Source organism: Cryptomeria japonica, chromosome 9 (assembly GCF_030272615.1).
Source record: "Cryptomeria japonica chromosome 9, Sugi_1.0, whole genome shotgun sequence".
In the NCBI taxonomy this organism is placed as follows: Eukaryota; Viridiplantae; Streptophyta; class Pinopsida; order Cupressales; family Cupressaceae; genus Cryptomeria; species Cryptomeria japonica.
This window is the reverse complement of record NC_081413.1, coordinates 134873694-134945782: the sequence shown is the minus strand read 5'-3', so window position 1 is coordinate 134945782 and position 72089 is coordinate 134873694. Positions and strand designations below refer to the sequence as shown.

The following is a 72089-nucleotide window of genomic DNA, read 5'->3' as shown; positions in this document are numbered from 1 at the left end:
AAAACCACTAATTTATCTGCCTTCCAAACTCGTCGATGTGGCCTTTGCAAAATCAGACTACCTCGTCAAAACATTTTCTAGAATACATCTAAACAGAAATTGAATTAGTCCTGTAGAAATACAATCGACAATGAAGAACACATTAGAGAAAACCACTAATTTATCTGCCTTCCAACTCGTCGATGTTGCAGTTGATAGTTTGTCATCCCCGAGGTATCCTCAAAAAAATCTTCTGAAGAACTTCCATGACTACTGTACTCTGTGACCATCTGTAAAAAATATCAACACACCATTACAACTTATTACAGTCTGCATTAACACCTCTTAAAATATATACATAAAATCAATGAAAATTTAAAAAACTCACTTGGAGAAGGAAAGAGTGCGACGGATTGTGTCGACGGATTGTGTCGCGAGAAACGGATTGTATACTTGTTTGAAAAAATGACTACATGAACAAAAGCCCTGACAATGGCTCACGAATTGAGAAGTGATGGTCGCCCGTATCGCAGTGTTTTGCAGTTAGAAACCCTTTGGAGTTTTTTCCATTAGAGAGACGTTGCCACAAAAGACGATACCACGGATACGGCGGACTTCCATTCATATAGCCATTTTTTCAAAAAAGCATGCAAAATAGTTTCGGTATTTTTCTCCATTAGAGACGAGCCAGACGATACGGCGGACTTCTGTTCATATAGCCATTTTTTCCAAAAAGCATGCAAAATAGTTTCGTTTGGGGAAGCGTAAGGAGCAGCCAATGCCGAAAAGCCTGCTAATTGGAGTGAGACAAAGTGAACAACTGTTTGACAATATGCTCGGCATCAAAACGAACTTCAAGGCAGCGTATAAAAATTATTTTTCACAATCCCTGAAAGATTTGAGCACATAGAAAGTTATTTTCGTTCTAAAAAACAAGGCCCAATAATGTGCATACGCGAGCAAATGCAAAGATGCTATGCAACATTGAGCAGTAAATAAATAAATAAAAATAAAGCGATACTACGAGAAGTTTGAACAAACGTGTGGACCTCATCAATAACTAGATAAAAGGTAGAAACATAATTTCACAAAATCACTCGTATGCTTTTGCTTATAGAACACATGAAACAAATTAGATAATTGAGGAGTTCGAAAATTAAAGACGATGTGAAGAAGCCATTAACTTGGAATTCATCAAGCTCCTTCCGATAGCCTCTAAAAATATTCAGTCGTGACCATAATAGTCTCCCTCCTAGCCACGTAGATCACTAAACTCCAACCCATGACCAAAAAAGTCTTCCCAAGCCACGTGGATCCCCAATGTCCACATCTCTAAACAAAAAGGTTGTTTAACGCACAACAATCAAACATACTCACACCATACTGACCCAAAGAAGATGTAATTTATCCTTCCAACACAGCCTCTATAAATTTTCAGCTGTGACCAAAAAACATGTCTGCTTCCCAACCAAGTGTATCTCCAATGTCCACCGTTGAACGGACAACAATCAAACATACTCACACCATACCAAACCAAAAAAGTTGGAATTTACCAAACCCCTTTTCAATAGCCTCTATAAATTTTCAACTGTGACCAAACAAAATGTCTACCTCCCCAGCCCACATGGATACAATAAAAAGGTGGTTGAACAGACAACAATCAAACGTATTCACATAAAAACAAAAAGCTATTCTCAAAATACAAACCAGACAACAAAACAATCCAATAAATGAATGAATTGAGTTTTAATGATGTCCACATTTGTCAGTCTTATTGTCAAAATACAAACCAGACAACAAAACAATCCAATAAATGAGTTTTAATGATGTCCACATTTGTCAGTCTTATTGTGAATCTCGATCAATAAAACCAGCCAGCAATCTTGTGAAATACTGTGAATCTTGATCAATAAAATGAAGACGAATTGCATCTCAAATCAATGGCGTGTCATCACTTGGAACAAGATCAGGCAACGGTTAAAAGGGAATACAATAGGTGTATATCCATTGAAATGATATAAAATGACAACACAAACAGGGGCATCTAAAGTGAATCGAAGAAAATAGTCGAAAATAGTCGTTCATGCAAAGTACTAGATCAAGTCTACAAATTCAAAACATTTCTACAATGTCCCTTTCCCGACCTTATTCTAATCTAAAAACAAACCCCGTTTCCCAACTCTATTCTAGTCTCAAAACAATTTAGAATCTACCTTGGTCCTTCTCTAATCAAGAAAAGAACTCTCTTTCCCAACTCTATTCTAATCTGGAAGCAAAGAAACTACCTTACGAGAAGCTTTCCATTACGAATCTGTTAATGTATGCTAGAATTCTGCGTACTTATTTGAAAAAATATCCATTTTCCCGATTACATCTGAACAAAAACTGAACGATTAGTCTTCTAGAAATACAGTCGACAATGAAGAACACATTAGAAAAACCCCCTAATTTATCTACCTTTTAAACTGGTCGATTGCATTTGATCGATAATTTGTCAAGAATCTTCAGAAGAACTTCCATGACAACCATACCAAGAAAAGGCCCCTAAGTTATCTACCTTTTAAACTGGTCAATTGCATTTGATGATAGTTTGTCGAGAATCTTCTTCTGAAGAATTTCCATAACCTGTGACCATCTGCAACAAATCAACACGCAGTTACAACTCACTACAATCTGCATTAAAATCACTCAAAACATACATAAAGTAAATGAAATATAAAGAAACTCACTTGGAGATGAAGAATACTGACAGATTGCGTCGCGAGAAACCGATTGTGTCGCGAGAAACCGATTGCATATTGTTAGAAAAAATGGCCACACGAACGAAATCCCTCCCATGTCGTACTGTTTTGCACTCGGACACTTTGGGTTTTTTTTCCGTTCATATAGCCATTTTTTCAGAAAGTATGCCGAATCGTTTCATTTAGAGGAGGCGTTGCAATGGTGAAGTCGATGCAATGGTGAAGGCGATGTATAATAAGGCAAATTCAAACATTTCTATTATAATCTCAAAACAAACTCCCTTTCCCAAATCTATTCTAATCTGTCAACGATTAGAAACTACCTTCATCCTTCTCTAGTCAAAATGCATTAAAAGTTCCAGCACACCAAATTCTATTTAAAAAAAATTGCATGTCAGATCAAGGTGTACTTTAAAAATTTCATACAACATACCAAATGGCATAGCAAATCTACACAGTTAAACATTTCCAGACAAATCTGATTAATGCTTGCGACACATTTCAATATTGGTAACCAAATACTAGGAGATGCAAATACTTAAACCCGGTATGAGCTAAATTTAAAATTTCTACCTACTTAGTAAAAGATAAGCATCGAGCTCATGTAACCTCTTTGTTATTAGGGGTACATTTACAACTCATCCACTGCTACTTTGTAAAAGATAAGCATCGAGCTCATGTCACCTGTTTGTTATTAGGTGGACATTTACAACTCATCCCCAAATGAAGAGGGTGAATTAATATATCCATAATGTCCATCCCACCTTTCATTCAAATTATACTAACCATAGTTACATTATATCTAAACAAATGTACCATATTCATGAGACTACCAAATTTCTACCAAATTTCTTCTGCATCTTGAATTTTCTAATGTGGATCTTAATCAAGAAATCTTATCTTTTCTTGATCAACCGAATTACTCGAAATGTTCACCTGTAATGTCTTGGACCTTAATCAAGAAATCTGCAATTTTGTTATCTTTTCTTGATCAAACAAACTACTCAAAACGTTCACCTTTAATGTCCTAGATCTTAATCAAGAAATCTGCAATGTCTCTGCAATTTTGAAATCTTTGTTATCTTTTCTTGATCAACCTTGTTATCTTTTCTTGATCAACCAAATTACTCAAAATGTTCACCTTTCTCAATCAACCAAATTACTCAAAATGTTCACCTTTAATGTTTTGGATCTTAATCAAGAAATCTGCAATTTTTGTTATCTTTTCTTGATCAAACAAATTACTCAAAATGTTCACCTTTAATGTCTTGGATCTTAATCAAGAAATCTGCAAAACACCTTCCATCTGCCCACTCTTCTTTAAACATTATCCATCTAATTCTAGTTCTTAACTCTTTTAAGATTTTTACTTTCCATTTTATTTTCATTCTTAACTAGAATTGATAAAAATTGACCATTAGATAACACTAAGTTGGATGTTATGCCAGGTGGGTCAAGAAGTTGACTTATCCTATAACATGAAGGAATGATAAAACACATAAATCCAACATTCCCTATCTAAACAACCTTAAACCTACTGTCTGTTGCCTTTGTAGTTCCACTGAAACAGATACGTTAGTCGTAGCCCATTATTTGAACAAAACAATGATTACGTTAGTTGTAGCCCATCAATCCAAAGTTCCCTATCTAAACAATCTTAAACCTAATTAATCTGTCCCCTTTGTAGTTCCAATGAAAAGGTTACGTTAGTCGTAGCTAAATGTAAGGGAGCAGCTAAGTCAAAAATTCTTCAAAAAAAATGATAAATTGTTTTAACTAAACTGTTGTAACATAAAAAAAATTCAATAGTAAATATCCCAAAATTCCCCGTCAAAACACTCTTTCATCCGCTTTCCGACATTTGAAGACACCTATTGCCCAGAGCTTCCAGAATGTCATGAAGCGAACAAGATTTTGTGCATTTTTACGACGGCTCCCATCGCATAACCCTAATACGTCCTTCGCTTCTGCTGTGTCTCTACGAGTGGCCAACCAATAGGCTTTAATGATGCAGTTGCTTTTAACAAAGAGGGCCTTCCGGCTAATATCAGGGAAGAATTAAAACTTCTGAAATGCTCCGAAGCCATCCTCTGTAGTAGACGTAATGTACCAAACATTGTAAGGAGATAATATTTATGATGGTACTCAAGGCAGCATTTCATAGTGGGAGCCTTCCTACAATATTTCAGAATGATTTGAAATTTTAGACTTATTTTAAAAATGGTTGGTTTATGCTTAAAGATACAATAATAATAAATATAAAAAACTCAGAGATTGACAAATCGTAGAAAGGTAGGAAAAAGTACTAAGAGTAACATAAGATTTCTTTCTTTACAAGACCCCTACTGCAGGAAAGATCCCGAAACCTCTGAAAAATGAATTGACATATCACTCAACCACTTCAGACCTCGTATTTCATATGCACAAATGGATGTCAAGTAACTTGGTTCAATACAGAGCCCTCTTAAAATTAAGCCATTGAGTAAAATAATTTTTTGCAGCGTTTGAATTTTAAGGATACGGATTTTATTCTTAATGGTCAGGGTTGGACTTGGAGGAAGCGTGCATCCTCATGAAGCCTTGGTTTTCATGATTTAAACACTTCGACACCACCTGAAATGCTGCCGATATGAGTCAAGCTTTCAAAACTCCTTCCTTGAATTGGGATCGATTCTTATTTTCTCCCTTATAGCTTTTTCTCAGATTTAGGATGGTATGATAGAGACCATGCTGCTACTAATTGTAAACCACTGTCTTCTCAAGACTTGGACTGTTGACATGAATTTAGTATTACATTTTCTAGCGCACACTGTGAAGACTCCTCTACTCCATTCCTTCTGAGATATAATTAGCAAAATGAAATGTTTATTTCATACCCTTATGATCACACTCTAGATACTCCAATCCAACGTCTACGATCCCTGGCAAACTTGCATTCCTTTATCATGGATAGTATTCCTCCTGGGAAAAGATTATTGTAACACAAAAGACAGATTTTGGAATTATCTTCTCTAGTGTAGACACTCCCTTACTCCATGTCTTCTGAGGATTAATTAGCTGATAAAAAAATTATTTCGTCCCCGTGAGATCACACTAAATACTCCAAAGTGAGCTCTAATGCCCCTTGCAAAGTCATATTCCTTTATTCATCCATGGTCCGGGCCATAATATTGTATTTCCAGACACATTAATAGTCACACACATATTATTCTAATCTTATAATCAGACACATGATGTATTTTCAGACAGCATCAGAAAAACTTAGGAGACTACATCAACCATCAAATTTAGGCACGGACAAATGAATTGCCAAGGAATTTAGCCTAAAGCTTTGAAGTTATTTTAAGAAACAAATCACTTAAAATTTCAGATTAAGGCATATATATAAGAAACAAATTTGAAATGATTGAGATACCCTTTGTATGAAGGAATACTTTGAACTTAAATAAATATCCTCAAACAAGTAAAAGAAAGAAAAAAACACGCTAGAAAACTAAAATAAATAAGGTTGGAGCTCATATTCTATGGGTGATAAGAAGTCTATCATGCCTTAGCATTCAGAACGAGGAATTTCTTTATAATCATCGCTCCTTCAAAACTAAATATAAATGTTCTTGAAACCATTCAATCAAATGAAAAATAGTAGCTTAATAACAACATAGACAAAAACCTGTTATTGAATCGCGCGAAACCCTGATGCCATGTATAATACTGCAACAGGCTTTAAACGCCTCTTCACTGTTGGGAGATGAGTTAATTTTCGTTCTTCTTACGTTATCAGAATGAACTTAACCGTAATCTCTTACTCCCAACTACGAATCAGGGCTTACAAGCATCTATCCAGATGACAATAAAATTAGTAAAATAGAACTAAGCATCAAGTTACCCTAAGGGCAATTTCCCATATCGCTATACTCCTCTAGCCTTCATCGATCAGAATGAATCTTCAATTGTTGAAATGACATATTTATGACGAATAGATCTTTCATGAAACCCTAAAAGTGGGTGCATCAAAACCCTAAACCTAACCCTAAAATTCTGAGAATTTTTAATACAGCGAGCGCCTAATTTTGTCGTTCCAAGTTGTTGGAGCCAATTATATTTTTTTCTTTATTCATCCATGCTTTGGGTCATCAATATTGTGGTGGGGTCAAATCTTCCCACTCGGTTAGGAGAAATTTTAGAAGCGAGAGGAATACATCTTCCAAGAACGAGTATGTTAGTATTATCTTGAAAATTAAAAAAAAAAAGATTAGTTAGTTGTATCTTAGAAAAAATCCATTGTTGTAATAATGTCCATTTTGTTTGGTGTCTTTTATAACAAGGTGTTTTTATGGGGATTTGGTTAATGCACATGGGTATCCTTCCTTGAAATTGTCCTTTCTCCAATCAAATTGAATCTTTGGAGCATTTATTTTGGTTATGTCTTCGAGCTCAATAAGCGTGGAACTCGATTCATGACTTCTTTGAGTCATTTCATCTCAATCCCTTTCTTTTGGCATATGATTCGTCTTGGAGATTGGCCTAGCCTCCCTTACAAATTTACTCAAATAAGGCACATTTTTATGGTGCAGATTCCTTTTGATATTTGGAAGGATAGAAATGTAGGTTTATTTAATAAAATTGTTGCAGACAAATGCTTTTATTTATATGCTAATATGTGCTCATGCATATTCAAGTGTGAGCTAACAAAGTTGCACTTGAGGTGGCCCATTTATAGGAGCTTCTCAAAAACTAGGGAAATTCTCCTTGCACTATTGTCTTAGTTCTTCTTGACCCTACCTCTCATTGTGGATGTTGGCATGGTTATAGCCACTCTTTTAGGTGAAACAAATTAGGTTACCACAACTCCCACAGTCCTACTCCTCAAAATCCTTAGGACTTTGCAACTCATGGAGGATGGTCGTAACTATCTCGCCTGTCATCTCCTCAAGAAGACACTAGTTGGCCTACCACTAGCAAGTGTTTCCATGTGTTGTTTGCCATCTCTTCAATTCGCCAGCAACCATTGCAAGAAGAAAATGATGAAGATAACAATCTCATGTGTTGGGATCATTAATGACTCCACTCTTATGAATGGTTGGGGGAATCAAATGATAATGATCCTTTGCCACCTTTAAAAGTGGCTTTAGCTACATAAGTTTACATCAAGCCTGGCCCATTTGTTTTAATGTTAAGACTTTTGTGGGTGTGCCTTTCTACCACTCTCAACCTTTTTTTTGTGAATATTGTACTACTTTATCTTTAGCAAGGCAAAGTTAAAGTAGGATATATTCATAGAAAAATAGTATATTCGTGTTTTCTTTTGATGTTTTGAGTATATTTGTATTAGTGTCTTTTAAGTAGTCTATACTTGTAATTTTAAGGGTGTAAGTGATGCCTCCGTTACAAAATTAAGGGAACATCAAGAAGATTGGGAGGTTTCAATGTGATTAATACTTATAATACCTAATTGAACAAAAGAGATGTTTTTTTTTAACTTTCTAACCTAAATATTCAAGAGATTCAATTAAATATGCATTCATAGTCAAGGATATCTTTTGCACTCAAATTGCCTGAAGTAGCCTAAATAACTATTGTACTAGATGGTATATATGCAAAAGAGATATATAGTGAGTCATGGAAACAATGTTATTTGACATGACTACCTCTAAAACTAAGGTCAGTAAATCACCACCAGTTTTCTGTCTTTATTATTGACGTTGTGAATGTTTTTGTGCTTTCTTTGCCACTACACCCTCCTCTATCAAAGCACTCCCCATCACCACGCCTAGTTGTGATATCAGTTTTTAATAAATCCTTTTATTCAAAAGATGAATGTGTATAGTTTCAAGGTGGTGTTTTCTATGTAAATATGTAATTTTAACATATATATTGGTTAATAGATATTAAAATTTGAAGAATTAAGTAGTGGAAGTAAAATATTGTATGTTTTATCAACACAATTAAGATGTCTAATTTATAAAACTTATCAAACACATATTTTCATTTGTCTAAACATTTTTTTTTTGTTTTCAATCATTTACAGACATTTTACTCGTATAAGCATCAACATGAGACAAATAGAAGCTCTTGTGAGGCCAACAATGAGACTAATATCAATGCCTTCTAAGTGACCATATTAGAAATTGTAACGTCCTAAAATTGCACCCCTTGCAATTTTCGACTGCATTTGGGTCTTCGCCTTAGTGTTTGTGCCCCTCGACTTGATCAGAGACCTGAATATGCTCATACAAGTCAAAACCTACATTTTACTCAAGCTTGCACCTCAAAGCCACCTTGATCCTACCCTAAATAGGGTAGGACCAGAGCGTGGTGCCCTAGGATCCCTTATTTGGGACCTATTTTGGGGTCCCTCCCTTTGGCCTATCTCAAATTAAAGCGAGAAAATCCTCCCTATGTCAGCCTAAGTCAAAAAATCAATCAATTAAATCCCACTAGCAAGTATATAAGAAGGATTTCTCCTCTCATTTAACATCGAACGAAAATTCAATCAAGTATCTAAGCATTCAAGAGATCAAACATTCAAGCGTTTAAGAGCAATTGAGCATTTTTAGTCTTCTTTCAAGCTTTGGAGCAGCAATAGAGACAAGATTTCAAGTGTTGAAGAGGAGATCAACATTCTACTTCATGAAACCCTAATTCCATGTGGAGGCAAACAAGACTTCACAAGGAGGTATAAGCATTTCAATTTCATTCAATTCAGCATCCCCTCAACGAGGATGATTTTTACTTTCATTTACATTATTTCAACCACTCGATTAATTCCAAAATCAGGGTTTGATCTGAAGACAAACCCCTATTCCCAACACATTTCCCTTTCTTTGTGTGTGTAGGAAATAGGTGCGCAATTGTACTTCTAGAATTCAACCCTGTTCACAGAGACAGAAAAACCCTTTTGGATGTGCAAAAAGTTTGAGGACCGATAAGAGGGCACCCCTATCCAGACACACGGTCCCTACAACTTTTGTCGGATTTCACAGAGCAGCTCCGAATCATCTCAAACTTCTCAAATCCAGGTGTACGGCTGAATCCTGAATCTGTAGCTCACTATTTTCACATACTTTGTCTTCATTTTCAACATTTACTCATAATTTAATTAATCAACTTACAAAAGAGGGTTAATTATATTCCAATCTACTTAGTATTCAATCCTTGCATCCTTTGGGATTGGATCTAGTAGGTTCATCCCCCTCTTTTGAATGTAAAGTCTCCCCAAGTGAAAATTGAACCTTAGTTGATATACCTTTTCTCTCAAGTGGCGAATTTGGGTAAGGTTCCCAATTTTCCATTTTACATAAACCACCCATGGAAGACAAAGAATCACAACTTAGAAATCCGCTTAGAAAACACCTCCACACTAGAAGTTAACTATGGAAGACCAAGAGTAATGACTTAGAATTTCATCTTTGTGTCGCATTGGGATTTAATGTTGAGTATGTAGAACTCAATTCTTTAATCATTAACGTCAACTCCTTTGACCTTTATCTCAATAATTAAGAAATGTAATATATAAAATCTACAATGGTAAACAACATTAAGTTGTTATACCTTGTATTTTAGTATCTAAATAAGTTTTCATGATTACTTATAACTTCCATTACATAGGAATATATTAATTTCCTTCAAAGAAAGTAAAAGGTCTACTACCTAATGCTCATAAGTTATGGCATAACTCATTCGTTGATGACTATCAAATTTTGAATGCAAGTCGTTGTTAATATGTTTGTGAGCTTGTGCATTGCATGTATAGTTTTTATTGCATATCATTGATTTCACTCAATATAGATAAATTTTAGAATTTATGAAAATGATTAAAAGGGATAGATACACATAAATAGCGATCGCAAGTCTTGGTGTGCAATGTCTACTCTAGAGAGATGTGGAAGGTCAATTAGGGAAAAAAGAATTGTCTAATTTTTGCAATATGGAGAAAGGGGGAGGTAGGAAGAGTTGTGGATGGAAACAAGGAGAGATACATAGGGGAAGAGTATGAGGGAGAGAGAGGGGGGGGGGTGCATAAGGAGATAGATATATGGAGGAAAAAAACTTGATAGAGATGGAGATGGGGATAGAAACATGGGAGGAAAGGTATATGGAGAGAGAGAGAGGGGGGGGATATGAATGGATAGAGAAAGGGATACATGTACAAAGACTTATGGGGGAGAGGAAAATAGAGGTAGAGATGAAGTTGGAGTGAGAACGGAAGAGGGAAACAAATTGATGTGGTAGAATTGGAATCTTGGCGTACATATGCAATCTAAGATCTCAATAGTCCACACAAATCATTGAGGAAGAATGAATAAGGTTAAACTATAGTCGTAGTAGGAGAGACAAACACTTTTATTGATTGTTCCCTTTTGATGTTTAATTAGAATTGATAATGTTACCTTTTGGAGAATGTGTTCCATACAAGGGAGGGGATAATGGTCCTTAAGAAAATCTCTATTGAGGTCTCTAAAGTCTACACATTCCCTATAGGAACAAGGTTGGTCACCCAAGAGGAATGCTCAATAGGAAAATGGAATTTGCTTCTATGAGTTTGGTTAACTCTTTCCACAATAGTGGCTCAATTTTGGGATTTACGAGCCTTCTTTTTTGTCCAATAGGCTTTGCATATGGACTTAGTTCAATAGTATGATGGGCTAAACTTGGTTCAAAGCCTTTAAGGTCTTCATAGCTCCATGCAACTATGTCATCATAATTTTGACATAGCTTAACAAAAAAATCTTATTTCGATGTAGACCATACCTTTCCAAGATTTAATGATTTTCCCTCAACTGCAACAATTGATTTGTAGTCACGATTCTTTGCAACTAGGTTCATCTTCCTTTCTATCAGTTGATCATTAGAAATGAATATGTCTTCCAAGGTGATTAGAAATTTAGCCAAATTTTTGGAATTGAGAGCTACATGATCTGATCTCCATATTGGTCCTACAACATAGACTAATTTTTAGCAAATAAATCTTTTTCATTTTGCAGGAAATTGACAATTTGTTGATCACTGTCAAATACTTAGTTATCTAAGATAGCAAGTGTTACCACAAGCCTAATATGTTTCTTATTCATGTTTGCAACACATGCTGGTATGCCAAACTGACCACTAGCTGCTACAAGTTTATTAGCATGCTTGTTCTAATTTTTAGGAATGCTTTGGATGTTGAAGCTTCAAAACTCACAATCAAATCCCAAACTCTGTGTTTGTAAGATTTGAGAAATTTAATCTTGGCTATGCTTTAAGCTTTGATTTGATTAACAACTAGCCCATTATCTCCAAATACTCGTAGCAATTTAATCTTTATTTTTTGTGCAAGTTGTAGACCTTGAATAAGAGATTCACATTTAACTACATTGTTAGTGCAACTAAACTAAAGCTTGGGAGAGAAGTAATATCTCTATTAGTTAGGAGACACCAGCACCAACACCATTCTTATTCCTTGAACTATCAAAAAATAATTTCCATAACTCTTTTGGATCTTCTTGAATTTTCATGAGGTTAGGGATACGAGTATTCTTCTCATGGATGCAATGAGTGCCTAACCTAGTCTCCTCTGATTTACTTGATGGGTCAAACTGAAAAGTATCTCCCCATTCATCTAAAAATCAATTAGGTATCTCCTCCAAGAGAGTGGCATATTTATGAAAAACACACTCTTCCTCGTATTCATGCAAAGTGTAATTCATATGCATGGTGCTAGAAGTGTGGAGTTTAATATGATCTTCTACAATAGGCTCTTCTTTGATGGTAACTTTGCACCGTACCTTGTTCTTAATAGCACATGGAACCAATTCAAAGATAGATAGTGACAAATCTTGGATGTGAATTTTTGGATAAGCAAATGACAAAAAAGTAAACGAGATCTATGAATAATATATATTGCAATGCATGCATGTAAGGTCAATTTTAAATTATTAATGATCCCCACTATCTTAATAGAAGTGTCATCCAATTGCACAACTCTTTTGGTGATAGGTTCATATTTAATTCAAAGAAGATCATCTACTTTCTTAGATGTAACATAGTTACTAGACTCCGAATCAATCATACAATTGTGAACTATATGTTCTCCAGTAATTAAAGAGAGATAGAAAGGAGGTGGCTTACTAATTTTACTTAAATATTCTTCCTCCTTGGATTGGAGTAGGTTGGCCGGGATTTGTCTTCTTGTTGTTCTTTAATACTTCTTGAAGAAAATATATTTGAGATGGGATGGAAAGAGCCTCCCATACGGTCATTGTAGTGTGGAAAAATTAGTAGGGTATCCACTCAAGGAATTAAAACCGCTAGATTTTTCACTCAGGGACATTACATTCAAAAGAGGATGGGGAATTCAACTAATGCTAAGTGAATTTGGGCTGATATGGATTTCCTCTTTTGTGAGTTGAATTGTTGAAATTAGGTAAAATGCTGAAAAATGAAGGTAAGAGCATGAAAACAGTGACTTACGAATGTGGGAATGAGACGGGCATCTAGAACTGAGTAATATAAGCTAAATTGGACTCGCTCCCTGAAATTGCTCAAAAAATGTCAGGACCATGCCGCATCATATCATTCCTCCAAACTTTTCACACGCCAAAGGGGGGTGATTTGTCTCTGCGAATAAAGATCGATCTAAAGAGTACAACTCTGTACCTGTTTCTTGCACACAGAAAGAAGAGAAAATAGGTAGGAAATAGGGGTTTTTACTCAGTCTAACCCTGATTGAGGAATCAACCTTGAATGAAATAATACAAATACTTGAAATAAATAATGGAAAGATATACCTCAAATCTGCAAATTGTTGATAATGATGTTTTGCTTCTTGAATGTAATCACATATGTTGTATGAAATGGCACGGACATGACAAAACCTAATCACACACATGCTTGCAAATGAATGATGAAAAGTTGCTCCACAACGAATAGATTGAGAATATACAGTCTTGAAGATCTCTAGAAATGCTTGATGATGAATCCTTCAATGCTTGAGTGCTTGATTGTTTGTGATCCCAATTTCACCTTATGAATGTATATCAAAATGAAAGGAGAAGATCTCCTTATATACTTTCCCTGTCGTCAATTATGTAAATTTTTTGATAGAAGCCGACACGAAGGAATGTTTCTCACTTATCTTCAAGATAGGGCTGAGGGTTAAAAATGGGCCTCAAATAAGGAGGACCATGGCATGGTGCCCTGGTCCTAGTGAGGACCAAGGTGCCACACTCTAGTCTCACCCCATATTTGGGCCAGGGTTAAGAGTCCAACAAGATGAAAATACGAAAATTAGGCATTATTGCATGGTAGGGGCATAAATAGGTCTCAATCAAGCATGGAGATGCAGGCGCTAAGGTGAGAGGCCCAAACACAGTCCAAATTGTAAGGGAGTACAATTTAGGACGTTACAATCACATTTAGATTTCCCTTCTTTATCAGATAAACTATTTTGAAAGGAACACCACATAACTTTGAAGAACTATGTTGAAAGAAACACCACCAACCATTAAAGAAACCTTCAGGGCGACAAGAACTAACTCTGTTGATTGGTTGCCCTGAGGCTTATCTTGTGTTTTGTTACCTTTAGCAATGTTCTGATTAGTTTGAAGTTGATTTACTTGTTGGGCCCAAAATTGAGATGTCTTGTGCTAAGTGTGAAGTTGATAATGACCAACTATGGAAGATATCCCATCTTCCATTGTCCTCTTTTTTGTGCTACTACATTGTTATATGGTTGATTCAAACCACATAAATATGCCTCATGCCAATTGACCAAGGTACATGCCACAACATGTGATCTTTCCTATTACTAGTTATTTGATTTGCATCAAATTGATGGGCTGGAGTTGATGGTTCATTTTGCACCACTAGGGCTTGAATAAGTTCTCCATTTTGGTAAGCAACATGATTATGTGTTTGATTGCATGGATGACACCAACCATGTTCTTAAGCTAGGTTGTTAGCATCAAAACTAGCACCTTGAAATTATTTGTAGTGGTTGGATTTACAATATTCAAGGGTCTAGCATAATTCCACTAATTTTGTTGCCTATTTTATTAATATTTTTAATTTTGAGGTTGATAAGGTCTGTTGTTTTGAGCTTGTTACCTCTTTATTGTTACTAATTCATTACCAAAATTTTGTAAAAGGGTCTTGAGGTAATGCAAATTATTTGAAGATGAAACAAAGGTAGATGGTTGACTTGTAGATGCATTGGGGATAGGTGCCAAAGTGGGCTATTGGAGAGGGTTCTATGAAAATAGAGACATTGGTGGCCTCAGGGCTATCTTTCCAACTTGTATTAAACAATTTCATGTGCTCATGGAAATGCTATATGCATTTGGTAGAGCCACTCCACACATGGATTGTATCAAAACAACCACATCACTATTAAGAGATCTCAAATAGTATAAGAAGGCATGTTTGAGATATGGCTTTATGAAGGATAGGATCCCACGTCTTTTGAAATATAAAATTAAAATTCTCATAAATTCACAGGGAGCCCACTTGATTATTTTTTAATTGCTCAACCAATGATAGCCATTCACTCTTATCTTCAAATTTATCACATAATTTCACTCCCAACTCATCCTAGTTGTGAATAGAGTTTAGTTGCAGACCCCTATGCCATTACAATGCTTTTCCTTTCAAATATGTGGCTAAGAGTCTAACAACAACGTCATCTCCAGTAATATTATGGGCAAAACAAATATTGGCAGTATCTTGTTTGTGTTCTATCAAGGTAGTGGTCATTTCACCAATCAAGTAAGGTATAGTTTTCAATGCAGTCACAGGTAGATCATTTCTCCAAGCTAATATGAGGAGACTACCACCATTAAAGGTGACAAATACCTGGTTTGTTGGAACACTCATATTAAATAATATTCTATTCTATTGGACAATAATAGTCATAGGCAGTGATGCTCTATTAAATGGAGGTGTTGATTAAGATCTAAGAGTTGAAGTAATAAAAACTTCAATCCTCCTCATTGGTGATGCAAAATGCATATTTCTTCTTCTTTAATTTGAGAATGATAGCTCAGAGTACTAAAAATTACCTCTAAAAGATGCCCTTATTTGAATTATAGGCATGAATCTTGCAACTAGTCTATAACAAGAGATCAAATTAGTGCAAAGTCACAATGTACTTTAATGAAAAAATTTGCAAGGCCAAATATTCTAAGAGCGAAAACACTTTCTCAACATGATGAGTTAAATTCTTCTCATGATTTGTCCCACTGAGCGTGCCAAAAACTATTGCCTGATGAAATTGCACCTTACTATATTAGATCCAACATTCCAATGACACAATGGAAACAACCTCAAGGTGTGGGACCCTCACAAATGAGGTTGAGTATCTGGAGAAGGTCAATTTCCTTTGTAATCTAGGTGCAAGTATTTGTCCAACACAACATTTGAAAGTCCTATTATATCTACTTTCAGAAGGAAAAGAGAGAAAGACATGACATAAATGAAAGGGAGGTGATACACCAAAATAAGAATTGTTTCTCCCTGCTTAGAACAACACAACACATCAATGAAAATAATAAGAAGATTTGCATAGTTTTCTACTTCGTTAGTCTCTAGAGGCACGTACGGAAGTTAGGGTTTGACAAGATATTGCAAAGGAAGAAGTATTTACAACTAACAACCATACTGAGGTTTAACACAACATATGAGTATGAAAATAAAGATAGATGCATCCAAACATGGAGGTAAAGAAGGTTTACACAACATATCTAAAAGAGAGAAGAGGACAAATGACAAATTTTATTAACATGAAAGCATGAGCTAAGTTAAAATGGCAAAGGTGTAAGAATGCAAGAGCCTCTGCAAAGAATCGAAGAAGAGCAAGAAGAATAGTGAGAACCCTTTACAATGAGGTTTAACAACCTATTTATAAATTTATGGGCATAAAGAAGGAAAAATGTTTGAAGAGGGTTCGAGAAATCCTAACTTCATGCCAACCTACAAATGCAAGAGAATGCTAGTTCAAAAAGACATGGAGAAGGCCATGGGGGCTCAAAAATACAGGCAAAGAGCCTCCACCATACACTAATATGATGATCTTCTAAATTTGTGTGCATTTGGAAGATCACTAATAAAATCCATGATTTGAGCACAAGTTTTTTGACATGGGGATATAAGAAAGCAATAAAAGACCATGGGTATCGACATCTCACTTTAGAGCTCCTACAAATGCATCAAAAGCACCTCTTCTAGCTTCATGACTCAAGATTTGGTGTTTGGAGAAGTCAACGAAGCATTTATGGTGCTATGTATTAAACATTCCAAATAAAATATATATCAAAGGTCGATGGTTGGACATCAAGCATACGCCTTACATCACTCCAAGAGGTAGGGAAAAAAGGGAAATTTTGAGGTCCAAAAACCAAATGGGAGAAAATAAAGGAAAAGGATGGAGGAGGATTGGTGATAGAAGGTTGGAATTTTAATTGAACTCTTTCCAAATTGAAAGGGTTAAAGAGAAGGTCTGGGCCACAACCCCCAAAAGGCTTAAGGAAAGTGGGGTTGGTGGGAGAAATCAAGAATTGGGCTTTGAGTATCTGAATGGAAAAGGTTAAGGTGGATCTTTGACCCTTGACATTTAATAAGGAAGGACAAGCAAGAAGAAAAGGGTGCAAGAATCGAGCATTGGGAGTCAAGATTTGACTTTAGCTTTTTTCCAAAAGGAAAAGGTTAAGGCTAAATTTTGATCCTCAATGTCTAAAGTCAGGGAAAAAAGAGAAAAAGGGAGTCAAGTTATGGGCTTCAGAGTTTTTTACTAACATTTCCTCCAAAGATAGGGAAAATTACAATATGAAACCTCAATCCCTAAAGTTTGAAATCCACTCATAGAAAAAGAAAGGAAGGAAGGAAGGCACGGTCATCAAGGGAGTGAAGGGTGAAAGCAATAAGGAGGAAGGATGAAGCGTAATGTCCAATCCCTAATAGGGAAAACACTTGGCTATTTTTTCAAATTTCCAATTAGTTGCTTGGTCAAGTAAGAATATAATGATCTTGTAGCATTGTAAATTGTCATCAAGCCAATTTACACCTCATGTTTGTGCTCAGGCTACTTTAGCATGTCCCCCCCCATCTCCTATTTAGGTTTAATTTGTGCTCAATCTTTATTTTTTATGCCATGTACACCCACTAATTGATTTCTCGGAGGGGTGTCCTTCGCCATGGGGCTTAATGATGGTCCCTAACTGAGAAGGACTAGGGCACCCACACCCTAGTCCTATTTTGAAATGGGGCAAGGGCCTTGTCTCTCTGGTGGGAATTCAATTTTGTGGCTCTGCATGACCATTGGAGGCTAGCCTAATCGGTGAATGACCTAGATACCCCTATATAAAGACATTCAATCAACCTAATTTCATCTATCCAATCTATCCATCCTCAAGCATTCTTGCATCTGTGAAGAATCCATTATCAAACATTTTTAGAGATCTTTAAGGCTGCATATTCTTCATTCAACCATCGTGGAGCAAAATTACATCATTCATATGCAAGCATGTATTTGTGATAAGGGTTTTGTCATGTGCATGCCATTTCATACGACATATGTGATTACATTCAAGACAAAAAGCATCATCATCAACAATTACAGATCTGAGGTATATCTTTCCATTAATTATTTCAGTTTTTGCATTTATTCATTCAAGGTTAATTTCTAAACTGGGGTTTGACTCAGGCAAACCCTTATTCCCAACCATTTTCCCTTCTCTACTGTGTGCATGGACAAGTACAAAGTTGTAACTTTCAGGGTCGGTATAATTTACAGAGATGAACATGTTCTCCTTTGGACACTGAAAAGTTTGGAGGACCAGAGCGACGGGCATTCTAGTCTTGACAATTCAGGTCGACCTTATAGGAATAGGTCTGAACACTCACACATTGCTCAGATCCAGGTTTGTGGCTCCATTTGACGACTGTAGCTCAATGTTATGCATAATTGCTTCAATTTTAGTACATTAACCCTAATTTCAACATTTTCACAATCCAATTTAAAAGAGGGAATCAAATCCTAACTAGTGAATCTAATCAAAATTACCAGCCTTATCTTTATTGGATTGAGCCTAGATCTATTGAATTCACCCCTCTTTAATGTAATTGGTCCCTAAGCAAAAATTATGGGTTTTACTACCTTATTGGGTGAAACCCTAATTTTTCACCATTATAGATCCATTTAAGATCTCTTAGATCAAATGTAATTAATGGACCACAAGGGTGACATGAAATGCTAACAGGAGGTGATAAGGAGAATTGGGGAGAAAGGGAGAGATAGGGATAGAAAGTGGGAGAGATATCTAGAAATAGAAATAACTTGGGAAAGATAAAGGGTGAAAGAGAAAGGGAGATAAGGGAAGATAGATATAGAGATAAGGATAAAGATAAAGATAGAGGCCCAAACAAAGTGAAATAGAGAGATAAAGAGATATAGAGGGAAAGATAAAAATAGAGAGAGATAGGGAGATAGTGTTCGTAATGGAGCTTGATTATTTTTCTTATTTAGAGTTTATTATTTTAGTTGTGTTTAGATCTTAGTTATTGATGGGGGTTCAGGGTGGCTTACCTGTCCCACTTTTTGGTTTCTTGTAGAAGAATAATTCTTCCCATTTCCAAGAAGAGGCTTTAGGATGTTTTTGAATATTTGAAACTACATTTAGACAATTGTAAGATGATATGAGCTTGTTGATTACTAAAATTTGATTGTCTAAAAAATCATAAGATCTTCCAAAACCTAAAATATGCATTATAACTCCTAGAGGTCCAAAACTATTCTCAAACATCCTGGAACTATGTACACGTGAAATATAACTTAAATTATAAGAAAATAAATACCCATATATAAACAACACATATGTTTATTTCACCTAATATTTTAGTTTTTGTAGACACCTAAAAATGTCTCTTTCAATTAACACACTAATTATTCCTCTTTATTAATTAAATAATTTTTTTAATTATTCAATTAATCTAACTGTATTCTTCTAAATTTATTCCAATCATCACATTTCATCTTGATACTAATTATTCAATTTCTTTTAATTTTTCCCAATCAGTTAAGATTCATTCATTTTTCTCTCTTTAAATTAATTAAATATTTTATTATTTAGTTAATTTCAAATGTACATCTTTAGTTAAATAATCTTTATTATTTAATTAAATTCAATTTCTATTCTTTCTCATAATTAAATAATTTGTTTAAATTGTTTAATTAGCTAATTATGTCTTCCAAATTAAATAAATTTCTTAAATTTATTTATTCTAATTTATCTTTCAGTTCTAAATTCTCAATTTTCAAATTCTTAATTTTGTTTCATGTGCATGATTTTGGATATTTTCGAAAATCGATTTCAAAGCAATTATAAATCCAAATTTAGATTAATCTAGCATTTTCATGCTAAATTATTATTGCACATACTAATTTCCAACTAACACTCACCTCCGAGTTCCACCTTTTCTAACTAATTAATTATCAATTAATCTTTTCAATCACCTCTCTAACTATTAATTTACTTTTTTGCTCACTTTAGTTCCACCTCTCAATCAATTCTCTCCGATTTCTATAAATTCATCATCAATCTCCCTTTTTCATTAACCACTATCTTCGAAATCTTTGTGCCTACTTACAGGTTTTCAAGCAACTCTAAAAGCCAACATTTTAAGAGATTGAGAAGAGCAATAGGAGCTTGGATGCTATCGACATTGAGTTTGATTTGATTGATTTTATATTGTTGATTTGAACATTCTTTCTTATTGTTTGTATTCAAAATCTGTTAATTAGATAGGATTTGGTGGTTACCTATTTGATTTTTTGATTAACGGTGAAGATTTCAGGCATACAATAGTTGTTTGCATCATAAATAATGTATATAAAGTCCCTACAATCATTCAAATTTAAATTAATATAGTTTGAGGAAGAGGGAGTGTGAACTATATAGGGAGGTAGAAAGAGATGAAAAGTGAAAGAGAGGTATTTTTTATTCTTGAACACACGAACACATTATATTGCACTTATGTTATAACACACTCATGTTATAACCTGGGCACATTATGGTTTGGTTTAAACTGATAATAGGCTTAGTCACTACCAAGGCATAATGCAGGCATGTTATAATGTGCTCTGCTTGCGTTATGTCTTGTATAGGACCAAAAAGTGGCATGGCCACTAATTTGGTCCCCTATCTTTCTACACTTGTCCTGGAAATGACCTGGACCTATGAATCTAATCTCTACTCATTTTTATAATTTTACTTTTTGCTCTTCTTAAAGTATTTTGTCTATTCTCATTTAAAAATTGGTTCTTGTGCTATCTTGTTTGCACATAGCATGGATAATTACTTCCTTGCATCAAATTGTGTAAAGGATGCTAAGTCAATAACTTTTGAACAAGACCAAGGATAACAAGCAATCATATTTGTGCCCTTGGATGCTAATGCAATGTTGATTATACTAGATGATTCATTTTAGGCCTATGATACATGTTAGGAGGTGTTTAAATCATGTGTTTCGAATTAGAGGGAAGAACAATTGGACCCAAAATTTGAATTTGAATTTTGAAAAATAAAGATCATTTTCTTAAATCTAAAAATGATCTAGTTATAAATTTGATCTAAGAAGAAAAAGGATAAATTAAGAATTAGGTTCAAATCTTAGAAATGAATTAAGACGAAAATAAAATCGAAGACTAGATTATTTACCAATTTTCATATAAAAATTATCATTTTATTATAAGAAAATGAATCCAAGACAAAAGATAAAAGTGAAAGGTATGCATGCAATTTTCACCGTTACACATACAGATACCATAATTCATGTATGTTACCATGATGCATTGGAACTTCTCCAAGTGTTTATAGGAAAGTGACTTCTTTATTTCAAATGCTTAAATAGTAAGCAATATAAAAGTTCAACTACTTTTACATAATTTTCCGGTCTGTTAACTTCATGTTAAGCTGCAAAAAGTAAATCTGTTTTTATTTATAATTAAATTTGTTGTGCATGGTTATTGGATGGTTGGAGATATATGGTTTGCCAAATCATTCATTTTGACAGAATATGAATTTGAAGCTGTGGGGATGGGCAAGAGGGAAAGCACGCTAGTTTGGAAGGCTCTGGAAGTGTCTGAGTCCTCATGGTGACCACACTGATTACTGCTATGGTGAACTCGAATGTTATCCAAAGAAAATTTTCAAAAAAAGCAGATTCTACTATCACATATATCCATGAACACCTTGCAATATTTTCACCTTTTCTTTTTGGTGGGTGTTGACATATTATGCCTTGATACCCTCTTGAACCTTCTTCGAGCACATATTCTCCACTGAGTGAGTATTAGAATATTTGAAAATGTACAATGTACCAGGAGTAAGAAGTGTGTGGAACTGGATACTAGAAGAGACAGTGATTGAGGTTCATTATCAAACTTCCAGGAGTTTAGTTCCAGGGCCAATTGAGGAAGGCAGACAAGAGGTATGCAGTCTTAAGTTTTATTATCAAACTTCCAGGAGTTTAGTTCCAGGGTCAATTGAGGAAGGCAGACAAGAGGTATGCACTCTTAGACAGAATATCATGAAATTTTTACAGTCTATAATGTTTTAGTTATTGACTGAGATCAAATTCTATGATTCATTATCAGAAAATGAAAGCATGAGAAAAGTTAGAATGATGATTTGTTTTCATTGATTTTTATTGACCGAGATCAAATTCTATGATTCATTATCAGAAAATGAAAGCATGAGAAAAGTTAGAATGATGATTTGTTTTCATTGATTTTTAATTTATAGATCTATCAAATGAGTTTGCAGTTTGTTGGGTTCTCTTCTTAAATTAAATAGGTTGAAAAATTGGGCATTGTTGTAGAACGCTGTGAATGCCTTGATTAGGAGAATTGTTAGGTTTGATTGAATTCTGTTACATGTGTCTGTGAGAAGAGAGTGCAATTAGTTGGTTTCTTTTCTGGAATAGGGTGATCAATTGCGTATTGTCATAAAAGGTATTGAATGCTTTCGATAGGAGAATAATTAATGATAGTTTGAGTTCGGATGAGCAGTTTTGTCAAAAATTAAAATAAATAGAGTGATTAATTGGGTAACAGAACATGGCAATTGATCGTAGAGGAGGATGATTTTCTTTGATAAATTCTTGTAGAAAAGGTACTGCCTAACGAGATTTCACCTTGTGGGTTTTTATTCTTGAAATGGGTGATATTGTTATATAAAGTATTGGATGCTTTGAATTTGAGAATGATCAGGGTTGATTAAATTCTGATGAATAGATATGTCAAATGAGCTTGCAGTATGTTGGTTTCTCTTCTTTAATAGGGTGATCAATTGGGTATTGTTACAAAATTTCAATAACAGTGTAATTAGGTTTGATTGAATTATGGCGAATAAGCCTGTCAAAAGATATTGCAGTTTGTTGATCTCTTGTTAAATATGGTAATCAATTCGGTTGCGTAACACATTGAATGCTTTGCATAGGAGCATTACCAGGATTGATTGAATTCTGATGCATAGGTACATTGCAGTTTGATAATTCTATATTGTTGAATGGGGTTCTCGATCTGACATTGCATCATAATATTCTGGGCACTTTAAATGAGAATGTGAAATTATAAGGTTTAATAGAATTCTGATATACAGGTCTATCAAATAAGATTGCAGTTTGTTGGTTTTTCTTGTTGAACAGGGCGAGTCAATTAGGCTTTTGAACAGAGCCGACTGCGTTTTCTACACCTATCCACCATGGTTAGTATTTTTCCCTTCTCCTGTTTCAAAAACAAATAGATTAGAGAATAGAGTGTGGGCTCCTAGTGATCTTCACCAGGTTAATGCCAAATAACATTATTGATCTAGAGAGTGAAATTGTGAATACTGAGGTGATTTTCTATTGATACTGGGTTGCAGTTCTTTGGAGGCTATGGATTTCCTGCAACATTATTTGAACAGAGCTATCAGTGCTATCCGTTTTCCTTTATTGATAAGGTTATTTGTGCAACCCTTGTTAATTTTGGATTTGAATATCTCATGTAATTAAATGTTCTTTGAGGTTCCTAAATATCATCTAATTGATCTTTTTAACAGCTTTCTATCCTAATAGGCACAGATGCACATACTTTGACACCTGCCATTTGCCCTGTTAATGACATAACTATTGAATCAAAAAGACCTAACCTTGTCACCCAGAAACCAGGATCTTGACATCCCCAAAAGGCTTAGCCACCTCATTTACTTGTTATGCATAGCTCCATTCCCTTGTCCAGGTGTTCAGTAAAATTTTGTGTGCATATTGATATTGTAAATCCAAATCAATCAAGCAAGATTGAAAATTCGTTGTATTTTCATAAAATAATTTTTTTTACAAGCATGCCATACATAAATGCTTTTGTGTTCTTGGTGCAGGCACATTTGGAAATTGGAGATAAAGGTTAGGGATTTTGTTTTCTTGATGAACATAAGGAATCTGTTTAAATCTATATCAGTTTTTTAAGCAAGGTTTGATCCTCAAAGTTCTCATATGTTTTTTTTTCACATGTTTGGATCACATTTCTGTTGTGGGATTAATACAGTCATATTGCCTGATTCGGCTCTTAAGTGCCTAGGTAAGTAAATTTATTATCTCAGTTAATTGCTTTAGGGAATTTGTTTTAACGAGATCATTGATTCTTAGGAAATTTTATTATAGTTTCTTAAAAATAAGTTTTGATGATATAGACACACACTTTCATACAGCTTCCCTTATTGTACTTGAGCTGCATTTTTTTCAGTTTGCAATATTAACATGGAGTTTTAAAAGTTTTAAACAATGAGTATGTTTTTAGGAATTCAGTTGTTTTGTTTCTTCTTTATTTAATGACAAGGCATTTCCACTTTGCTTGACTGTTCACCATAGCATTATTACAAGTAGACTATCCTATGTTCTTTGAGATCTACAATGCTACAACTGAGCGCAAGTCACACTGTGGAGTGCTTGAATTTACAGCAGAGGAGGGAATGCTTTACATGCCATATTGGGTATGTAAGAATTCTTATTTTCTTTGTATGAAAATATCTTTCAAACAAATAAGTTTGAAACAGTTTTTGTGTATAACTGTGACTGTATTATTGTGAATTCAGATGATGCAAAACATGCTGTTACAAGAAGGAGATACTGTTAGTGTGAAAATGGCCACACTTCCCAAAGGAACTTATGTTAAATTGCAACCTCATACAAAGGATTTCCTTGACATCTCTGATCCGAAAGCAGTGTAAATATACTGTAGTTAATTATTATGATTTTCTTGCTGCTGTTGTTTAATTGTTTTCTCCTCTGGTATTGACTTTAGCAAGCTGTAGAGTGCACATCTTCACAACTTTCTGCTTACATGTTTTACTCTGGCAGGTTGGAAAAAGTATTAAGGAATTTCTCATGCTTGACTGTTGGTGACAGCATTATGGTGTCTCACAATGAAAAGTATTATTACATAGATGTTATTGAGGCCAAGCCTTCTTCTGCCATATCAATCATTGAGACAGATTGTGAAGTTGATTTTGCACCCCCTCTTGACTGGAAACAACCCACAAAGGGATCAACTACTTCTTCTGCTGACTTAAGCACAACAATTATTTCTCAAGGTATGTCATTACAGGATATTTTGCTTTCCTTGAAAAAAAATGTGGATTTCATGGCCAGTCCAGATAGAAAAACATAATGCAATATATCCAATCTTGTCATTTACTTCAGACCACAATGTAGATTCTAGGCATTGCAATTCTTTCTTTAAATTTTGCTGGCTATCTGTGAAAGTATGTAGCTAAGAATTATGGTGGAAATACATGGAATGGATGTCAAATAAAAATTGAATTGGAGAACTTATTGGGTTTGCCTGGCCATAGTATATTGGCAAGGTTTAGCCATTGCCATGATGATAATTTGGTTTCAAGCAAACAATTGCTTGGGTATGACCCACACCTGGATGAGCCTGGGAAAAGTCCAAGTTGAGCTATTAACTTTTTAACTTTTCGTTTTTTTTTTGGGAAAAGTCCAAGTTGAGCTATTAACTTTTTAACTTCTAGTTTTTTTTTTCAAAATGGAGTTTACAGGAAAATTATGGCCGTATAAGGTAAAAAAGCTTTGAAATTCAGATATATGCAATCTGTAAGGTTTTATAATGGATAAATTCAGCTAAAACATGACTGTAAGATTCTTGTAAGGTTTTATAATTGTTGATAAGCGGCGACAAACTGCAAACAAAGCTAAATTATTTATTGTGACAGTATGAATTCCACAATAGTAGTTATCAGAGGTCTTCTGTGCTTAAATAGGTAAAACAGTGAATATAAATGTAGGTTAACCCAAGAAGAGTTAGAAATTATACTAGATCATGAGTTCAAGCCTTGAGATGTAAACAGAGTTTTTTTTTTTGAATAAAGGGGTAAAAACTTTATTGACATAAAATCATAAGAATTACAAAGAGAGTCAGAGCCCAGAGGCCCCAGCCCGAGGCCACAAGACGAGCCCCATCTTAACCAACTTCAAAACCATCCTTATCCTCCGTAAGAATCTTCTGCAAGTCTTGACTGTATTCCCCGAAAAGAAGCTCCCAACCATCAACTTTCCAGTCACTATCATGATCCGACAACCATTTGGCCAAACAATCCGCAGATCTGTTCCACTCCCGAGGGATGTGGATGAAAGACACCTGTTCCATTAAAGTACTGAATTGGAGAATCTGCTAGACAATCCCAGCCAACAGCCACTGAATCTCGCTAAGCTTCTGATCATTCAACAAATTAACAACCACTTGTGAGTTTGATTCACAAATCACTTTCCTTTGACCCCTCTCCCAAGCCCTCTCTAGTGCATAGAGAATCGCCAATCCCTCCATAACGTTATTGGATTGCCACCCTCTGTGCACCGAAAAGAGGAACACAACCTTCCCCCTGTTGTTCCTGCCAACACCACCAACTCCAGCTAGGCCTGGGTTCCCCCTTGAAGAACCATCAATATTAATCTTGAGAATCCCCTTCGGGGGTGGAATCCACCTTCCCACCCTTTGCACCTTCTTCGTAGCCCCTCTACCTCTCCTGACACACGCTGAACCATAAGACATCTCCTGTAGACCAAGCCTACTCACCAAATCAGTCTCCTCTCTACTCAGTGGAAAATTCACCTCACATTTAGCTTCCACTGTCTCCCGGACCATAGCAATGATCCTATTCCAAACTTGTTGAACAAACAATCTATCCTCCCGAAAGATCCTCCTGTTCCTCTCAAGCCATATCTGCCACAGAATGAAGATGGGCCCAATATACCAGACAGTCTGGAGGAAGGGGGACAGGATAGGAGGTCTTCCCAACCTATTCCAGAACTCAACCAGAGAATCTGCATGGACACAAGGATGCTTCCATGTCCCCCACCAGTAATGCCAAATAAGCTGGGAGAAGGGGCATCTAAAGAATAGATGTGAGGAATCTTCTTCCCCATAACCACACAAAGCACAGATAGAGGGTCCCGAAAATCCCCACTTGCGGATATTATCCCAAGTTAGACATCTGTTCCAAGCCAAAGTCCAAGCGAAACAATTACACTTCGGCCAAGAGACCTTATTCCACACCTGTTCCACCAGACCACCTCTCTTCCCTCTAATCTTTGTTTCACCAGTTCCCGGTAGCCACTAGCCACAGTATAAATGCCCTTAGGATTTGGAAGCCAAGCCAACCCATCCCTACTCTTAATGGAGCTACAATGTCTACTCACCAAAATGCCCTGCAGCTCAATGCACTCTTCCTCCATCTCAACAACCGGCCACTCAGAAGGAACCTTCCACTGCTCCATCTCCAGTCGACCACACCTATAAGTAACCTTAAAGTCAGTCACCCTACACCATCTCGCCTCCAAAAACCTCAGGCAAAGATTCCCGAGGTTAGGGAACTGGTCCAGAATGGGAGGATAACCATCCCAAGAGTCGTACAAGAAAAGGGCCTCTTCCCCCCTTCTGCATATCCAAAAGAGTCCATCCTTAATGAGAGAGGCCCCCCTTTTGAGAGTATTCCAGATCGAAGAGCCCTTTCCCTCCAGCGGATACCTAGGGATATCCTCCCTCGGGATCCTCTGCATATACTTGGTAGCCAAAATCCTGGCCCACCCTCGATCCTGCTCCACACACCACCTCCAGTAAAGTTTAGCCGCCAGTGCTTCCCCAAAAAGAACTGACTGCCTTAAACCAAGCCCCCCTGCCTACTTCGGGCTACACACCAAATCCCAATTGACCAGAATCCATTTGGAAGTGGAGAGATTGCCTGCCCATAAAAATTGCCTAGCCAGAGAATCCAGTTCGTTTAGGAACCACTTAGGCGCCACATGAAGCATATAGCGGTAAATCGGAAGAGCCTAAACCATCGACTGAATCAACTGAACCCTTCCAGCGAAGGATAGCCATCTATGAGTCCAATGTTCAACCTTCGATCGAAACTTATCCAAGAAACCCTGCCAAGTCTCCCTAGGAGGGTTGCCAGGAGAAATAAGAATACCCAAATAAATCAAGGGAGCAACACCAACTTGGAATCTCAAGATAAGGGCAATCCTTCTTTGAATGGCATCAGGAGTGTTGAAAAATAGGATTGAAGATTTATCCTCATCGATCAACTGGCCCGAGGCCGCAAGATAAACATCCAAGACCTTACGCAGATTAGTAGCTTCCCTGATCTGAGCCAGCCCCATCAGGGCCGTATCATCCACAAACTATAAGTGAGATTGCGGTTGCAATTCATTACCCCAATTTCATCCCTGAATAACACCTAGCCCCACATTATGCTTGATCAGCCTTCCCAAACCCTCAGCCATAAGAATGAATAAATAGGGGGATAAGGGGTCCCCTTGGCAAAGACCCCTAGAAGCCCCAAATAACTTTGTATGGTCACCATTGATAAGCACTGAGAATGAGGTCAATGTAACACAACTCATAACCCACTGGACCCACTCATCAGCAAAACCAAAAGCCCTGAGGATCTTCTAAAGAAAGGACCACCGAACTCTATCATACGCTTTAGCCATATCCAGCTTGATGAACATAGTTTTTTCCTTGGATGACGCCATAGAGTGAATGGTTTCCGTAGCAATAACCACACCATCCAAAATTTGTCGCCCTTCCACAAAACCACTCTGCTCCTCAGAGATAACATTCCCCAGACATTGCTTCAATTTGTCTGCAATCACTTTAGATATGATCTTATACGTCACATTGCAGAGGGAGATAGGTCGGAATTGGCCTAACCGGTCAGCCCCCTCGCATTTGGGGATAAGAGCAATGAAGGTTGCATTCAACGCCCTCAGCATCTGCTTATTTCTTTGAGACTCCTGGACAACCTCCAACAGATCAGCTTTGATAATATCCCAGAATTCTTGGAAGAATTCAACTGGGAACCCATCCGGTCCAGGAGCTTTTCCTTTCCTCATGTGAAAGACAACCCTTTCCAGCTCTTCCATCAAAATAGGACACAAAAGCTTCTCATTCATCTCCCCTGTGACCAGAGAGGGAACACAAGCAAGAACCTGATTCTCCGCCACCACGTCCCTCTGTGAGTCCTCCCTGAAGAGGGTATGGAAAAAATGAAGCGACTCCCTCGAGATCTCCTGCAGGGATAGGCACTGCTCGCCTCTGTCGTTAACTAGAACAGGGATGGAGTTTCCATGTCTTCTCGCTTTCACGGAGTTGAAGAAGAAAGCAATGTTCTTGTCCCCCTCCTTCAGCCAATCAATACGAGCTCTCTGCTTCCAATAAATTTCTTCCCTAAGCTCCCATTCCTCCACCACCTTGAGAGCCCTGTCCTCCTCCCTAAGCAAGTCCTCGGACAACCCATGCTCTCTGATTTCACTGGTGATCCCATTCAGCCTGCTCTGAGTAGCTTCCTTAGCATGAAAGATGTTCCCGAACCCCTGATGGTTCCACTGCTTAAGCTGAAGCTTAACAAATTGCAGCTACTTGGCAAAAGAGTACATAGCTGTGCCAAAGGCCGACCTCCCTTTCCTCCACTACCCTGCTACCAGATCCTGCAAGGTAGGATCCCGAAGCCACATAAGTTGGAATTTGAAAGAAGGTGAGCGAGCAACCCGAGCTGAAGAAGACACCAACTTGATGGGCCAAGGATCTGACCCTCTCCAGTCTAGAATCTCAGAGCTAGTGGACCAACCCCCCCCAATCCAAAAATTAGAGACCAAAAAGCGATCCAACCTCTCTGCTATCCAAAAATCTCCCACCCTCCTATTGTTCCAAGTAAACAACCCATTGCCAGGCTTAACGTCAACAAGGTGCAACAAAGCTATATTATCCTGAAATAGGTAGGAAGAGGGTTCCAACCTCATAACCCCCCCCCCCCCCCTTCTTTTCACTCAACTCGAGGATTGCATTAAAATCTCTTGCCATAATCCAAGGGTGAAAGGGGGCCAATCTTTGCACACCTAAAATATGGGCCCATAAGTTTTGCTTACCCTGATAGTCTGTAGGGGCATAGATGTTAGAAAACAAGATAAGTTCCCCAGTCTCCAGACTAGACATAACTCCGGATACCGAGGATCTAGATGCAACCCACTAGACAGGGCGAACTCTTAATGGGTTCCAAAGGCAGGCCACACCTCCAAAAGCACCATCTACCCCAACACATTGACCCTCGCCTCGCCCCCATAGCTTTGGCACCTGACCCATCATACTTTCCACTGAAAGTTTAGTTTCTTGCAGAAATAGGACATCAGGAGAATGATTCCTAATCAAATCCCGAACAACTTTTTGTCTAGGGCCACTGTTCAAGCCCCTCACATTCCATGAAAGCACAGTCATTTAGGAGGGTTAGAAAAGTGAGTATCCAAAGTCTTCACTGACCTTGACTCAACCAAGTTCTCCCCCATCAATTTGATCTTCTCCAGATCTTTCTTTCTGCCCACCTTTGAACTCTTCTCTGAAGCACTTTTCTTAATATCCTTATGATGTAGCCCCAGGTGAACAGAGGGCTTATTACTTCTAGCTCCAGCCGGTTCCATTTTCAGAGCTAGTGGAGACCCCTCCCCCACAACCGAGTTCACCTCAAGGCCTGGAGAGATTTCCAACTGAGCCACTACAGGTTGATCCATCTCCATCTGCTGACTTCCAGCCACAAGCAAGGCCTGGGAAGGATTCTCAATTACTCTTTCCGGAGCCCCCCCTGAAGCACCTTGATCCAAAGGGGTAAACCCCGGGTTTACTTCCTGATGGCCAAGGTCATCCAGAACTTCAAATCTATTGAATGAGTCCCCCTCTTGACGCTCCTGTAATGGCCTCTTTTGTCCTCGGTTCCTATTCTTTGTCTTAACTGGGACAAACCCATCAGCACCCTCGCCCTAGACCATCATGGGAGCTTTCCCCTTCTCAACCCTATCTAGGCTCGGGTCAAACTGTTGAGGTTGGCGTGCAACTGGCTTATATCTAGAACATTTACGTTGCAGATGACCATACTCGTGACATAGCCGACATCGGAAAGGTAGAGTCTCATAATCTAACTGCTGAACCCAAGAATAAGAGCATGTACTCATATCTATAGCATCTGGCAAAGGCTTGCTAAGATCGATTTCAACACAGATGCGAGCATAGGTCATTACCTTTCTCCTGAGGGTTTGTGTTGATGAGCCCACAGGCCTCCCAAGTAGAGCGGCAAGCATCTACAACACATCCTCCCGACAGCATTCCATCGAAAAATGAGGTAACCGAACCCACACTGGAACCCGATTTGGTAGCTCCTCAGAGGGATTAAACCTTGCATGCCAAGGCTTGATGAATAATCCCGCCTGGTTGTAAAAATACGACCCCCCTTCAAAGACCCTATTGCGATCCTCCATGCAATTGAAAGTAACCATGAAGTAGTTATTGGCTAACAACATGATTTCCATTTCCCCTTTCGGTGCCCACGTCCTCCGCGCCCAGTTTTCCAAAAACTTGCAGTACAGCGAGTGTTTTGAAAAATACTCAATATCTTCCGCTATCAGCTTTGGAGGGATAACTAACTTTGGTCGCTCGCTACATCTCTCCAAACAACCATTAATCTTCGTCATGCGCGAATTTGCACCACTCCCCAGCCCAGAATCTGATGCATACATATTATTATTAAAGGTCTTCATACCCTAAGGTGGGGGTTTTGATCCCACCGCTGCACGAAAATCCAAAGTAGGCGCCACCTGTGAGGCCTCACCCCCAAAACTTGACATCGCAGCGACAAATAGGAAAAGGATGTTAAAAAACTACACCCCAACCAACTGTTTCAACGCGGCTCAGATCCCAAGACCCCACCTTGCCCGAGCACCACCGGAGGTCAAAGCCAGCCAACCCCCCAAGCACACGGGAGACCCACGAGCCACCCCTATCCGGATCTCCACCCGCAGGCCACCTAAACCCCACCCCCGCACCGCTTCAACACCACCCCCACGCCGCCAAAGCTCCACCCCCGCGCAGCCTCTGCCTCACCCCGCAGCCTCGAAACCCTCCCCACCCAGCACTTCCACCCCTACCAGACCCCCGACACCTGCAACTCCCTCCTCTGTCGCACCAGAGCCGATCACAACGTGCGAGCTATGGCCGTGAAGCCCTAGCTCGGCCACACGCCATCGCCCAGACCAACATTTTTTTTACCCAATTAAACAATCTTCTACTTTCAAACCAGCGAGATGTAAACAGAGTTGAGACCATGGAACTCGAAACAAATTTATATACTTCAAACACTTAGCTACAGTTTTACAAATGTGTTATTTGTAGGGTCTAGTTTCATACTTCTGGTAAGGATACGCTAAACTCTAAAATATTTCTAGAGAAGAGCTCAAGGAGGTTTGAATTTGAGAGCTGTGAACATTTAGTGTTTCCTTGTAGGCTCTACTACATGATAAGAATAGAATTTTAAACTAGTGCCCAAGGTATTTGCTTCTTGTACAAGGACCAACTATTTAACAGTGTGCCACAATTATCACTTAATTGGGAGCACTTATCACAACTTATAACATATCTTGAAAACCATGACATTTTGAGTATATTTGATTTAAAAAAATTATTAATAAATAAATAATTATCAAAAATTATTTTTTTCTCTCCAAGAAGTAGATTTTCAAGTTATTTAAGTGAAAAAAATCAAACAAAAAATGCAATTTGGTATATTTTTTGTGGTGTCCTGTTGACCTTATTTTTCTCGTATTTTTAGCAATTAAAATAATTCTCTTAAATTTATTAAACATATATCCATCTATTTTTTTTTAATTAGCATAAACATAAACCACACTAAGAGATACATTTCATTAAAATTTATAAGTGCACCCACTCCACTTTTTGGTCTCATCCAAGGCATAGTGCAAGTGCATCATAACATTCTAGCGTTGTAATGCATGTGCACTATAATGAGCTCACGTTTTGGAAAAGTAGAAAGTTTTCTAATTCCTTGTCTTTGTCTTCAACTTAGACTCATTCTCTTCACTATTATATATATAAGCCACATTTCAATATGTGTTTTTTCTTTCAAATGTGAGTTATACTTTAAGCTATATATCATGTATATATTGGCAGGATGTTTGAGAGTGGTTTCATATCTCTAGGAGTTACAATGCAAATTATAGGTTTTAGAAGATCTTACAAATTTTCAAACAGTCATTTTAGTAATCAACGAGCTCCTATCAACATTCTCTCATACTCTCTCTTAATTTCTCTCGAGCTCTAGACCTATCTCTCTCCTTATCACTCTTCCTCTATCCCCTCTCTCTATCTCACTCTCTCCTCTCTCCCCCGAGATCTATACCTATCTCTCCACCTCTCTCTCATTCTTCACTCTCTACTCTTTGTCTCCTCTCTCTCTTTATACACCTCCCCTCACTGCCTCCCTACATCTATTTCTCTACATACCTCTCTCTATCTCTCTCATACCTTTCTCTCCCTCCTAACCTACCTATATTTTTCTACATCTCTCTCTCTCTCTCTCTCTCTCTCTCTCTCTCTCTCTCTCTCTCTCTCTCTCTCTCTCTCACTCTCACATTTTATCTCCCCTCTCCCTCTCTCTACCTACCTCTCCCTCCCCCCCTCTATACTTTTATCTCCCCTCATTCTCTACCACCTTCCCTCCACACTACTCTCTCTCTTTCTCACTCATTACTTACCTATAATTCCCCTCCCTCTCTTTGCATACCTCTCTCTCTACTTGTCTCTATATCCCCTCTCCTTCTCTCTTTACATAATTCCCCCGCTCTCCCCCTCTCTCCCTCCCTCCTCCCATTGCAACTTGTCTCTATCTCACCCCTCTCTCCCCCTCTCCCTACATACTTCCCCCTCCTCCTCCCTCTCTCTTTCTCTCCCTCTCTCTCTCTACTTACCTCTCTCTTCCTCCCCCCTATGTCCTTCCCTCTCTACTTATCTCTATTTCCCCATCCACCCTTTCTCTACATACTTGTGCCTTCATCCTTCCATTTTCCATTTACGTTTTAGTGTATAGGGTTTACAATTAAGAGTATACGTGGTGCAAGAGCACCTAGTTGAGTAAAACTCTCATTTTGTTTGTATTTAATGCTTTCTTGTTTGTAATGTCTTGTGTTAGGTTGTTAATGTTGTTTCAGGTTGTTTTGTGTCATGTTTAGTGGTTTTGATCTTATTTTGGGCTCTAGAGATCAAGTTTTGCCCTTTAGGCTTTGAGTTGACAATTTTTGGCAAAAATGTGCAAAATTGCCAAAAAGGTCTTCTAATGCCTTCAAGAGCATTGAAACATGTTTGTTAAGTGTTTTTAGGCATGTCTAAGTTATTTAGACAAATTGATAAGGCTAGATTGTCAAAAATGCCTTCTTGAGCAAGAAAAGTTGTCATTTTCTTGCAAAATGAAGTTATGGAAGCCTCATGTCCGTACTAGGGCTTGAAAAACAACTGGAGAAACTATATAAGGCCTCCCTTTGCCTTGGAAAGGGTTGGTGATTGTATGAGCAAGAACTTTTCAATAAAAACATGAAATTTTGGCTTTTATGACTGGTTTTTCCTTCCTTTGCAAAACAGCTCGTACTGTAGCTCCATAGTTTGTACTATACCTTTGGGAGGTGTTCATAATAGTTGTATGATTCTCTCAAATTAATTGTGGTATTGTTTTCTCTTGTAAATTGGATTGTGCAAAAATATTTGCAAATTGTGTGCTCGCTGCCCTGTCAAGGGTTTGAAGGTCTAAAATGTCACCACTTGACTAATCCAGGTCTGGGATCCCACATAATGGATTTAGTCAAGTTGGAAAACATGTATATACTATAAATATGCTCTATTTTGTGCCAAAAGTGTGGTTGGAAGAAGAACTTGAGCGAATACTAGGCAAGTATTGGTTATTTGGCTAGTAGCATGAACAAAAACTCAAGATTTGCACCCAAAAGCAATTTGGAGTCAACAAATGAATGAGGTAGAGGTCTGGACATGTGACGAAGGGTGTGAATCATCATCTTTATGTGTTATAATGGCTTGTTCCATTTAATCTTTCTCACTCTGTAAACAAAACAGTGAGTTCACTATTTTTTTCTGAATTTTGTTGTAAAATTGCTTATGGAATGCTTCAAAAGCATCAACCAAGCCTTGTAACTGAGATGGCATTGTAATAGGAGACAAATAAATGTTTTAAGACCTCATTGAGGTGTTTGTCCAACTCAAAACTCTTCATTTTGTAGGTCCCAAAGTGTAATGTTTGCTAACTGGTAAAAGGGTAGTGATTTGACTGTCACAGTGATAATTTTACTAATTTTTCAATTGTTTGCCAAGTTTTTGGCATAATACTGGTCCAAAAAAGGTAGGGGAAGCTCTAATTTGCTATGGCAAAGGTCTCCAAGCACTATGGGAGGATGAAACAAGTTTGATGGAGAGAATCTATGGTGGAAGCACCCAAACCCTCATGAAACCCTATGTTTAAGCCTAAAATGGTGGACAATCATTAAACCACTTTGAAGGAGTCCAAAACTAAACAAATCTCTTTGCTTATACCTAATCCACACTAACCAAATCATTTCCCATGGTCAAAAAGCCCATCATTGGGTGTTATGAGCAAAATTTGGCCAATTAGGCCTCCACGGGCTAGTAGCCTCTGACTACATAACACACACTTTTTGGAACCTGATTGCAAGGAGGACTTGGGAACTTATTAAACCTTATGTGATCATCCTAAGGACAGTGAAACAAATGTCAAATGGAACCTTGGACAATGTGTAGCCCCTTTTGAGGTTTTGGACCCTTGGTTGCCTAGCTGAGCAAGTCAAGGCTATGGGCCTTAAACTAAACTTTGAGCATCAAAACTGGAATAAAACCTTACTGCCCTTACTTGTCCATGCAAAATACTCCTAAAGCACTTTGAAAAAGAGGGTTTAATGCCAAGGATCAGAGATTGAGGGTGTGTAGATGGGTGGAGTGAGCAATTTGAGTAGATTTGAGCATGGGAACGAGCCTTCACCAAAAGGGGAGTGTGTTAGGAAAGTGATACATGAGATGCTTGGTACTATAACCACAAGAAGGACCTTATAAATACAAACAAAAAACTCAAACAAGTTTTTGGGTAACAAATTGAACCTATTGAGCAAATTGACCTTTTGAGCACTTTCCTAGCAAGCTCCCTATCAATACGGTATAGGGTTGAGAGTTGAAAGTTGAGGGTTGAGTGTTAGGCTATAGGGATTAAGGTTGAGGGTATGTGGTCTAGGGATTACGGTTGAGGTAATGGGATATAAGGTTAAGTGTAGAGGATATAGGGTTTAGGGTATATTAAAAAAAGAAACTTTCAACTACATAATAGCAATTTCCACATAACCCATAAAAGAAATCTATTCACACAAGTATTCACAATCCATATGTAAAAGAATAGACAACATACCCCTCAAACATGACACAAGATATGCCTTGGGAAAACCCTCAAGATGGAAAAACACAACCTCCAAAAGCATCCATACTCCATGTATTGTTCAACAATGAAATATTACAATACATCTTTAGAGTCCTCCATGAGCACTTATGAAACATAAGCTCTATACAAGAACTCCATGTGAACAAGAATGTAACCACACATCTCATGCCATGCTTCAAACCCTTACAAATGCTAAACAAGAGATGATGTCAACCCCTTAGCCAAAATGGTCAACTAGCCAACCTTAAACAACTACCCTTGTTGTTACAACAAAATAGTGGAGAGAAAGAAACTAGAAAAGGAAGAATAAAAAACCACACTAGCGTAACCTCAAATAGAGCAGTCAGAATATACTAATCAACTAAAGGGAAATAAAAACAAGAGGAAACCACATAGCAAGGTGAAAATAAAGCTATCCATTCACATGGATTCAAAAGATCTAAATATTGGAAATACAAAGACTAATGATGGTCTTTAAAAATAAATTGAGGGAAAAAAGGAGGAAGAGGATAAAGAAAATAAAGAAGTTGTTGGAGTTGAGAAAATACAACACCACAGGAGCCCAAATGATCTTTGCAAGCTGAAAAACCTGTTACAAGGAGAAGCAAGGAAGCAAATCACAGAAGGAACAAAAACACAGGAAAAATATGCTCCAAAAGATGAGAGCTCAATAATCTCCAAAAATGTATTGTCAATAATAATCCTTCTCCATCTTACAAAGAGAAGAATGAACTCAACCTTTAATAGGTTGAGAAACCCTAAAAGGGAAAACCTAGGTTTGCACATAATAATTAATTAAAAAATTAATTATTATGCACCTAAAGTTAGCTTAAGTGTAAAAGAGATAAAGGGAACTTAAATAATTAAACAAATATTGTTTAATTAATCAAGTAAATACCCGAATATTCTAACACCCCCCCTTAAGCTAGACTTAGGGAGAAGCTAAAACCTATAACAACTACTGAAAGCAATAAAGATGGGTCCCGACAACAAGGCCTAATCAGGTACCCAAGTACAATGAAATCTCTATGAACTGGGGAAATAGAGAAAACCACGTGGGAAAAAACTCTACTCCAAAAAGAGATGGAAAAGAACACCACTGAAGCATGAAGAACCTGCAAACTCTATCGAAGAATAACTGCTGATCTGAAGAACCTCTACTGAAATAGAACATGACCGGGTAGAGAAGACTGTAATCTGTATGAGTGCCCTCAAATGACACTACTCGAATCAAAAGGCAAACAAGGCAAACAACTGAAATTGAAGATACAGATGGCATGAAAACACCAAAGCTTGAAGAGTTGATCAATCAAACCACGAAAGCATTAGAACCAATAGGACAAACCTCCCCATAATGCTGAAGAGGGAGAGGGACAAGAACATTGAAAAGAACAACCAAGAAGAAATGCATGACGAAGAACCAGGAACATCAAAGGTGCTGAGAAAAGTACATGGTGTCATGGAAGGAACACTCACTTGACACATATCATGAGGTGAATGTCGTGGAAGGAACACTCGCTGGACAAAGGAAGATGGCAAACAACAGGCAAACATCAACCCCCTCATGGCACTTTGTAAGGAGTGCATGTACAACAAGACACACGATGTGCAAGATCCCAAGTAAACAATGCATGATGGCACTTTATCTCAGTGTGTTTGCATAAATACAATGCTACAATGATAAGAAGACTGGAAATAGAAACGAGAACCAAAATAAAGACATCCTACTTAGAGAAGAGATCCCAGGACCTGAAACAACCGCGATATCCACCAGAGTGCTGAAAAGCAAAAAAAATGAATAAAATATGCATGGAGCAGAATTTGGAAATAAAACTCATATGGCTGGAAAGTACACAACACAAGCTTTCCAAAAATATAATTTTTTCAAAAAATGGAGTTCAGATACTCATTCTACGTCTCCTGGAGTGCAAAAAAGAGACCTAACTTTGAATGGAAAAAAACATAGTCAAATAGAAAAATTGGAAAAAATTACCAACACCATGAGGTCCAGCTCACAACCAGCTTTCCGACGCCTATTCATTTTTGGAAAAATGACTCCATATGCCCAAGATAAGGCCAAAAAACCAAACCCCCCTGAAAGAGGCAAGAAAGGTAGTATGGTGGCTCTGGCGAGTAGAGGTGGCCAGTGAGCGACGCACCGGTGGCAGGACGGTGGTGCTCCGGTAGTGACCAGGTGGAACTCTGGTGGCTGGCGGTTCCCCGGTGGCAGGGTGGCGGAGCCAGGGTTGCCAGCAGGCCGAGCAAAGGTTTTTCGGCGGCGACGGAGCGAGGGCAGTCGACGGTAAGGGCGTCGCAGGGCTGATTGCAGGTGGCGAGCTGCAGGGAGGCTGGCGGTTGAGCTCGAGTGACGGGCTGTGGTAGTGGAGCTGGTCGGCGGTGCTGCAGGTGGCGGTCGGGGAGCGGCGGTGCGGAGGAGGCCACAGGGAGGCAGTGGTGGTGTCGAGCAGAGCCGTTGGGCCGTCGACGGTCGCAGGGGGTAGAAGAACAGCGGCGAGGGCGGGGGAAAGTTGTCGACAACATGGCAAGGGCCCCACGGTACCCTACCAACCCCTCTCCCCCCCCAAAAAAATAAAAATAAAAATAAAAATAAAAATTTTTTTTTGCCAAAAACAATTTTTTTTTTAATATATTTTTGATTTTTTTTCAAACAAATCAAAATCCGGTCTGCATGCCATAAAAAGGCAAAACATATATATATTTTTAAAAAAATTCTCAATTTGTGTGCCAGGGTCATACAACTTGGATCTGGAGAAAAAAACTCCCCGAGGCTCAGGAACCAAAATAGGTCAAATTTTATATGACCATAGGGGTTTCGGGCCTTCTAAGCATGATGGTGAGGTCCGTTTAGGCCCAAAGTGCTTAGAAAAAAAGACCTATCCCTAGGTACATAAAAAAAATTCCTGAAACCCCAGATCTGCTTCCAATGCAAAAATTCTCAAAACAAGAATAGATAGCTGCAAATCTGAAGCTCTGATACCATGTTGGAGTTGAGAAAATACAACACCACAGGAACCCAAATGATCTCTGCAAGCTGAAAAACTTGTTACAAGGAGAAACAAGGAAGCAAATCACAGAAGGAACAAAAACACAGGAAAAGTATGTTCCAAACGATGAGAGCTCAATAATCTCCAAAAATGTATCGTCAATAATAATCCTTCTTCTTCTTACAAAAAAAAGAATGAACTCAACCTTTAATAGGTCAAGAAACCCTAAAAGGGAAAACCTAGGTTTGCACATAATAATTAATAAAAGAATTAATTATTATGCACTTAAAGTTAGCTTAAGTGTAAAAGAGATAAAGGGAACTTAAATAATTAAACAAATATTGTTTAATTAATCAAGTAAATACCCGAATACTCTAACAAAAGCAAGGAATACAAAAGAAAGGGAGCCATCAAAGTAGTTAATTAGTCCACTTAAAAAATAAATAACCGATACAATTTAAGTAAAATAGAAGAATATTTAATGAAACAAAAATAACCAACTTCACCAATGCTAGCAAGCACTAACTATAAGAATTGGCTATGAAGGTAGCCACCCAAGATCTAGAGGCCTAATGGAAAGCACAATAACAAGAGATAAAAAAAGTGACAAGAATAAATTGTATTTTCATCAATGATGCAAAGAATTGGACAAGACAAATGTACATAGGAGACCCTTTGGTTATATAGCCAATGAATACAAAGGAGAGAATGAAATAATGACAAGTGTCGTTATCTCATGACATGATAACACCACAAAAGGTGGATCACCCACCAAAAGTGGAAAAGTGCAACCAAGTAAGTGGATATGATAAAGTAATAACACGATAAGTCCACCTAAAGTGGAAATGCTCCAACCAGTCATATGAAATTCCCTAAGTAAGCTTAAGTGATGTGTAATTAGGACCTAGGTGAGAAATAACCAAGGTCAAACTCCTTAATTACACCAACACTAACATATACTTATGCATACTCTAGTAAGACCTCCAATTGATTTTACATAGATATCACCAACCCAAAATATAGAGTTGGAAGAAGAATTCACCAACAATGTAAAACAAGATTTAATTTTGTAATGTATGGAAAGTTAGGAATTAGGGTTTCACTAAGTAAATCCACTAAATAGCCCAATTTACCAAATTACATTAAAAGAGGGTTGAACCCAATAGATCTAGGCTCGATCCCAATGGGGAAAGGTAATTGTGAAATCAGATCAAAACAATGAATTATTGAAGTAAATTGACAGATCAATAAGCTACAGATATCCCACTAAGCCACAAATTGGAACTAGGCAAAAGAAGATGTCTAGAACCCATTCTTAAAAGTTTGACCTAATTGTTTTGGGACCAATTAGTACAGATTCGCCCTGGTCCTCTGAAATTTTCATCATCGAAAGTTGAACCTGTTCATCACTATCGACTCTGCCAAAATCCCCAAGTACAACTCTGTACCTTTTTTTGCACACAGAAGGAAAGGGAAACATGTTGGGAATAGGGGTTTGCCTTAGGTCAAACACTAGTTTTGAGATTAACTATGAAATTGAATCGACAAATGTAATGAAAGTGTAATGTCCCTACCAGTTAGGGATCATTGTCCTGCAAAACAAATTGTTAGAATACAACATATACATCAATTTGTCACTAAATCATCTTGCAATTTAAATTTAAGATTACTTAATTAACATTAATCACGATTCTTATCTATAAAAAGGATACGATGCCATACAAAGTATGTCCTTAGGCGGTTGTGAGGCTCGCCTTCTTGGAACCACTCTTGGTCCCAAGCCATACAGGAAAATGAAGGTGAATTCGATTCCTGTCTTGGATGTAATTTCTTACATCCAAGCCATCCAGGAACCAAGGTTTTAATTTGATTCTTGTCTTGGGTGTAATTTCTTACACCCAAGCCATCCAGGAAATCGAAGGTTAATTCGATCCCTATCTTGAGTGTAATCTCTTACACCCAAGCCATCCAAGGCAGACCATAAGTCAATTCCTTGCCTTGGGTGATGCACCTCATCACCCAAGTTCATTAGAGGGGACCGGCCAGATCCGTCTCTTCTTGGATTAACTTGTCAACCAAGCCATTCATATATATGCATATAGATCATCAGTATATATATATATATATATATATATATACTGCCAACCAGGGATTCGTGTATCCCTCCATTAGGCTTAAGGGAGTTCCCCCCCTATGGCCTTCATTATTTAATCATATTTATATTGCATTTGACAATTTTATTATTATTTCCATTTCGTAATTCACATTATTAACATATATTCTTAACTATTCCTTAATACATATTTGTTAACATATATTTTAAATATGCCTAACTATCACATATTGTTATTAATTTCATTAATCAAACATGTTCATTCCCTAATGTGTTAATCTGTATATTGTATTCATTAATGAAGTAAATAACATTAACATGCTAATTACCTACGTTCTTTGATATTAACATATTACTTATATTCATTATTAAAATAAAACAAATTGTAATAGCATGCTGACCCTTATATTCCATTTACATATATTAACATATTATTAACATTGCGTGAAAAACACATAACACGTACCCGTTTGCACGCAGCCAAGTCTCTTTTTCTTTCCACCACTGCTGGTCCTCCTTCTTCCCCATCCTTCTTCTTTCCACTTGTTACTTGTATCCCGTGAGGGGTTGTACCCCTTCACAGTTCCCTTCCGCATGAAGGGGTGCAGCGGTGATCATAGCCCAGGCTGTGATTACCGTCGCACCTCTTGTGCATAGGTAATCGGGGGGGTGGGGGGGGGGGGCATTAAATGCGTTAGTGAAATTCGGCAAGATCATACTCAGAGATGGTTTAGGAAGACTGAAGAACAATCATCAGATGGAAATGCACCGGTTACTTATCCGGCAAAGGAGGTTGCTCCTGCACCGACAGGTGGCTCATCTGGTAACTGAGGTAGATACCTTAGGGGTAGGAAAAATTCATGAAGATGATGCATATGCCCCGGGAAGAGGTTCCAGACATTGGAGATGCTTATCCGGCATGGATATGTTCTATTCGAGATCCGGTATCTTTCACCGACAGTCATTAATGTCAATGGAATATTAGGGTTTTTCTCGGAGGTTAAAAGGTCAAATTCACTTTATTATTGATCACCTTGCATTCAGAGCAATTTCAGAGTGATTAAGAGCGACTAAGAGCGATCAAAGTCATTTTAGAGCAATCAGTTTTCTTCTTGAGTGGTTTCATTGGCGACTGGAAGAATTTGTTAAGGGTTTTCACCGAAAGCGATCAACAGGTATTTATCTTTAAACATGGAAGCAGAATAATCATCTATTCATATCTTTGTTGCAAATCCGACTATAGTAGAGGTCAAGGACCGCCCCAGGCCAATTTTCAAGTGGTATCCGCATGTGGCTACCTTGGAAGATTCGGTTGGAGCATTTTCCCGTGTTTCGGAGGGAGTTCTCTTGAAGATGTTAGGGCATACATACATTGTCACATTGAGGACTTGGGAACATCTGAAATAAAGGGCATGTACATGAGTGAGCTGATGGGAGAATCTGAAAAGATCAAACCGACATACAAACACATTGAAGACTTAGGGTTTACCGACATCTTGACATCCCGGAATTCGAAGATGAGATAATTAGGTATGTTTTGAGTAGAGTACATGGGGAGTTTATCTGGTTAGATAGACCTTACAAGATCACTAAGGAATCCATCGGGGCTATCACTGGTTTACCATCGGTTGGGCAACATCTAGATAAGAAGGTTTTGAATGATTATGTCAACAAAATCACCGATGCGACATCTGATAGGAGGTCTATGAGAATAAGAACTATTACCGACACAGACATCAGATTCAGTAGCATGATCATCAGGTATAAGGTAACTCAGTCAAACTGACTGAATTCTGTTTCCAGTTCCTGCATTTTCACTACATACAAAATGATGAGAGAGAATGTGAAATTGGATCTATGAGGTTGGATGTTAGATGAACTATTAATAAACCTAGGGAAGATTAAGGGTGAAAAGAAAGGAACCTTCCGGTATGGCAACTTAATTGTTTGCTTAATGCTATTTTTCATGAATGACACACCCGGTTTTGGGAAGAGGCAATGGGAATTTGATATCCCAGTAGGGAGACAATTGAAATAGTCAATTGCTACTTTAGGCAGTCAGAGAGATGATAAAGTATGGGGATATTTTAAGGCATTCCAGAAATCTATGAAGTCTAGGGAAAGGGTTCCTAAGCATGTTTTTGAAAAATATTCAATTGACATATGCTTCATGGTGAAGAAGGATGAAACACTTATGGAAGCGGTTAAACCCCAGAAGATTTGGATTGAGGAAATGGGCTATGAAGTGGATGCACATATTCTTGAGGCTTATGAAAAAATGTTGATTGATGCACCTATTGATGAGGTAGAGAAGCCCCATGGTGTTGCAAAACAAAAATCACAAGAGGTTGAAATAGAGTTCAACCAGAAGAAGAGAGATAAACAGGAAGGAAAGGATAGCAAATTTGTTGAGAAGGTCTCAAAGGACATCAAAGCATTAATTGACGTTGTCCCGGAGAAAGGCAGGAAGAGGAAAACTCCAGAAGTACACATTGAGCCTGTTACAGTAGAGTCTGAATCTAAGGATGACACACCCTTGGCATTCAAGAGGATTGTAAGGAAGAAAACTGAGGAAACAAAGGTAGAGGCTAAAAAGAAACATGTTAGGAAGGTTACATTCAAAATATTGGCACAGAAGCAAGCACCAAAGGCAACACCTTTAGGTGCATCTAGTACTGCAAGAAGGAAGAAGAAGAGTGACATTGTTCTGGCAATTCAATCTGGTAATGTGACTATCATTCCACCAAAAACTTGTACAGAGTTAGTAGATGAAATCACTAAGGATGACATGCTAAAGAATGTACAGTTTTATTATGAACACCTAGAGGATGATGAGCAAAGACAGGTAAAGGAAGCAGTATTATTATATTTGGATGTATATAAGAAAGCCTTAATAGAAATTGAAAACCAAATACCGGCCGAATTATATAATATGTTAGATGCTAGAAGACTGTCAGCAATGCAAGAAGACAAGCTTATTAAAATTCAAGAGTTGTTATTTGTTTGTGTTACTATTGCTCCAGAGGAGATGGAAAGGACACTTGAGGTGACAGATAGAAAAGTCTTTAATAGCAAACATAGAATATCCAGTATGATGCTAGGAAGGGTAAATGAGATAATAAAGGAGACTCAAAAGGCATGGGTTAAGTTCTTTGGAGAGAACAAAGGTTTCTTTACTTCACCGGAATCAAAGGCAGACACTATAGAAACCCCGGTTGAAGGAAAAGGAAAGGGGATTATGGGTACTTCACCCTCAGTTTTAAAAACATTAAGATAGTGGAAATCAGCCCCCAGTAGATACAAATGTACAGACAAATGTTGAGATACCAGCTAATATAGAGAGTGAAAAAGTTAATGATGTATAAGCTACTAATATTGAGGATAACAGTCCTCTGGATACAAATGTACAGGTTGAGGTTACAGTTCCTATAGAGGAACCGCCAGTTACATAGATTGCACCAAGTGGCGAAGCCACCGGTGAAAGCGAGGAAGCTATAAAGGACAAATCATCAAAGGAGAAGAAAGGGGAATCCGGTAGAGAACCGGTAGGTGGTCCATCATTGTTGTCAATTGACACCTCGTAGGTTGTAAAGAAAAACATAACAGAGATGAGTCCTACTGAACTCACGATGATGGCAACACAAAAAATAATGAAGGATGGATCTATAGATAAAGGGATTATTGATAAGTCAATCACTGTTTTACACAGACTAGTCCCGGAGTGCAAGATTGACAATGGAGTGAGCCCATCCAGCAAGCTTAAGATAATTACTGAGCATATTTCAAAGGATTTTCAATCCTTACAATATATTTCAAACCGACAAGCACTAGAGAGGTTCACTCAGGCTAAAAGAGTTGCATTTGATCAGGTATTTGAATCTAAGAAGAAGAAGATTGATGAAAAGCTGAAACTAATAGATAATTCTTTGAAGAAGTGTACAAATATTTATAGGGTATGTTGTAACACATATATACTTACAATTAATGTGGATAAGAAGATAAAAGAATTTCAGGAGAAAATTGCAAATATAGCTAATTCTTTTGATGGATTGATTTCATTGACTACATCAATTGATGGTCAAATTTTGATTTTGGAAGCCCAAATTTATGTTCTTGAGAAGGAAAGAGACAAAATTATAAGAAGAGCTAGAAGTCTGAGAGGCTTGGTCAGTCCCCAGTTGGATTCACTCAGTGTACATAAGAAAGAATGTATGGATATGGTTGGAAAGCCCACACCGATAGAGGTAAGTGAGAAAAAGTCATTTGCACATATATTAAATGGACTTGTATCCATTTCCGGTACCTTCAAAAATGGTTGGGATACTTATCTTGAGCTATTGGAGAAGGCTTATCCCAAAATTTTGAAATTTGTTAAGCTTCGGTAAGATATTTTTGGGATATTCATTGTACAGTTTCTTTTGATCTCTGACATTCTTTTCAGATTTTTTTATGGCATTGATGTCAAAGGGGGAGTGATATAGATGTGAAAAATAATAGGAGTTGTATACATTAGGGGATATATGGAGATATGGAAGTATGGAGTATTTTGCATTAATGAATATTCAACTTAGGGGGAGCAGGCAGGATGAAACCGACAAATGAAACCTTGACCATTTTTCACATGAGTGTTGCCATCAATGCCAAAGGGGGAGATTGTTGGCAATTGACACTCAACTGGTTGGTTTCACTATGTTTTCATTGATGGCAACATGGTACTTTGTTCCGACTTCATGTTTTGGTTCAGTTGTGTACCGACAGGTACTTCACAGACACTACATCGACACCGACACTGGCAGGACATAAGGATTTCTTTGGTTACCAACAATGCAGACCGACATGGTTTAGAATATGGTTATCAGTATTGGAGGCTAACATCTCTTGGATCTGGCATCAACAATTGTTTTTGATATTCATGCATTTATGTTATCTAGCCGACATGTAATTATCTTTGTAAGTCGACATAAGGCATGATAAGTTGTATAGGATATATAGGTCAGTTGGATTATATCATTTTGAGATAGAACATGTGATGGCTATGTGAAAGTGATATAATATGAAATATATCAGAGAGATTATGTATGTGAGGATATTTATGTAAGGGTTATTCCGGTAAAGGGTTTAGGGTTTCAGACCGGAACAGACAATGCTTAAATCAACACTGTATTCTGGCATAGAAGATGCTATCTTAGCAGTTCAACACTTCTCCGGATTGTAGTCTGGATTTATATGCAGTCAGTGAGGCTCCATTTTTTATTGAGCAGTGTGCTCTAGGCTGTAAGTCTTCCTGCAAGTGCAGGTCCCTTATATTTTGTAATATCTCTTCATATGACCAGTGGATTGATATTGTGGGTCACAAATCCCACTGTGGTTTTTCCTCTTTGAGGTTTTCCATGTATAATTTTGTGTGTTATGATTCTCATTTATGTGATTGCCTTATTGGTTGCTTTACTTCTTTCAATTATGTATGTACTGGTATACCGGTTGATGTATGCATGTTTTAATAAGGCTAAAATAGATAATTCTAGTATAACACTGATTCACCCCCGCCTCCCCCTCTCTCAGTGTTATTGGATTCCAACATTAAGGACAAGACAATGGTTTAGGCCTCAAGAGGATGTTGGCAAGTTAAGAACCTCAAACAAGATAAACCAATAATCATTAAAAAATTATTGTACCAATAGCAATTAGCATCAAATGGTACTTCTTACTACATATCAAAGGGATATCCCAAAGAAAAGGGACACATCTCCCTACACACACACACACACACACACACACATACATACACATATATGTATGTATGTATGTATGTATGTATCTCTGTGTGTGTGTGTGCACACATATGCATATGTATGCAATACATATGCATGTACATGTACATATACATATATATATAGAGAGAGAGAGAGCGTATATACGTATACGTATATATATATATATATACGTATACGTATACGTATACGTATACATACATACATACATATATATATATATATATGTATATGTATATATATATATATATATATATATGTATATATGTATATATATACATATACATATATATATATATACATATATATATATATATATATATATATGTATATATATGTATATATATATATGTATATATATGTATATATGTATATATATATATATATGTATATGTATCTATATATATACATATGTGTATATATGTATATATATATACGTATATGTATATGTATATGTATATGTATATATATATACATATATACACATATGTATATATATAGATACACATATATATATATATATATATACATATGTATATATATATACATATGTATATATATATACATATGTATATATGTATATGTGTGTGTGTGTGTGTGTATACACACACATATACACACACACACACACATATATATACACACACACATATATATACATATATATATATATATATATATGTATATATACATATGTATATATGTACATATGCACACTACCCCATCCAATATAATTTTATCAGCCCAATTGTCTACAACTAGAGTAACAAACTGATTCCTTTTAATTTTTCTTTTTACTTACTAGGGTCCAATCCCTCAATAGGAACGTTTTCAACCTGACTCATAGATTGATCATTTGTTTGTAAAATGGATTGGATGAAGGAAATCAGAGTATTTATGTATTTTTGTAGCACTAAATTCTTTTATACTTTGAGCTTGACTTGACCCTTTTCAATAGGATACACATAGAGAATTTTGCGTGGTAGATATCTCCTTTGACTGTAGCAGGACCCTTATCTATTCTACTCAAGTTGAAGTTCAATTATGTAATTTCATTTTCATTTTTATCACCAATGGGATTTGCAATCTCCAAGAGCCTATGACCTAAAACTGGATCAACAATCATTCTAGACATCCTTCTAGTCTTTTGGGGAGTGGGACCTCCTTGCAATATTTTAGCCATGGTGTCTATTCATGTGTCTGGAATAGATACATATCTCTTTTTATTTTCCACGACTCTCTTCAGCCATGGGGGCGAGGCAAAGACAAATGAGCTAGGAATAGTGGTTGTTACATTCATTGATGGTACATGTGCAAAGTCAGTAGAGACAGAGTCACCGAGTAGGGAGAAATCATAATTATCAAAAAAAGCATTAGCAATGTTATCTCCACCAATCTATTTGAAGATAAGAGAAACATCTTCCTAGGTATCACCCATAATAGTTGACATGTTGTCTGAAGTGGGTGTGGTAGGAACATAGACTTCTTTGTTTTCTTTTCCTTTAGAAGAGGTTGATGCATCCTCTTCACATGCAGATTTAAGCTTTGCATCCTCTGGTTGTTCTCCTTCTCCTCAAGATTGAGAGTTACTTCTCTAGCGTGTAGGAGTTGAGATGGTTGAGTTTTTAGATGTGGTAGGATTCCGAGAAGCATTGTGTTATTGATTCGATGTCACTTTCTACGTGGAGGAACTAGTGCATTCTCTCACCTTCTTCTCAATCCATTTCCTTGTCCTCTCCAAGACATGCAGAGTTATGCTCTCAATATCTATGTTATTTTTATTTAATTGAGATGGCTGAAGAAGAGGAACCGAAATAGTATCTTGATAAATTTCATCAATTACCTCAGAATGGTCATCAACCAAACCCTTCGAGATAAACAAAGGAAGCTCAAAGGCCTTAACTTGATCCAGTGTTAGCCTCATGTAACCCCGTTTTTGTACCTCCCTGGTGTTTGAGAAATCTTCCCAATAATCCTCTAATCAAGGTTGTTGCAAATATGTTCTAGCTCCATCAAAATAAGCATGAGCATAGCCTTTACTATTGTAATAGGGCCTAAGTGACAAGAACTGTAAATTGAATTTAGCCAAAAATTTACCTGCCAACCTGGCAACCTCATTGCTTTTGCAAAAAAAAATAGACAGGGAAATGGGAAAAGAATGCCCTTTCTTTTTCATGTGTTCAACATACTTCACATTCACCTTCACTATCTGGTGGCAAACTTCCAGCAAGATAAAGGAATCTGAAACATACCTGGGCATTTTGTATGGAGTATCCTCATAACCTCCAATCCTTAGATATAAAAAACCATCAAATTGAAAAAGTGACTACCAAATTGAGTTATCAGAGCTATAGCTTTTGAGGATAATCTCCTTTCAAGCGAGCCTTTGATTTTCTTAATCACTGCCCACAATAAAGCATTATTGACACAAAGATAATCTTTCAATCATGGTTTCCTTTGCAACTGTGGAAAAAATAAAATATGGGTGTGTCTACAATTGAAGAACTTAGGGTTTACAACCCTGGCTAGGACACCTCTCTATTGGCAAGGAATATTTCAGCAATGAGCACATATGAAGAGTTGCTCCTCGTCGATAATTAGCCAACTGCTTATGCAAATGTTGGCTCATGTATAAATTATCGCCACCAATAAGAATCATAAATTGACACATCCAGAATGGAAAATCTTTCGCCTTAGTTCTCCCCACAACCCAATGTAAAAGGCTAATGGCATCAAATATTTCATCTAGAAAATGTTCTCTTTTTAATACTAAAGGGAGCTTTGATTTACCTTTCTTCTTAGCATTTAACTAGCTACTTCTAATTCAACTTAGGCACCATTCCCTTTTGTCTGAAAAATAATGCAGCCCATACACAACAAACACATTTACAAAATGTTCTCGTTTGAGAAGCCTCAACATTTGAGACATAATTTTGGAGCTGATTCTAACAAGCCTCAAACTATTGAAAGTTCAAATTTCACAAGTTTCAAGGTGGTAGTGATTAGCACAAGAAACAACTAATTCAAGGCAAGGAACAACATGTAGGAAACTGCCAACTTTAAGGAGGCCACTCTCGGTGACATTTTTAGCAAGAGGGGAGGTAGAATCTTGTCTCATTCTTCTTTTAATGCCATGCAAACTCACATCACCTTGTTATGTGTCTGCTACACCTTCTAAACCATTTTCTATATTGGAAGGCATGAAGGAAACAAGGGTTCGAAGCTAGTGATATAAAAGGCAATTTACAAAAGTCTTTGAGATGCCAATGGGTAGAGGATGAACATATACTAGAGTCTCACTAAAAAGACCCATGAGGGGATTCTTAATTTACCACAACGGTCAGGTTAGTTAGTAAGTTTCACCTTATAATTCAATAAAAAGAGAAAAAGAGAAGAAATCTCCCAACCTGACCTGTTCGCATGCGCCTGCAATCTCCTCTCGCCACAAAAACTTGAAGTCTCTTTCTGCTAGATCTTGAGATGGAATGAATTATTTTGAAATGATATTAACTTTAAAGAGGGAGCATTAAATTCATTTAATTTTGGCAGTAGTGTTATCTTCATCCTCTTTCAAATTCGTACAAACATGCTTGTATTACTTTCACCGCCTAATCAACAATTAGTGCTTTGTACTTACAAGTACTTCGAAATGACCGCTCCTTAAGGGTTGAAAAGTCTTCTAAGTCAGGACATCAATGTCTTTTTGAACTTAAGAATCATCAATGACAAAGGCATTAGGGTTCAAGGAACTACCGACGTCCCGACTAGAAAGACAAAGCTGACACAAAGGCTTTAAACTAAGGCATTCTAAAGCATAGTTGGATGGCCGACAAGCTTAAGAACTCAAGAATCATACAAATAAAAGAAGGTAAGGGTTCAAACTACACCTGATTGATCAACACATAATCTTTTTTTAATACATCACCGACAACAAGGACTTGAAGCGGGGAGAGGTTGGGTACTCAATGGTTCTAAGAATTCTAGTACCATGAGTGCCAGGTTCATAAATTTGAAAATTGGCCAACTTGGCATCACATTTGGACAAAGGGACGACTAAGAGACATGACATAATAGCAAACAAAGGTGGGGACATATTAAAATGGAAGCTCAAAACAAGAACTTGCCTTCTAAAGAGGGGGGAATGAAATTTTCAAAAGTCTGGGGTAATAATTATGAAGTTCATAAGGCCATAGATTGCCCTCAGCACCGCAAAAAAGTGATGGTTGCCCAATAAGAAGAAAATACCTAGTTAGAAGAAGTTGAATCTAATTCAGGAGAGAACTTGGTGTTGAAAAGATCATTAATATCTAGGGACAAAAACACCCCTAAATTCGATTCATAGATGGTGGATCTACTAACAATCTGGTGAGTATAGAAATGGTTGATAAATTATAGCTTGCTTGCATTAGAAGAATCATAATGTGCTTGTAGATAAGTCTAATCTTTTTGCTTTAAAAATTGATCAATATGAGTATGAAGCTCTCTGTAATGTGGTGCTGATAAATGAATGTCATTTGTTCTTGGGTAGGCCTTGGGAATAAGTCTAGAATGTAATCCATCAAGGTAGAGAGAATACCTATGAGGTTCAACATGGAGGAAAACTATCTTAAAACCATCAAAAGAGGAAGGAGAATTTGAAGTGGTGTCTTTTCTAGTGGAAGCTAGATTTCATCTTGAAGAGAAAAATAGAATTCTAGATCATCCAAGAAAGAAGTTGAAGGCAAATTTGGGAGCAAAGGCGACAAAAGAGTGAAAGAGAGAGGTATAATAAAAAATTGACATGAAGCTACAATAAGATTCAATTGACAAGATTATAGGTAAACCTCAAAAGTTAGTCGTTGAAGTATCAATTGATTGTAATGAGGTTGAAGGGAATAGTGAATTGTGGAGATATGCGCGTGATCATAAACTATTTTCCAGGGATGTGATTTATTTTGGTTAAAAGTGACTAACTAACTCAATATGAGGTAAATTATGTGCAGCGTGATTAGAATGAAGGAAAGATTTCAATTCTATTAGCATTTATCCTTTGGATTTTGCATTAGTGACTTTGCATAGTTTTATTAGTCCAACTGTATGGTGGAATTAACATTGGACTCCTCACTCCAGGAAGACTTAGGTTGGGAATTTTGATAATGGTTCAAAATTGTGTCAAGGAATCCCAAGAGACTACCTTGGTGACAAGTCTACTGATAATTATGCTTCCTCATATTGGTAGCAATGTTGTTCGGTTCTTTTGAACCAATTTTTTTTTGGAAGATAATGTAACCAAAGATTCCCCAGACTAACATCTCTATCAATTTCCTACATTTCTTTTTTAATGCTCCCTTTTTTTGGCTTGTAGTTGTTGCCTTTTCTTTTTTTTTCCTTTTTTTTTTTTCTTCTTGTGGTGATAGTTCTATTTAGGGTTGTTGGTAGTGGTTAGATATAGGAGTTTTTGGTGTGAGCTATGATAGATTGGAGGTAGATTCCAATGCATTTTTATTTATTTTTATTCATTTTGCTAAATGATGAAAGGGATCGACTATTTGCTCATGTTTTGTTTTATTTTTTGCAAATCCTGTTAAGAGTTGTTTGTAGGAAAAGGCTTTATTTACATCACATGATGGTGGAGGTGCTTATAATTTTGGATCTCATGTTGTGTTTATGTGTTGAACAATATATTGCAATATATTGAGAAGATAGATTTGATGAAGCAAGTGATGGTTAAAGTTAGAGATACTCAAATAATTATTGCACCACCATCCATCACTTGTTTTCTTCAAAAAACTTCAAAGAAGGAATTCCTCAAACATGTGGGGACTAAGTTTGATAATTCTTTTATTTTGTTAGATAGGATGTTTGAAGCATAAGAGTGTATATAGTTAATGATCGCCAATCAAAATTAAAATAGAAATAATGTTGATGGCAAAACTGTCAAACAAAGGATTCTTGATGATGATTATTGGTCCACTGTGAGATAAGAAATTGTTGATTTATTATTAATATTTTAATTATTATCTCTAATTTTCTAATTTGTCATTTGATTTTGAGTATATTTTTTGTTGAAACTTTTTGTTTGTAGATACGTTTGTTCTTTCATCTCACTTGTAGATGCCTTTATATACGTTGATGTAGTATCTTCTAGTGATATGGAGTTTTATGAAACATTCGACATCATGCTTGGGTGGGTGAAATAAAAAATTTGTAATAGGGATCCTAATTTGGGATTATATGAACAACACATTAAGTCCATTATAATATATGTCTATGAAACACTATGAAGACCTTGCTTCACATGGTATTCTTTACTTTAAATTACAAATGACATGCATCAAAGGATTGGAGGTATTCTCCTTGTGATAATGAAGATGTGAAAGAAAGGTTAATGAAGGCATTTTGAAAGATGTTTTCAAGTGAGGATTCAATTATACTTTACTCACAATGGTTGTCTTTTACCAATCTTCATGGTCCAGCATTCAACAAATCAAAGGTGAAGAGAGCTACATTTGCTCAAAATAATCTAATTAGATAGTGGACATGACACGAGGATACAACAAGATTAAAAATGTGTGCCATCCACTTATTTTCACAAGTTGTTAGTTCCCTTTTTGTGGAGAAAAAATGGTCTATATATAGCTTCATCCACTTTATCAAGAGAAATAAGCTTACCTCTAGATGATTGAAGAAGTCAGTGGTTGTTTATAATGCCTTAAAATTTTAGGATCATGAAACTTTAGAGCATTGATATAATCCCATCTTTATGTTCCGATATTGATCCTAAAGAAACCACCTAGATGGACGAGGAGGAGGCACAAGAGAAATGAGTTAGGGTTAAATTAGATGATGCAACCACTTATGATGGCAGTGACTAAGAGGAAAATTATGATTTTGATGCACAATGTTGGCAAATATCAATTAAGGGAAACACATACTTTTTTATTTATTGTCATTTTTTAGTTAAAACTTGGCCTTTGGGCATTTTGTTGTATTTTTAAATTTTATATAATATATTAATATATCATATGCACTTTTTTTATTAGTAAAAATGTCTCAAGGGATACATACCTACATATAACAATCTAAAAAAGTTAGTTTAAAGGCTGTCAATATTGCTTCATATTCAATATTATTCAAAATATTATCACCAACTATAGTAACTATTAAAAAACTATTCTAATTTATAGAATGTCTAGTCATGCTTGGTTATTAGTAATGTCTTTGTCTTCATCTTTTGTATCTATATTCCTCACCTCTAGTGCAAAGGACTAGTTCACACTTGTTGCAAGATCACTACCAAATATTGCTTTTAGGAACTCAATTCCTAACCTAGCATGAATATTTTAGACATCATCATCTTCCCTTAACAACTTTGATAATAAAGGGCACCCATGAACTTGTGTATTATAGATTGATTAATTGCCAAACACTAAACCTAGGATGAAACCAACCCTAAGACCATAGCATCCAGAGTTTGTTTCATTCTATGACACCACCTTGACTTGATTAACAATTCGACAACCTTCCTTATCACCTCCATAGGTTCCCCAACACCTACGGGAACCACCAAGAACATGGAGGATGCATATTTATTAACTCTATATCAATGAGTCAAACACACAAAAAAGTGTCCCCCAAAACCATTTTTACCACATGCAACATGACCATCAAACTTGTTTTAAAAAACCTTCTTTAACTTATCATTTGTCACCTCTCTCATGAACACATTTTTTCTTAGCCTTAAGACACATTGTGGAATCCATCTTCTCTACAATGATAAAGTAAACAAAAAATGTAGGTATTTTAATCATCCTTTTAAACCGCCAATGAGTTGAATTCATGATTAATGAAATTCCCTTTGCTCATTAACACCATGTAATAGGATTAAAGAAAAGCATTCCAAACTAAAGTTGATATTTCTCCATTATGAATTTGTTAGATTCAATTGATTTGTCAAGGATAAACTATCGAGAACTAAATGTTGTTAGATGTGTGGGTAGTTGTCATAATATTAATTGTAAGACATGTCAATCACCACATTGGCTAGCACATCCACCACATCATTGGCCTCATGATAAACAAGTTCAATGAAAAACTCCACGTTGTTCTTGATCAATTCCCAACAATGAGACAACATGTACTAAGTTTCCAATTGGTTGTGTGTTTTTTCCTTGAGGCATTGACTATTAAATGAGAACCCCCTCGGTTTGGATTTTTAAAAACTAATATTTTTGGAAATGTGAAGATCAAGTAGAATTTCTTGTGCCTTGACTTTTGTTATTGGTTCCCTTTGGAATTTTTCTAGCCACTACCCCAACCATCCTGCCATTGTGTTTTCTTATTATGCAACTTGCCCCTAATGGATTCAGGTGTTCCCTTGAGGTCCCGTCAAAGTTAAATTTATGCTACACCTCCTCTAGGAGAGTCTATTACACATCTACTCTTCCAATACAAAAGAAAGAACTCTTCGAGCCACATAAACAAGGGGAACTATTAATCCAACATAGACTTTTTGAATCACAATATCTCATATAATGAATGAACTATCCTTGAGTAATTGATTTTGTGTCACGTTATTAACCACTTCAACAATACCATTCTTTAATTTGATGAGGAAAATATATCATATATGTACATTGACAATGATTTATGAAAGCAAATAAATATTCACATTTGTTAATTCATTCCTCTCAATTTAACTCTAATGATGTGTATTAATGATCTATAATATATACAATAAATGATTTATCAATATTATCGTATAAACATTTAAAATTTATGAGTATTTTAAAAAATTTCCCTACATACATAATTTGTTCACTTCTTGTTGTCATTTATAGTCCCTTGTTATCCCATGCCAAAGGCTTGATGGAGAACATAGCAAAAAACACAATGATGATATTTTTGGGATCCTCCAACAACTATACCAAAACTGGAAGGAATTGTCTCGCAACAACTCTATGTCCAATATAAGAATCAGAATACACCATTGATCATATTTTCAATTATTTTTAATTTTCAATTAATTAAAAAATAGATCAAAAGTGCATTATGATCTTTCTCATAGAGTTATTATTTTCCAAATGCTGAATTTTGTGGCTGCTTGCAACTTCGAGTAAACCCTTGTGATGAGAATTAACCAAATTCTTGATAACTAGGCGCATTTCTTGAGAGAAATCCATGATGCCCACATCCTTAATGAGGTCCTGAAATTCTGCTCATCGTCATAACCGACTGCCCAAACATCACATTCAGCAGAATCCCCAGACCCTTCTCAAGCTGACGCATTTTTACCTCTATATATTCCACTGATTGCACTATAAACTCATCCAACAATCACACATCGGAGGGGTTTAAATCATATACACTAAGCTTACACTTCTAGGCTTAAAAATGTTAAACAATCAGAATTGACTGACATTTTCTAGGATTAATATGTTGCTTAGGGTGTGTGGTCACACTAAGATTACACTTCTAGACTTAAAAGTGTTAAACATTGAGAATTGACTAACATTCTCTAGACTTAATATGTTACTTAATGTGTGTGGTTTAAAACTGGCCCACATCTACAGCTACCACTTTTGCCATAAAATCAACTGAAATTGATGCATGGGAGGGAAGTGAGCCTTTGTCCTCAGTTAATTCACCATCTAGAAGACATTCTATTATCTTCATCATAAATGGGTTGAAGCAATGAAAGATATTTTTCAATCTATGACAAGATGCATTGCCTTTATGAAGACGGTCCCTGGGTGATCCCATTCCTCTACCAGCCATGATATATATAGAACCCTAAAGCTAGCCACACACAGTATGCTGTTAGTACCGAAGAGCTTGCAAAGAGCAATCCAAAACACCAGAGACACAAAAGTTACAAACAGAAAACGCCCATTTGTTAAGCACCATTCACCTAACAACAAAGAGATCAATTTAGACAATAATACCAAGAGTATCAAACTGACACTTGAGTTTACACGCTCGATGCCAGGAACCCCATACAACCAACCTGTCTCCTAAAAAAAGGCTTAAAAAATGAGAGCATCAATCTGTCAAATTGATCAGGATTCATACTACAAGAAAACCACATAAACCAAGATACAAAACTGCTCTGATGCTAATTTGGTCCATAACTAGCATAGATGTTCCATAATTGACTCATCAATATAAATCCTAACCTGTGTCAATCTGATTAACGAAAATATGTTTGTATTCACCTAAGGTTTATGCTTAAGAAAACAATTCTGTGCTTTAGAATTGCAATGTGTAAGTTCTTGAAATGTTGTAGTGACTTTATGACATTAATTGAATGCCAAAAAAAAAAAATTGAAACATGTAAGAAAACAAAACTCCTGAAGAGTGGGGTTATGCATTCTCATGCTACAACCTCAATGCAAGATTTACAATTTACAAGCTGATTTGCCTCAATGAGATAGAACTGGGGTTTGATGGAACTTACTTCTACAGAAACCCAAATGCAAGAACTCCTGAAGAGTGGGGTTGTGCCTCCTCATGCTACAATCTCGATGCAAGACTTACAAGCTGATTGATTTCTCCAACCCACTTTACTGCACCTAAATTACTCGGTTTGCACATACATGCTGCAACTCCAAAACTCTGAATTAGGATGATTTGCATTACCCCCAAGGGATGCATATTAAATATTTACAAGATATTAAGAATTGAACTGAACAGAGATCGAAAATCAGGAGAGGCTTCAAAAAGATGGAATTTCAAATATTCAGGCATCTTTGGATCCATGTGAGCCTGCTATTTTGTCTTATGCAGGATAGGTTGAGATAAACAAACAAACCTGGATGATCCTGTTCTGTGAATCTGTACAGGACTGGTTTGACTGCATCAGAACATGCTTCACACGTTCAGCTGCAGTCAATTCCATCAAATATGGACTACTCACATCTGGCTATGGCCGTAGGGTGTCCGGTTCACCCTTGAATTCCATCTTCTTCATTTTGCCCTGCACTGGCATGCAAATTTGTGTGTTAGGAGCAAGTAAGAGTATCAAGCACCATAGTCATACAAAATGGTAAATGAACTTAGTGACGTTGCTTGAATTCCATTAAAGTGTATTCATTATCTGATTCAGATAATCAAACCTCACAAATCAATCTTTCTCTAAAAATATAGAAGAAACTTCTTCATTTTGATTTCCAAGTCCTAAACATAACTTATTTAAAGGTTGTATATTGGTGACCATGAAAATGTAAGTTCTATGTTTAGAGGACATATGCAAGATATAGCTAGAAATCCTAATTCTGTTACGAAATATGGAATCAAATTAAATTAAGAAGGCTTATCTGGGACAATTATTATTAGAGGCCTGATTCATAATGGCGTATGCAATATGCATATGTCAAATGGGCATAAATAAACTAATTTCAATCAGCTGCAAGTTTGGTATTGATGAAATGTTAGGGAATGGGTTATTCATAAATTATGTTGTGTGCTGAATTCAGAAGCCAAAGATGAAGCAGGGCCCAAATTCATTCCTTTCACTGGAGTTGGAAGGCGAGTGGATGGGAAGACTGTTCAGAATTCTGCAGGACCTGTAAGTGCCTCTAGATCTACAAAATCCACATTCCAAACTACAAGTGGAAACTCGTCAGGCCTAAGATCCATGTCTTCTGCTGCTGCAAAGCGGACATCAGACTCAAATGATGCTCAAGAAAAGGTAATTGCTTTCCTTTAAGAGAGGAGTTGAAAACCTGGTGTTATTGAAGTTTAAAATTAAGTTATCTGAATTGTTGCTCTTCTTGCTGTTAGGCTTCTGCAATGAACCTCGGCAGAGATGAGGTACCGAAGGAACCATCAAAGTTCCAGCCTTTTACTGGCAAGAGATATGTATTGAAGGGTTGACAAGAAGATGCATCGAACAATTTTATAGGCAATCTATGCATGAATCTTGAATGTCCTAAAGATGTTGGCATGCTATTTTGTAAATGCCTATGATTCATATGAATATTTCTGGACTTAAAATTCTGTAAAAAAGAGGGAAAAAAATGGATTCATCTCTATTTTTGCACAAAGACTAATAACATGAGACATAGATGCAGGATTGGTGATGTGTTTATCATATAAAAGTCGAGACTAATGGGAATAGAGTTGATAAAAGTGTTACAAAAGCAGGTTCACATTTACTGTAGTTTGAATTGGCAATTTCATTTGCTTGGTAAATATTGGATGAATTATAGGCTACCTTTAACACAGTGTGGGATGAATGTTTGATATTCTGATTTCTGAAGATTTGTCAACATGGATTAGACTCAAATACACCTATCAAAGGTGCAACACGACTTGCAAGTGGCTGCTCAATTTATTGATCTTTTTATTGGTGAGAGGGATATGAACCTAGGTCATGCTTTGCAAGTGCCCATGATTACCATTACACCACAATTCCTTGAATTATCTAAAATAAGTATATAAATCTAAATGTGTATAGGGAGTGGCTGATGAACTTATAATGCTTTGTAATTAAATGTTTGAAATGTCTCCTTTTCAAAATTCAAAATATTCAAGTTGTAAAAGAAGTCCAATTAGTTTTAAAGAGAATAGTACATAATTTCAAGCTACAATCTCATGAACTAGAATAATCCAATTGACACTTCCCAAATCAAATGATGTTTAGGAGTGTAGTCATGGGATTGAAAATAATAAAATGAACCACTACTTGACATCTAATAATTGGGACTTCGCGTAAGGTCATTTCTTCCAATTCTATTATGTCTCGTGCATGCTTAATAATGGACCCTTTTTTGCACCATGCCAATCCTACATAACTTGCACACCCATTAAGATAAATGAAATTACAAAATCTAGTATAGAAACCAAGTTCTTTCTCCTCCTCATTATTAGAGATCTCTTTCTCTATGGTTTAGTCAAATCTAGAGTGATATGAGGCATCTGATGAATCAAAATGCTTCTTAATCAATTCTCTAAAATGCATCTCCTCCAAATATTCAAGCTACAAAAGAAGCCAAATACAAGTAACTCTAATAAATTTCAAAAAAACAATATATCTCGTGAGCTAGAATAGTCCAATTGACACTTATTGAATCAAGGGATGCCAAAAAGAATGAAGTTAGGGGATTGAAACTAGTAAACCAAACTACTACGCAGTATCAATCATCATCAAGACTTGCACCCAATAATTCGGACTTTGTGCAAGGTTAGTCATCCCAATCCTATCTATCTTAAACATGCTTAATAATGGATCTTTCCTTACCACACCAACCCTTCTTAGCTTGCTACTCCATTGTAATAAACCAAATTACAAAACTTGGTATAAAAACCATTGTACCACTTTTAGCATATTTTATATAGGTTTTGTCTATTTTGATTCTCATTTTTTTTTGAAAATATTCTTATATATAAAAAAGAAGTATTTTTACCATAGTTATTATTCTCTTAAAATTTAAGATTGATCATGCTTCCATATCGAAGACAACAAAATCACAAGTTTTGTGGTTCAAGAACATAAATTCATAATTGATTCTTTAAGGATGAATTCACTTACTTCCTAATTATTCATATGCACCTATATAAATAGCTATCACTGTATATTCATGTATATGTCATGTACAAGGAGCTTAGGAACCACAACATTGAGTATTAGGTATGGAAGACAAATAATGTACATATTATGCCCACAACATAAGTATTGTTTTTTATATTAATAGTAGCAAAACATGGGTGTCATCCCAATAAAACAAGAACCCAGAGGGCGTACAGTCAAAACAGAGAACTAGTAGTAGCACATTAACAACACATTAATCACAAACTACTACGAACAAACCAAACAACACCTACAACAAAAAAGACTAACTATAATAGTACTTTGATAGCATAATAACGGTCTTAGAAATTCTACCTAAATTTCTAAAGTAACCATAATAAAGAGTCTTTAGAGTCAAGCCATAAATGGCATAAAGCATTAAAAGAGAAAGTAAAAGGGATTGAATCCCTAGCAGTTCTTTCCAATCTTGCATCTAACCTATTGCAACACATTAGACCAGTCTTCAGTTGGGAACTTGAAGAGTTTCTTATAGTTCTCATCCTCTTTGTCATACTAGCTAGTCATTTCCTATTGGAGGAGACACAAGATGGTGGTCGAGTTATGCATCACTCTGAGACCAAACCTAGAGAGGCTAGCCATTTTTCTTTCCAATTCGGTCAACCTCTTATTGGTTTTAGGGTAAGTGCACAAAGTTGTGTCCACTTGGTGTGGAAGTTTTACATTTAGAAAAAAAAAAGAAAATCTCACGGAATGCATGAGAAATGAAACGGGATCTCCTTTCATGTCGGGATCCTGAGCCAAAATTTGAAACGGGATCCCGAGCCTAGATCTAAGAAACGGGATCCCGTTTCAAAAACAAAACGGGATCCCATTTCCTTTAAAAAAATATATAATTTTTTAAAATAAAAAAATTTAAATTGTTTTTAATAAAAAATACAAGCTATATATACATGAAATATAAAATTTATATATGTCACATGTCTCTTTGTCTTTTTTTCCCTTTCTATCTCACTTTATCCCCTCTCTCCCAAAATCTAAAACTATATCTCTACCTCTCTCTCACGTCCTTAACTCTTTACTCTTTATCTTCGCTATCTCTATACACCTCCCCTTACCCACTACCTACCTATATATTTCTCTATATATACATCTCTACCTCTCTCTTAACATACCATCTCTCTCCCCCAGCCAACTTATCTTTCTCTGCATATGTCATAATAGGTCCTACTAAGGGGTCTTGTGTCATAATAGGTCCTAGTAAGAGGTATAATGTCTTAATAGATCCTCTTAAGGGGTCTTATGACATATTAGGACCTATTATGTCATAATAGGTCATATTTTGTCATAATAGGTCCTATTATGTCACAATAGGTCCTATTATGACATAATACCCCTTAACAAGTCCTAGTAAGGGGTATAAAGTCACAATAGCTCTTCTTAAGGGGTTTTATGATATAATATGACCTATGATGTCATGATAGGATCTATTACATCATCATAGATCTTATTATGTCATTATTAGTCCTATTATGACATAATACCCTTTAACAGGTCCTACAAAGGGGTATAATGTTATAATAGGTCCTCTTAAGGGGTCTTATGACATTATAGGACCTATTATGACATAATAGGTCCTAATATATGATAATCGATCTTATTATGTCATAATATATCCTATTAAGGGGTCTTATGTCATGATAGGTCCTATTAAGGGGTCTTATGACATAATAGGACACTATTATGACATAATAGGTCGTATTATGATATAATAGGTCGTATTATGTCACAATAGGTCCAATTATGTCACAATGTGACCTATTATGACATAAGTCGTCGTATTATGACATAATAGGTCATATTATGTCACAATAGGACCTATTATGTCATAGTAGGACCTATTATGTCACAATATGTCTTATTATGTCACAATGTGACCTATTATGTCACAATGTGACATATTATGACATAATAAGTCGTATTATGACATTATAGGTCCTATTATGTCACAATGTGACCTATTATGACATAACGTGTCGTATTATGACATTATAGGTCATATTATGTCACAATAAGTCCTATTATGACATAATACCCCTTAACTCTCTCTAAAAGTACCATCTCTCTCTCTCAACCAACTTATATTTCTCTACATATGTCATAATAGGTCCTACTAAGAGGTCTTATGTCATATTAGGTCATAGTAAGAGGTATAATATCGTAATAGGTCCTCTTAAGGGGTCTTGTGACATAATAGGTCGTATTGTGACACAATAGGTCGTATTATGTCATAATAGGATCTATTATGTCACAATGTGACCTATTATGACATAATAGGTCATATTATGACATTATAGGTCTTATTATGTCACAATGGGTCCTATTATGACATAATACCCATTAACAAGTCCTAGTAAGGGGTATAAAGTCATAATAGGTCCTCTTAAGGGGTTTTATGACATAATAGGACCTATTACATCATCATAGATCCTATTATGTCATTATTAGTCCTATTATGACATAATACCCTTTAACGGGTCCTAGTAAGGGGTATGATGTCATAATAGGTCCCCTTAAGGGATCTTATGACATAATAGGACCTATTATGACATGACAGGTCCTCTTAAGGGGTCTTGTGACATTATAGGACCTATTATGACATAATAGGTCCTATTATGTGATAATCAACCCTATTATGTCATAATAGGTCCTACTAAGGTCCGTCTTATGTCATAATAGGTCCTAGTAAGAGGTATAATGTCATAATAAGTCATCTTAAGAGGTCTTATGACATAATAGATCCTATTATGTGATAATCTATCATATTATGTCGTAATAGGTTCTACTAAGGGGTCTTATGTCATAATAGGTCCTAGTAAGAGGTATAATGCCATAACAGGTCTTCTTAAGGGGTCTTATGACATAATAGGACCTATTATGACATAATAGGTTGTATTATGTCACGATAGGACCTATTATGTCACAATAGGACCTATTATGTCACAATAGGACCTATTATGTCACGATATGATCATATTATGACATTATAGGTCCTATTATGTCACATCAGGTCCTATTATGACATAATACCCCTCAACTCTATCTAAACATACCATCTCTCTCTTCCAACCAACTTATAATAGGTCCTACTAAAGGGTCTTATGTCATAATAGGTCCTGTTAAGGGGTCTTATGATATAATAGGTCGTATTATGACATAATAGGTCGTATTATGACATAATAGGTCGTATTATGACATAATAAGTCGTATTATGTCATAATAGGACCTATTATGTCACAATGGGACCTATTATGACATAATAGGTCATACTATGACATTATAGGTCCTATTATATCGCAATAGGTCCTATTATGACATAATACACCTTAACATGTCCTAGTAAGGGGTATAAAGTCATAATAGATCCTCTTAAGGGGTTTTGTGACGTAATATGACCTATGATGTCATAATAGGACCTACGATGACATAATAGGATCTATTACACCATCATAGATCATATTATGTCAGAATTGGTCCTTTTATGACATAATACCTTTTAACAGGTCCTACCGAGGGGCAAAATGTTATAATAGGTCCTTTTAAGGGGTCTTGTAACATAATAGGACCAATTATGACAAAACATTTTCTATTAAGGGGTCTTATGACATTATAGGACCTATATAACATAATAGGTCCTATTATATGATAATCGATCCTATTATGTCATAATATTCCTACTAAGGGGTCTTATGTCATAATAGGTCCTGGTAAGAGGTATAATGTCATAATAGGTCCTCTTAAGGGGTATTATGACAAAAAGACCTATTATGACATAATAGGTCGTATTATGACATTATAGGTCATATTATGACATTATAGGTCATATTATGTCACAATAGGTCTTGTTATGACACAATACCCCTTAACAAGTCCTACTAAGAGGTATAAAGTCATAATAGTTCCTTTTAAGGGATTTTATGACATAATATGACCTATGATGTCATAATAGGACCTATGATGACATAATATGACCTATTATGTCATCCTAGGTCCTATTATGTCATAATCAAACCTATTGTGACATAATACCCTTCAATAGGTCCTACTAAGGGGTATAATGTAATAATACATCCTCTTAAGGGATCTTATGACATAATAGGACCTATTATGACATGACATGTCCTCTTAAGGGGTCTTATGACATCATAGGACCTATTATGACATACTAGGTCTTACTAAGGGGTCTTAAGTCATAATAGTTCCTATTAAGAGGTATAATGTCATAAAAGGTCCTTTTGAGGGGTCTTATGACATAATAGAACCTATTATGACGTAATAGGTCATATTACGTCATAATAGGACCTATTACGACACAATATGACCTATTATGACACATTAGGACTTATTATGTATCAGTGGGACTTATTATAACATAATAAGTTGTATTATGACATTATAGGTCCTATTACGTCACAATTTATAAGATCTTCTAAAATCTAGAATCTGTATTATAACTCTTAGAGATTTGAAACCATTCTCAAACATCTTGTTAATATATACATAAAATATAACTTAAAGTATAAGAAAGGAAAAAGACAAATGGAAATGTGACTTAAACTTAAATTTTATATTTCACGTATATATAGTTTGTTTTAAAAAAAAATTAATTTTAAAAAAAAAAATTATTTAAAAAAAAAAAAAATTAAAAAAGGGAAACGGGATCCCGTTTGCTAAACATTTTTTTAATTATTTTAAAAAATGAAATGGGATCCCGTTTCTAAAAATTTCAACTTTGGTTTGGTTGTAGCTTGGGAAATGGCTTGGAGAGCCGACCCTTAGGCTTGGACCTGGTTTGACCTGCAACTTGAAGGCCAAATCAATCTTCATATAAAATAATGACTTCAAAAATATATCTGAACACCAAATTTTCAGAATTTTTTTAAACAATGAAAACCCATTATAGTAGAGATTGTCTAGATTCTAAATATGTAATTTAAAAAAAAAATTGATCAATATTTTTATTTTTAAAATAATTACTAATGAAAGAGGTCTATAAACTTGAAATAACATGGTTTTTTAGTTTTTTAATAACTTTTTTGTTTCTAAGTTTTTTGAATTTTTTTTTATATGGCATCAAACTAGAGGCAATTTTATATAGTTTAAAAAAAAAAACCAAAAAATGTTGAGTTTAGGTCAAATTATGCTTGTCGTACACAATAATTTTTCAAAACAATGATTATGCCCAATAAAAACTTAACAAAAAAAAAAAAATGCAGAAAAAAATTACAAAAAAATATTCTCATCAAAGGTGAGTGAGTTATAGATCTTTTCCCAAAAGTATTTATAAAAATAATTTTATTTAGGTCAAATTATGCTTGTCGTACACGGGCATGGTATGGTCCTGAAAAGTGACTTTTAAACTATAGGTTTTAGTAATGCCCATTCAAAATTTGTTTTTAAGATCTGGGTATTAAAATAAATTACATATTTGGAAAGTAGACTTCGAGCACTACATTTTCTATTGCTGATTTTTTTCAAGATTCGTTCTTTAAGTGCCTCAAATATTTAGGTCAAACGAGATGAAATTGAAAAAAAAGAGGAAAACCTTCCACTTTTTGGCCAAAAAGTGGACACAACTTCTTGCACTTACCCTTTAGTCAACTCCCTTTCCAACTTCGCGCATTTCAAACAAGTCCCTATCTAAATCTTTTGACAAGTCCCTTCTAAAATCTTAGCAGTTTCTTCAACCTCATCTGGCATCATTTCCTGGGTGAGATCAATAGGTCCAACATTGGCAGATTCAGAAACATGTGCTGAGCTATTGATAGTCTCTAAGTCTTCCCCATCCTTATCCACTTCCTTATTCACCAACACCTTCTTGCACTTATTGACTATCTCCTCAATTTCAAGTTCTTCCTCCTCTTCAGATCCCGAGTTTTCAATCATTCTTTTTCAATAACAAGCTTAAAGGTGAGCCTGTTAGACCTCCTTGGGGTATTGGTTTCCTCAATCACTTCATCCTACGAACCCACTTCATGGATGGTGAGTTTGGTTCTCTTGGTCGTAGATTTCCCCTTCTTGTTAAGTGGGGGTCTTTCTCTTCCTATCAACAATTTCAAACTCAGGGGCTTTATGGGAAGGGGTTCCAGGAAGACTTTGACAAGACCTAAATTTTGGGTTCTTGATACATTTTTTCTGGCTAGGTCCAAGGATATCCAAAATGCTAAGAGAGGGGGCATGCGAATTTGGGGCTTCCTAGACCACAATTGGTTGCGACGGGCAAAGGGCCAAGTGAAAATGGTAGAGGCGGAAGATAAGGCCTTGGTGAATGGGAATGGGTTTTTTACCCTGGGACTTGGCACCTTCAACAACCTCCAAAACAACATTCTCAAGAGAATAAAGTAGGACAAGAGGAAAGGAGACCAGAGAGTGTTTGTGGAATTGATTGGGCAAGGGGAAATGATAATAATTAAAAACCTTAAATCTACCCTCAAGAGTAAAATACTTCATTATCATGAGGCATACCTTGTCCCAGGGGTCAGGTAGTTCTTCTCTGTCAAAGCTGCCATGGAGTTTGACATGGTTTTCATCCTCTCTTAAAAACTAGTCAAGGCTTTCATTATTCGCAACCCGATTCGTTTTCTTCCATTTTCTCCCCTTAGTAGGGAGGCCCAAGGCCTTGGCAATCACCTCGTTGAATTCAAAAAAAATTCTTGCCACAATCACTTTGCGATCAACCCAGGATGAGGCAAATTGGGTGGAAAGAATTTCATCATACCCATTCATATCCTCAATGAACTAGGCCATGCCACCTTCCTTACAAATGTGCCAAACAATGGTCTTGTTCTTTAATTTTTCATGTTTATTAGGCTCAAGTCTCACTCTATCACCTCCCATTTCGTCGTCTTCAACAATAGTAAACTTCACACACTTTAGAAATCCACTGTTGATACTATTCTTTTGAAAGAAAAAATTACCCTTTAGGAAGCCAGTAGAATAGATGGGGTTATTGAGGGCATCATTACTGTGCATGTTATTAAATCCTCCTTTTCTTGCAATAACACTCCACACATGCCAATCAACAAATCTCATCAATAAAATGAAACAAAATAGAGAGCATAGTTTTGCCAAATTTGTTTGTGGATAAGTTGTCTAATCACATTCTTTTCTCGGTCCTTTAGGTGACACCATCCCATTATTGCAGTGTAATCACTTCTATGAAGATTTTTGTAAACATTAGGCCACGCCATTTTTCCATCTACGGTCTTCACCACATCCTCTTTCTATCTATCAACTTCCTCCTACCTAGTCATGAGGTTTAATTTTTTTCCCACCCTCATCAGACAATGCCATTGGGTTGAATTATTCATTCTCACATGGTCCCTGTTAAGGCACAAAAGAAAACCAAAGAGGCAATACCAAAGACAATAAATTTTGGATTGCATTTCACAGTTTATCAGTCTTTCTCTCCTCTCTAAGGAGTTTTTGTACTAGACAGGGGAGGGAATCCCACTATCTACAACATCTGATACCTTCCATTTGCAGGCCAAGAGCTGTCATTAAGTCAACACTTATATTACCCTCCCTATATATATGAGTGATTGTAAATATATCCAGGCTTAAAAGGAGTTTATTAGTGTCCTTCATTATATCATCCATGGACTGATTTAATTTGGTTAGTCCATTGGCTGCATCAATGACCGACTTGGAATCCCCTCAATGGTAAGAGATTTAATGTTCATAAAGAGGGAAAATTTGATCCCCCAATAGAGGGCCATACACTGGGCTTGATTATTGGTAAGGCCATTAAGGTTTTCTTAGAAGGCTACAATCATTTGCCCTTTAGCTCCTCTAATAAATCCACCCAACCGCCTTCTCTTGTCTTGCCACCCCATCAAACTTTAACTTATACCATCTAGGATAGGAGGGTTTCCATATAGTGTTCTTTCTAGCCAGTCTTTTTGAATTGTCAAAAATAGCATAATCTTTGGACAATCCCCAATTCTTGGCCACTCTGTCATCATATGGAGTTAGGGGATAGATTAGAAATTTCTAGTTAGTGATTGAAAGATTCTCAAGTAGCAGTTTGCACATGGTTCTAAAAGCCACCTCCACTGAGTTTTCAGTGTTTCTAAAGATTCTATTGTTCCTTTCTTTCCACAGGCTTCCACAATCATGAGGGGGAATCTACCTCCATAGATGTTTAATCAATAGATTATGGGATGGGCCTTTCTATTCATTAACATAAGTATTGTTAAAGAGATAGGGGAGAATAAACACATTAATACATTATAATTTTTGAGTGTGCATTATCCTCCAACTTCTCAAATAAAAAGTTGCACATTTAGTAAAGAGACATGTCTAAAGAGTAGACTGAAAATGATATGTATTATTTTAATTTGCATATTTTGGGTAGTTTATTATTCCATACATAGTGATTATTATAGAGGCACAATAGTGTATGTCACTTTTTGGTTTGTTAAACATACAAATTCAATATTTTTAATGATTTTTAATTTATGCCAATTTTACAAAACAAATGGTAAAGATTTTAAGAATGATGATATGTAGATTCAAGTTGTAATTTAAAGAAAAAAATAAGTAGTTTTTTCTATAATATTTTATGGACATTTTTATAACATAACTTTCACTACAAATAAAAATTTGTCACTATTTCTTATAATTAGATCATTGATTCTAATGTATAGATATTTTTTTTATTTGTAGTGTTACCGACTTGTTTTTAATCTCGACGAGAGGATTAGACTTTTGTTGTGATACTGACCTAATTGATTTGTATTTAAGGTTGATGAAGTTGTTTTGTTTAGTGTTGGCAAGAGTTGACAGAAATCAGTTGAGTGTGTGGTTGCCGAATCGGAGAATGAGTCTACAGTTTGAGTAAAGGCAGATAGAAGCTTAAATGGATCTGATCAAGCAAGTGTAGTGCTATTCAGACAGATCAAGAAACTCCTGTTGTTTTCTAACAATTACAACAAAATTGAAATCCCCTAACCGGGTAAGCTCTAACAAGCTTGGTTACTTACTAAATCCTCTAACAAGGTGGTCAAGTAGATTGGATTTTCAAATCCTCTACTGAGGTTACTCCTTACAGGCTATTTGCTTCTAATAAAGCATTTGTAGTCAATCCCTTAACTGGGTGATTCCTAACAAGATCAGTTCTTAATAGGACTTTTGTAAAAGCTTTAACAGGCTTGGCTCCTAATAGGGCGAACTTCATAAGAGTTCATATATTATATTGTGAGTCTCATCTCACCGTGGTTTTTACCTATTTGGCCAAATAGGTAAAAACCAAGGTGAGATGAGACTCGCAAGATAATATATGGGTTTTCCACGTATAAATACTTGTGTCATGTGGTGAATGTTTTTGTGGTTACGATCTTATGGTTGATTTGATTAACTATCTAACTATTTATGATAAGGTGTGATAACCAAAAGCATTGTGAAATGAAGCATTGGCATATGATAAAGCATTTGGATGTTTACAAGTTAAATGTTGTTTACTGTTAAGTTGCTATAATAGTCAATCGATATTCTTATGAGTATTGATCTTGATAGTGGTATTTCATTGATAAGTTTACTTTGTATGTTTGAGTTTGAGTTTGGGAAGTTTGTATCAATTTTTCTATTTACTGATTCACACCCCCTCTTAGTAATCTACCAGATACTTATTCTTTCATCATACCATCAGTATCAATATCCACAAGAATGTGAGCAAAAGTATGACGATCATAAATTAGAGAAGAAGCATTAACCATAACAAACCTACCAATAGAATTTCCAATAGATTTGAAGACATACACATCCCAAAACTAGAGAGGAAGATTAGGAGGTTTTAACCAAGTACTAATAGCTTTTAAAAGAGGGTTGAAAGAAGGGAATTAAGGCCTTAGATAAAGTGAGTGATTAGCCCACAACCAAACACTACCTTCCAACACCCAAGACTTGTCATCCTTGGATTGAAAATGACTCACAAAAACCCCTAGCTAAAGAATAAAGTTCAATCTTGTCCTCAATAATGTGCCTCCAAGACTCCAAAACCCATTTGCTCAAATTTGGAAGGGAAAGCCATAAACCATTAAACCCACGATAAGAGAAACATAGGAGAATTCTTCTTCTTTATCCAACACCTCTTGTCCACAAATAATAGTAGGAGTTCTAGAAGAACAATGTAAGGGTTTACCCCTATGGGAGAGGTGAGCGGGAGTAGAAGAAGAGATTTTACCGCTAGAAGACCTCTTGTCTACAAGTAACAAGAGGGGCTGAAGAAGAACAATGTAAGGTTTTAGCCCTATGGGAGGAGTGAGCAGTTGTAATAGAAGGGTTTTTACCAACAAAGGACCCAAGGACCTTAGCATAGGAAAGAGACATTGGGGAAGAAGCAAGAGAATCCACACATGTAATGAGCCTCAACCTAAAGGTGAAAAATTTATCACAATAAGGCACACCATTGTTTGTAGGTAGCAAACTAGCAGGTGGAAAACCAACAACACTCAACAATGATGAACTAGTAGTAGATGACAAACCAACAATAGAAGACGAAAGGGTTTCAGTAGAGAGCGATAAAGCCATTTCAAAAAAAAGGTTTCCTTAAAAAATTAAGCTAGGGATGTAATCCCTAGGTAGAATGCAAATGCCCCACCCCACATCTCACTAGTAAATCAATATATAAGATCTTAGGGGTCCCTTAATTGTTGATGTAGAAGAGACTAGCCCCACAAGGTTTGACCGTTTGTTGATGTATAATTAATGTTGAAATTATAGGTAAATTATTTTTTCCAATTTAAAAATGAGTATAATTAACTTGAGCTTGTCTTGATTATAATCATCTAATAATATAAACATATTATTATATTATAATTACAATATAATAACATAACAATAAAATCATAATATAATAATTAAAAAATACATAAATATAAATAAAAAAGGATACAATAATAAAAATGCAATAATACAATATAATATTAACAATAAAATAACAATACAATAATTTAACTATAACAATAAAAAATAAAAATGATACAATTATTAAAATACAATAATATAATAACATAGCGTTAATTGAAATCTAATATAAAAC

General features: G+C 36.3%; 1 protein-coding gene, 1 long non-coding RNA gene and 1 other non-coding gene across 10 annotated transcripts in view; 1 reads left to right on the top strand and 2 right to left on the bottom strand.

The window, feature by feature from the left end:
* Positions 1 to 6788, bottom strand: part of LOC131063265 (uncharacterized) — a 7575-nt gene extending 787 nt beyond the window's left edge. Inside the window, exons 1-3 of one of the 5 annotated variants that reach the window (XR_009111032.2) lie at positions 2709 to 6788; positions 368 to 2614; positions 1 to 269 (exon numbers count right to left, since the gene is read on the bottom strand). The exon at positions 1 to 269 is cut by the window's left edge and continues 787 nt beyond it. This is a non-coding gene — a long non-coding RNA (uncharacterized LOC131063265). Of the gene's footprint in view, positions 270 to 367 lie in introns of all 5 variants that reach the window. The other 4 variants (XR_009111031.2, XR_009111034.2, XR_009111033.2 and 1 more) reach the window with 4 other exon arrangements.
* LOC131063266 (small nucleolar RNA snoR8a) lies at positions 6231 to 6314 on the bottom strand. The gene has a single exon (XR_009111035.2). It is a non-coding gene; the product is annotated as a small nucleolar RNA snoR8a (small nucleolar RNA).
* Positions 6789 to 21786: 14998 nt separating the features above from the next.
* LOC131063264 (uncharacterized) lies at positions 21787 to 59609 on the top strand. 4 transcript variants are annotated; one of them, XM_057997051.2, is made up of 11 exons: positions 21787 to 22253; positions 23189 to 23224; positions 23397 to 23455; positions 23615 to 23692; positions 24110 to 24134; positions 24277 to 24309; positions 24600 to 24721; positions 24824 to 24954; positions 25089 to 25321; positions 58935 to 59149; positions 59242 to 59609. In XM_057997051.2, the coding sequence occupies exons 3-11, from the start codon at positions 23453 to 23455 to the stop codon at positions 59332 to 59334; spliced, it is 933 nt and encodes a 310-aa protein (XP_057853034.2). In that variant the 5' UTR covers positions 21787 to 22253; positions 23189 to 23224; positions 23397 to 23452; the 3' UTR covers positions 59335 to 59609. The 4 variants fall into 4 exon arrangements, with proteins under 4 accessions (XP_057853034.2, XP_057853035.2, XP_057853033.2 ...); XM_057997052.2 differs by lacking the exon at positions 23189 to 23224 and having other exon boundaries at positions 21787 to 22178; XM_057997050.2 differs by lacking the exon at positions 23189 to 23224.
* Positions 59610 to 72089: the final 12480 nt, after the last annotated feature.

Bases quoted from the DNA above. Each gene is read 5' to 3' on its own strand.
- LOC131063264 (XM_057997052.2), top strand. The intron at 24,310-24,599 runs GTAAGTAAATTT...TGTTCACCATAG, and splicing joins TTCGGCTCTTAAGTGCCTAG to CATTATTACAAGTAGACTAT. The intron at 24,722-24,823 runs GTATGTAAGAAT...TTGTGAATTCAG, and splicing joins TGCTTTACATGCCATATTGG to ATGATGCAAAACATGCTGTT.